The 72,089-nt window shown below is 36.3% G+C and overlaps 2 protein-coding genes across 10 annotated transcripts; one reads left to right on the top strand and one right to left on the bottom strand.

Annotated features, from left to right (window-relative positions):
- Positions 1 to 10,102: 10,102 nt before the first annotated feature.
- Positions 10,103 to 16,173, bottom strand: LOC113706709 (uncharacterized). 9 transcript variants are annotated; one of them, XM_072062399.1, is made up of 10 exons: positions 15,791 to 16,170; positions 12,267 to 12,493; positions 11,952 to 12,162; positions 11,762 to 11,851; positions 11,566 to 11,660; positions 11,198 to 11,488; positions 11,030 to 11,113; positions 10,827 to 10,924; positions 10,618 to 10,657; positions 10,103 to 10,378 (listed from the first exon to the last, which is right to left on the bottom strand). In XM_072062399.1, exons 6-10 carry the CDS (start codon positions 11,282 to 11,284, stop codon positions 10,307 to 10,309), a joined length of 381 nt encoding a protein of 126 aa, XP_071918500.1. In that variant the 5' UTR covers positions 11,285 to 11,488; positions 11,566 to 11,660; positions 11,762 to 11,851; positions 11,952 to 12,162; positions 12,267 to 12,493; positions 15,791 to 16,170; the 3' UTR covers positions 10,103 to 10,306. The 9 variants fall into 9 exon arrangements, with proteins under 9 accessions (XP_071918500.1, XP_071918492.1, XP_071918499.1 ...); XM_072062391.1 differs by adding an exon at positions 12,633 to 13,306 and having other exon boundaries at positions 10,618 to 10,924; positions 11,762 to 12,162; positions 15,791 to 16,173; XM_072062398.1 differs by lacking the exon at positions 15,791 to 16,170 and adding an exon at positions 12,633 to 15,784 and having other exon boundaries at positions 10,618 to 10,924.
- A 36,103-nt stretch (positions 16,174 to 52,276) lies between these two features.
- LOC113705816 (uncharacterized) lies at positions 52,277 to 53,362 on the top strand. Its single transcript, XM_027227724.2, has one exon. The coding sequence runs from the start codon at positions 52,277 to 52,279 to the stop codon at positions 53,360 to 53,362; it is 1,086 nt and encodes a 361-aa protein (XP_027083525.2).
- The last annotated feature ends 18,727 nt before the right edge of the window (positions 53,363 to 72,089 follow it).

Here is a 72,089-nt window from a genome sequence, read left to right on the forward strand (position 1 = left end):
TCCATTCTTGACTTGGGAGGGTAACAAAATACAACTGATTCGTTGTTTGGCAATGAAACATTAGTGTCTTCATGAACTTCCTCTTTTAATTTCGGATTTATCACTTTCTCCCCTTTTGCACTCGGAGATTTGGGGTTCTGGATTTTATCTACAGATAGAGGTTGCTCGACTTATCCTTCGCATTATGCCTTTTGATGTAAAATTTGGCATCAGCGATATACGCTTCCGCATCAGTGAAAGGATTGTCATCGGCTTTCACATTTCTTGCTACCCCATTTTGACAGTATTTGAGACATTGATGAAGAGTTGATGGTACAACTCCATTTTCATGAATCCAGAGCCTTTCCAACAGTACATTATATATTGTTTTAGCATCTATCACATAAAACAGTGCTCTGGATGTCATGTCATCAATGACTATCTCCAAATTTAGTGATCCAAGAACTATTTGCCCTCCTTGATTAAAACCTTGAATCATCAGTCGGCTGTTGGAGAGTTCATCAACCGGGATGCCAAGCTCCTTCAGAGTATTTAAAGGAAGAATATTGACTGCAGAACCTCCATCTATCAAAATTCTATTCACTTTTTGCTCATTTGCATAACCAGTCACAAACAAAGGGCGGTTATACGGTGTTGACCCAAGCAACAAATCTTCACTAGTAAAAGTGATACTTGTGACTTTCATCTCTTCATTGCCGGTGGGCACACGACCTCTTTCATTGTCGGTAGGCACACGGGCTATCTTACAGAGAGATTCGTGAGTATTATCTTTTTGCTCTTCGACATGATCTACTCGCGTTGCGTGACTTGCGAACACATCAACATCAAAGAATTCTTTTGGCATGAATTCTTTTAGAGTGATAGGAGTTAGCGACTTTTGCTTGCAGATTCGACTTCCTTGAAGGTTGCGACAGTCATTGTTTCTCTTTACATCCTTCTCTTTCCCCTTCCAGATCACCAGACTTCTTGTTAAGGCCTTGTTCGCCTTACTAGATGGACGCAAATGTCGCCTCCTTCTTCGCGTGATTAAAGTCCACCCTTCATCATCCACATCGGGCTATAATGCCTTCTCATCTTCATATGCATGTTCTTGAAGAGTTGAAAGAGCATATTCTTGTTCGATTTCTATGGGATCCAATGAACCAAATTAAATTGTTGGCAATACCGGTACCATGACCCTTTTAATCTCCATGGACTGCAGGGAATCAATGGACGTTTGATTCACACTTGCCTTGTCTTCTTCAAGAATAATTTTCCCTTGTCTCGCCAACTTCATTACTTTGTCTTTGAAGACAAAGCATTTTTGAATTAGATGCCCAACCAATCGGTGATACTTACAGTAATTTGGATCATCAGTGTTCCTAGACTCGTCAGGTCGCTTCATCTCAGGAAGCGTGATCAAATTTATACTTATCATATCATCAAACATACTAGGAACATCAGAATCAAGGAAAGGGTACTCCTTATCCTGCATCTCCTTGAGAGTCGGTTTCCTCTTTCCTTGTTCTTGATGTGCATTGATCTTCCTGTCTTCTCTCCTGGTAGTTTTGGGAACAACCTTAAAAGGTGTTACACTTGTAGCTATAGTCTCCTTCTTTTCATTTTTGAATAGTGGCTTGCCCCCTTTCCTCGCTTCTTGTCTCTCCTTAGACTTGTGAGGGTCAGGAACTGGCGATTCTTGTCTATCAAGATTAATTTCCAACTTGTGGATTTTTGTGGACAATTCATCAAATATTTCTGGTTGTACACCTTGTAAGATGTATCTGAGTCCCCAGTGCATACCTTGAATACACATCTCGATCGCGGAAGATTCAAAAATTTGATCTTTGCAATTTAAGTTTAGATTCCTCCAACAGTCGATGAAATCAATGACAGGTTCATTCTTTCATTGACGTATATTAGAGAGTTCAGTCATGCTGACAGTTCTCTTTGTGCTATAGAAGTGACTAAAAAATTCATGTTCTAGCTGCTCTCAACTGTCAATAGTTCCAGACTCCAGATCTGTATACCAATCAAAGGCATTGCCCTTCAGCGAGCGAACAAACTGCTTAACAAGCAAGTCACCGTCAGTGCCTGCATTGTTGCAGGTTTCCACGAAGTGTGCAATATGTTACTTAGGGTTGCCCTTGCTATCAAATTGTTGAAATTTTGGAGGTTGATATCCCACAGGCATCTTCAAACTTTTCACCCTAGCGGTGTAAGGTTTAGTGTAACCAATATATGACTTGGCACTTCCACCAATCTTGTCCTTGATTGTACTTTCGATAAACTCCTTCAAATTATCAACATGAATAGTGCCATCAGGGGAGATTGAAAATTCCTTCATGGGTTGTGAGTTCGCATCCTCTTTCTCCTTCTCCCTTGATGATGAGTCACCTTCATCTTGTATTTTGGATTTCTGTTTGGACATACTAAGGCTATTTTCGCCTATATTTTTCACCATAGCCATTAATTTGACTATCTTGGCATCTTGACTTTGCGCGTGCACTACGAGCCCTTCGACAATTTTGGATAGATTTGAAATCTGATCTTCCACAGTTGTGGTATTGGTCATCATGACGGGCATCACCACAGAGGCAGCCGAATCATTTGGGCTATCAATGGATTCATCATGGGCTCCTTTCTTATTGAGAAGCATCTTGAGGTTTGCTTCTTTAGTCACAACGTTCGCCTTAACCTTCTCTGCTAACTTCTTGGCCTTACTCTTTGTCAGAGGTGCAGTATACTACGTCTCTTGAGTGGTTGAAGCATCAGCAACTAAGCCTTCAAGAGAAAAGTTTACCTTCTTGAACTCTATTGAATTTTGAAACTGATAAGTTGTTGGAAGAAAAGAGATGAGAGGCAGAGATGGTCCACCGAGCGTGCCAGAAATTTGTAAGCACAAATTTTGTTGCCTAAAATAAAAGATAAGAAAATTCGCACAAATATCAAATTGATTAAATCAAATAATAAGTGGACTACAATCTCTGAAAGTTCTTGAATCAAAGAAATTAATCCCCTGATTCTTTTTTTCGAATAACTTCAATTGAATGGCCAAAAAAACTTGTTCTCCAATCGATAGGGTGTTTCCTACAATTTCAGCGTAGAAAACGATTGATTTGATGATGGCGTCAAACACTTGGAACTTCAAGTCTTCAACACTGATAGCAGAAGGATTTGTTTGACTTGATTTGGACTTGGATATGAGGAAGAAAGCTCTTGAGAAAATTTGACAGAGTTTCTCCGAAAGTTAGGGATTTTTCTCGTGTCTTTGCCTTGAGAGAAGACCTTTATTTATAGCCAAAATGTGTAGGCTAAATCTTCAAGAAAACCCTCCAGAAATCTTCCTGCATTTTGGGTAACTTGTAACTCAAGAAATCGATTTAATTTGGGCTTAAATAGTGGGCCAACCCAAATGGTCCATGGTGAATTAATAAAGCAATCAATTCACTCTAACTTAAATGGACATTATGAATTTAATTTGATTTAATAGCCCATATAATATTGGCCCAATTTGCCAGTCCAAAACATAATGGACTTCTATAATTTAATTTAATTTAATCAAGATCGATTTAATTTAAATAAACCTTGACTAAATAAATTTTCTTCGTTTACAAAGTTAAGAGGTGATTATGATGTAGATATGGCGGTGAGTGGCTGCAAGTGAGAAAAATAGTGGGCCAAGGGGTGTTGGGTGGAGAGGGAATTGGGAAATGGCAAGGTTTAGAGGAATTTTTTCTGATGTAAAAAATTCGCCTCTTTTCTTTTTGTGTTGAAATTTGGTAAATTGTCATGGGAATTTCAAGAGAAAATCTCATGTCCATTCTTTACACCATCACCGACCTTATGTCCGTTCTGTACTCCATCCAATAGAGATCAAGTCTTTGTAACTACGTCTAATGTTAGGTAAGTTTTGAAAATCCTTCTTGATCTTCTTTCTGGGTTTATTCTTTGGTTCAGGGCATTCTGTATGCAGACCCCCAATCCATATCAGTATCCTATTGGAAAGAAACGCATGTAACCTTTGGTTAGTATCTCTGCAACTGTACACCTATCCTCCGCCATAACATAAAGCCATTTTATCATGCTAGTTTGGATTTCTATATTGCACTGTGCTGGAATGGAACGTTCATTGACTAGATTGCTTCCTTGCAGTTGAGGAATAAATTTGTATGCACAATCCTGAAATTTCATGGCTTCTACTTTACTAAGTGATTCAAATGCGTCAAATTTGCCCCCTGAAGTCTTCTGAATTGATTTTACAAGTAGCAGTTCTAGTATTATCCCAGTTTCGTTACTTAAGAACTACATAAACAGAAATGTAAACTATACTGTAGCTGTACACCAATTACATCTATGTTTCTACACTTATGCTTTCCTACTTTATAAGTGGATCATTATTCACTTTGGGGTTAAAAAATATGCGTTGAAATATGTGAAATTAGTCATATATAATAATGACGGATAAACTGATTCTCTCTCTCCTTTTTTTTTTAAATTTAATAACATGGGGCAAATTTGTTAAGTTTGTTGGGCTTCTAAATATGTACTGTGCTCGTGGCAGTTATGTGATTCTAATTCCATTAATTTGAGATCTCTCGTTGTTTCATATGCAGGGGATCCTAGTTTTTGCATATGTAATGGCAACTCTTGGCTGCAAATTATCTTGGAATCCCTACGCACTCTAATATCTGATGTAAGTTACTATATGGGGGCTTGGGTGGGTCTATTCAAATTTATTCTGGTGTTCAGGTCTGGTTGCTGGTATTCCTCCTGCTGATTGCAAGGATGAGATGATAGAGTTCCTCTTATGTTCTTTCTCTACATTTGCTATTGACATCTTTTGAATCCTATAACTAAAATGGCTCTCCAACCTTTTCTAGGAGGACGGATTTAATTTGACAGCAGAGCAAGAGTGCTGGGCGGTTGGTATAATGCTCTCTGTGACATTGGGAGTCATAATTTTCTCAAGTTTTGTGGTTAGTCAAGGAATACGAACTTGGTAATATAGAGATAGCTCGATTTATATTATGGTATAGTCATGAAAATTGGTATTTGGGATATGCAGTGTGAAATGTTAAATTAAGAATGGATGTAAAACAGTCCTACACAACTGTCAAATTATTTACAAAAGTTAACAATTAAAAGTGTCATAATATCTTATTCTAGTTACACTATAAAAAGTGTCATGACAAGTGTAAAAATATCACACTTAATGGGTGTCATTTTAGTTTAACTCATGTCAGTGGTTAACACCTCTTTCTTGACATTTGCAAGTTTCATAATTGATAGAAATAATGATGCTTCTAATTGTCAATAATTTTCCACTTCTGTATCTTCTTGCCTGCTTTCAACTTCCTTGTGGGTTTGGTTAGATGTTCATTATTTGGCTATAAAGCCAAATACTTGCCCAAGAATATCAAAATCTTTCATTTTTAAACTTGGATCTAGATTATTTCACACAATAGGGTACATGCAGCATGTGTTTCATTCTCTATGATTTTTGTTACATTCACACATGTTATCATATCTAGTTGCTTGTTTAATAAAGGTTTCTAGTGGGTAGCAGTACATCATAAAGTAATGGAATTGATTGGAAATTTATCCAAGTTCTACCTTGGGTTTTCTTATCTGGAGTGTTTACCATTTTTCACCATGTGATTACTCTGGAATACACTTTTGAAGTTTACAATCAGTTGTTTTTACTTTTGATTCAGTTGATATTACTTTTAATTGCCTTATATAGCTAACTATGTTACGAAGCTGGTGTTTTTAGTCTTTTTGAGGAAATCATGGTATTCAAGATTATGGTATAAGCTAGAGACAGCATTTTCCTTGCCAAATGTATACATCAAGCTTGATCTTCATTGTCCAAATTCTAGAGTTTATCTTGAATAAGTAGTTCTTTCCTACCATTTTTTTCATATTTGGTGATGGACTACCTAAATGAATATGGTAAGCTTTGACGATTATGTGGTGTTCTTGGAATATGTAGTTGTAATGTTATTAGGCACAAGTATAGATTAGTGTCAAAATTAAAAGAAGGAAACATATGTTTTATATGCAAACATTTCCTTATAAGAACTATAGCTACCATTATTCATTGTCTTCGAGCTTATATTGCATAGTATCATTTCATAGGGACTTCATTGGTTTGTTATTGCCTTGCAGCTTATTATGCTGATGCTATTGGTCCTTGGTACGGAATTCCAGTTGTTGTGATGTTTTTTGGGTAAGTATATACTCCTTTCTATCTATGTTATATTTGTTTCAAATGGTTGGATCTTGTCAACAAAGTTTCTGCAAAAGTGACAATTTTCACTTTGTTCAAGGAGACATTTGCATATAAACAAGCTACAGGCAGTCTTTAAGCTAACTAGTTCAAAAGAAATTTCATAATCTGGTATTTCATGACATCTTATGCAAACTTTTCTCGATAACTACTTACTTTTATGCTATTTAAGCTACTAGCATGTGATATTTGCTATTAGAACTTTTGAAATTTGAAAGTAGGTTGATTAGTGAATGTACTGGTTCGCCTCATAGTTAGAAACTTCGATTTATAATGGAGCATCTTTTCCATTTTTTGCACTGTTTCACTAAAATATTAGATGCATCAAATCTTTTATTATTAAAATCATTAAAATATTACCAATGGACGCAAAGAATCTCTCTACATGTCAAATTTTATTTGTCATCAAAATTTGGTCTAGTGATAAACAATATGCATTTTCAATACTTGAAAAGTTGAAGCTGCTATGCATAATCTATTGAATGAACCATACAAATGGGGCCTATGAAGCCATAGAAGGATCACTATTTGGTTCTTAATATGGTAGCATAAGCATATCAATAGTTTCCTAAGTTCACGTAGTAAAAGTAAAAGAAGTGTTTCTTGAGCTCTAATGTTCTAAGTCTTTATCTCTTACTTTGCTCTTATTTAGTCATTGTCTAGATTATGCTTAAAAGGTATGATTTAGTTTATTTTCTTGCAAATTCTTTAGTTATCTTTATTGTCTCAAGTTTTTCTTATGACCTACTAATAATTGCAATGCTTCACTGCAGATATGTTGCTCATTTTAGCTTTTTGGAAGATCAACAGCAGGAGTTGCTAATTGACTGAAAGACTATAAAAAAAATCTTATACTAAGGAAATGTCTGGACAACACATTTTTTTTTGGGATTGGGATTCGTTTTGTAAAGCTACCTTGACTTATATGTGAAATTTAGGCCAAATACCACTTATCAAACTATTTGAAGGGTGTTATTGAACTTCGTTATGATATTGGAATGCTTGATATGATTTTTTGGCATTTCGTAATGCAATGGATGCGTTCATTTGTTAATTGTCAAGAATTGTCATTTTTTGATTTATAGATATAATTGTAGCAAGAAAATCTTCAAATTTCATGGTGATAAAGCGTTGTCACTAAATCAGAATTCTCCATTGATAACAACCTGTTGTCATAGAATTAAAAAGTGTTTAGTGACAACAAAAGTTGTCAGTAATTAGTTTATACCAATGACAACGATGGATTAGTTTTACTGACGACATTGCTTTGTACATCATTGATAAGATACTATGTCATCACTAAAATTACAACAATTACTGATGACATCAGTTGTCACAAAACAGTCCCATTCACTGACGATTTTTAAGGTCGTCACTATTTACTTTTACCGACGGGCCTTCAGCGACGACTCTGTGACAACTAGAAAGTTGTCAATAAAAGTTATCAGTGATGACTTTTTTTTTTGTGACAAAAATGGCTTGTCACTAAAAACCAATTTTCTTGTAGTAATACTACAAGGGTAGCATTTTTTTATTCCTATTAATAAATGAAAGTGTTGCAATTTAGATAAATCAAATTATATTTGGGAAAAAGAAGAAGAAAAGTTTGAGAATCAGGTCAAGCAATCGAACCAAGCCACTAGTTTAGTCGATTTTTGATGGTTTTGATTGATTTTTGACTAAAATAATTTTGTGCTGCAAACCAATTTGAAAAAAAAAGTCGGTTCATGATCAAACCAGTCGAATCAATTGGCTCAGTCCATGTCTAACAACATTGGCAGCAACAATGGAACCACAAAGAGAGGCAATTGCACAAGGAAATTTGATGTGGTGATTTGACCAAAAAAAAAAGGCTAATGTCACATTGCATTCTTCGACTATATCGAAATTCTCACTCTAGTTCGTAAACCTCAAAACGAGACATTTTAGTTCCAAAAATATAAAAATTGTCCCACTTAATTAAAATCATTGATAGAAATGAGATATATTTTATATTTAGATGGGATGAATATTATACTTTAGTGACTAAAGTAAAACGAAACTTTATACTTTAGAGATTAAAATAGGATAGATTTTATATTTTAGAAACTAAAATATGACAGACTTTATACTTTAGGAACTAAAGAATCACATTTTGAAATGTAGGGACTTTATACTTTAAAGATACAATTTTATATTTTATGGACTAAAGTATTTTATTTTAAATTTGTCAAAAAAAAGGCATCGTATTTTGAAATTTAAGAACTAAATTAAGAGTCCGATTACAGTTCAGAGATGTAAAATGAAATTAACCTGCAAAATATTTTTTTTATATATATGTTGAAATCTATCCAATCTTGACAGTTAATCCTCCGACACGATTTCTTTTGTTTCGCCTCATACGCGTGGTAGACAAGGCGGGGAACCCTGGTGCGATAGAGCAATAGCGTGTGAAATGATAAGAAATGAGTTAAGACTGTAAGAGCGGGAACAATTAATGAGAAAAGCTGTGGCGGACAGTAAGACGTTGAGAAATTGAGTGGTAAGAAAAGTAGCCATTCTGGCACAAAATGCGCCAAGGATTCTTTGGTAGACCTATCGTTTCCGTCCTTTCTATTGTGGGCATATCTTTCTTTCTAGAATCTAATTCCGAAATAAACCGGTAGTCATCAATTAGCAACAGGCTTAGATATGTTAAGTAGTACTAATAGACTAGTCTAGAGAGTTTGTCAAACATTTCTCTCGAATTGACTATTAGCCTAGAATACGATTGGGTTGTAATTCTTTAAGAGTTTTTATAAATAAATATATATATATATATATATATATATATATATACACACATATATATGTTAAAGTATTTTTTTAGAAATGTGATGTGTGAGATGAAAGTAAAGTGATCGAAAAATATAATAAAAAAAGAGTAAATTTTATATATATTGACAGTGTATACACTATTATTATTGGATTCATGACATGTGTTCAAATTCAAATTTTGTATAGTTGTCATTCATCCAACGCTGACAGTGCACTGTCAGTATAGAAAAGATTAATCCTAAAAAATAATCTTACGAAAGTCCACAAAATTTTGCTGCAAAAAATGTAATCCAAACCCACAAAATTTCTTCTCCCTTGCACATTTTAAGGGCTAATCTCCCCTAAATTTCATCACATATTGGAGCTGCAATTACGTCTTGAATTTCACCTCCAACCCAGCTCAATTATAATACTTATTGTGGGGATTTCATTATATAGAGTTGGTCACTGAGTAGCATTCTAGCAGCTTATCCCAAAAACAAAAAACGCATTCTAATAAAATTTGTTGGGTCAAAACTACACCACTTTAATGTATTTTTTCTCAAATGAAAAGAAAGAGAATGGAAAACAGAAGAAAAACTTCCTTTTGGATTTTAGTTTAGAAGTCAAATACGTTTGTCTTAAATGGATTTTACTCCAATCTGCAACAAGGAGTATGATCAATATGTTGCGTAGGCTTGAATTTTCATGACAATAAAATGAACCGCACTACAAGAAAACTAGCTTTTCACGACGCCAGAAATATGCTGCAAAAAGTCCAAAAACCGCCGCGAAAACCTTTTTGCGGCACAAATGCGGCGGAATTAAATTGTGTCACAAAAGTAGCCGTTACAAAAGAAAACGACACAATTTTTCAACATGTCGCATGCATTTGCATCACTCTTTGCAACGCCAATTTGAGTGTTACCACTCTACTTGCGGCACAAAAAATGCGCTACAAAATGTCCACAATGTCATGCGACAAAAACTTGCGTCGCAAAAAAGTCACCAATATAAAGACCAGAAATCAATTTTTTCATGGTACAATAATTATCATGCTCAAATATCCTAAAATCGAATATTATAACAAAATATAGTTCCACAATACACTAGAATAAAGTATCATACATTGTTTTAGTCAAATTCTACAAACTTTATCATTTAATATTGTTCGCTCCAATTACAAGATATTTCATATATTCCAAAATGTGCTTGTCTTCAAAAGTACAACACTTCATCATACATCTCTCAAAAACATCTTCATATCTCCCAATCCGCGTGCTTCCAATGTACCATCAAGTCCAGGGCTGCAAAGTGTATTCTATTAGTCCCCTGCTCAAATAACCCCAGCCCATTAAGCATGAAGAAAACGTTAATATAACAATAGATACTGAAACGGAATTTGTAATTCAACCTTTTCACAGACACTGAAAATTAAGACCACTTCTATTACATTATGTCCCATAAATAGCTGGCAAAATCTTAACAAAAACAGCTCGTCTTCCCAATCATACAAATACTCAATGGAAAACTTGACAGAATAGAGTTATTTTCAGAAACTTTTCCAGTACCTCAAGCAAGTCGTTTGCAAGTAGTCCTGCTCCTTTTCTTCTTTGTATGATGGTTATGGTATAACAAAAGACTAGTCAATTAAATATCAACAAAGAGCTCATGCACAAATAGTCATCAACAAGGAAGTCATGCACAATTCAATATCAACAAGGAACTCAGCAAAATTGGTCTTCTATAGAAGGACCAACTCAAAGTACGCATACTATACCTCAAGATATCAGCAATTGAAGAAACTTTTTTATTCATTTCACACTTGTTTATTTCAGCATCATTTGTTCCAACTTCCCTGTTCATTCTATCACCAACCTGTTACATTATCAACAAAGTGTGAAGAAAAGAAAATCAGGCCATAGCTGCTGATATTTTAGAGAGTTTGTACACAAAATCAAATTGTATGAATTAATATACAACCTCTAATGAGTCCGAAATTTGAGATTGTTTTGCTGCATTCATTTCTCTTCTTTGGAGTGATGCCAAGTCACATGTGGATGCCCTCTGGAAGAACAAAGATCAATAGTAACTAAAGCAATAAAAAAAATTAGAAAAATTATAGTATTTAACCAAATAGTTATCCCAAACCATTCTTGCTTCAAATTGAGCAATCAACTCCCCCTTAAAATCTGCCAATTTCTCGTAGTTCACCACGTATGATTTCCACTTTCTCATTCACTGCATCCTTAATGCTTTCTTTTGTCCAACATTCATGTTATCTGACATCCTATACACGTCTTTTGGTGTCGCACCTACCCCATAAGTTCGAAGATGACCTGGTTTTTCAGGTCCAAGAATATTTTCATAGAGTATATTTTTCACAAAATTATCATCACTGGATGTCTCTGGCAGTTTTTGTATTTCCTCATTCATAGTTGCCTAAATTGAAAAACAGACAGAAGAAAGAATTATTTATGAAGTAAAACCAATAAAAAGTGACTAAAAGCTATTCTTACAATTGTTTGTGAAGTCAACTCATCCATTTGTTTTCCTTGTCTTGAATGAATAAAAACGTCTAGTTTCAAAGGCTCTTTTCCAGTTTTAATCCGAGCTGCCACATATTCAATGTACAAACTAAAGAGTTAATATTTCTAAATAAGACTATTTTCCAGAAAAAATTGCTAGAAACATAAGCATTAGAATTTAATATACCTCTTCCCTAAGGTTCACATGATCTTTTTGCCCTGTTCGATGTGACATCTTTTGTTTTTTTCGATTCTTGCTATTAATCTTGCTTTGCTTCTAATTATGTACAAAACATAAAAAGGTAGTTAACAACACATCAAAATCATAGTAGCACTAGAATTTAATTCAAAAGCAAAAGAGATGTGACAATAAATACATGTCTTGACATCTTCTGAGCTCCAATAATCAATCAAAATAGACCATTGATCCTCCTCAACTCTTGCAGGACAGTGTGCTAATAGCCATGACCTGTGCCTCCTATAAGGAGTGAAATACATGCTCTTGACTTTTGATTTCCAATTTCTCCACAATTTGCTGACCCTTATCATTTGTACTTTCTTGCATGTATCATCAATATTTGTATTTCTCTATCAAAAATTACAAAACAAAAGTTTAAACATTCACAAGCTACAAGATTGTATGAAATAAAAAGAAAAAAAATGTTGCTAACTTTGATAGTGAGTCAAAATACCTTAATATCTTCCCAAAATCTCTCCTTAGATCCTTCAGGCATGGCCCTCCAATCTGTGTACGTGAGTGGTAATTTATTACCATCCTTTACTAAGATTCCTACTTGACTTATATACTGTGTAGCATTAGGACCAATTACTTGGCCCCGTGCATTCCAAACTAACTCCAATTTCTTTCCACCACCCCAACCAGCACTTCGTCTGGCTAGTCCTCTACCACTATTGTCTCCTGTGTACAAAAAACACATACACATACAAAAGAAGAAATTGTGATTCATATAATTTTTTTTATGAATATTATACAAAGCTTGTAATAAGGAATGCTAGACTCAAAACTATTTGTGGTAATCTTTTCTTTTCCAATCGACCTTCTTCACTAGAATCATCATCATCAAAAGTACCATCAAAGACATCATCTATGTCTTCTGAATCATATGAAGAACCTGATCCAGCTTCAGAATCATTGTTATCAAAGGAATCTGGTTGCTCACGATGGGCTACTAGTGGTTGAGAATGAAAGCCTTGACCGATATGTGAATTAGGATGGGAATTTAGTTGAGAATCAGCCTTGGAGTTCAACTGATGTGAATTGGCTTTAGAGTTGAACTGAGAAGCAGAAATAAAGCTAGAAGCTGAGTTTGAATTTGAATTGGAGTCATGTGATTTCGCTTGACAATTAGGTCGAGAAACAGAGTTTGAGCTAGATGTAGGGTCTATGCGTATTCCAGGCATTGCTCCAATGAATTTATGCGCTGGAGGCTTTGAATAATGATTGGGGCAAGTCTGATAAGATTGAGAGCTTGACTGTGAAACAGGGTTCAAACTATTAGTGGACTCAATATGCGCTCCAGACATTGGCCCAACAACTTTGCGGGGCCCCTTCATACTTGGTGCCATGGAAAACCTATAAAAGCAGCTTCTGATTTTTGAAGGCAAAGTTAAGTAAGATGATTAATTTTACTGGCTTTTTTCAGAAACCAATCACATAATTCAGCAAGAGAGTGTTGTATCATCTTACTTTTGGAGTTTAAGTTTCTAAAATCTGCAAACACAAAGAACATATACATATTAAGGAACTATAACCCAATGAAACCAACATTACCAACTTGCTAATATGAACATAAGGAATCATAAATTGAACATAAGGTTTCATGTTCTGTCTCCTTCCAATAAATCAAGCAATCATTGGGGCATGCATGAATTTTATGGTAGCTAAGACCCAAGTCTTTAACAATCTTCCAAGCATCACGATAAGAGCTTGGAAATAATTCATTATCAGGAAAAACTTCCTTGAGAAGCTCCAGTAATATTGTCATTGAGTTGTTGCTCCATCGACAAAGAGACTTGACATGCAACAACTTGATGACAAATGATAGAAGAGTAAAATTTTTATATCCAGGGTATAACTCTGTTTGGGCATGCTTCAGCAACTTAAAAAACTTATTAGTCTCTTCATCACAGGCTCCTCTAAGTTCTTCTAAATTTATGTTAGAATTCTCTTCAAGTGTTCTTCCAAGTGTTTCGTGTATCAATTCATTCATGTCATCATTTTCAATGTGCCTAAACACTCCATTGTTCATATTTTCTTGATTGAAGTCCCATGGATCTTCACCATGATAAATCCAATTTGTATAAGTGGTCAAAAACCCCTTCATTGTTACATGTGCATGCACAGTTTCTTCCTTTCTTCGTTCTGAGTTTTTACATCGCCTACATGGGCAATATATTCTACTCCCAACCTCCTTCTTTTTGTAGGCAAATTTAAGGAAGTCACTCAGACACTTTTCAAAGTATGGATTATTGACTCGGTCTTCAATAAAGATCCAAGACCTATCATCCATTCTATAAGAAACAAGACTGAGAAGGCAAGAAAAGAGACCTTATAAACAGAATTGAAAAATAGCAAATTTATTAACATGCAAAAAAAAAATAAAAAATAAAGTGCAGCATGTGCATCCCAGTTTGCTATGCTCATAGTGGAATGCGATGTTAACAGTTAACCCAACTTCTCAATGCCAAAAGAATGTGGTGAATTTATGTCAATATGCAAACCAGTGTTCTGTTTGCAAGAAAAAGAAACATAGATAAATCAGGGGAGCTAGATTGTCTTACAAATTCCTAATTGCAACTTGGTAGAACATTTAATTGCTAGCAAGCTACAATTGCTAGGCAGATAAAAATGATGGTTATGGGCAATTCAGATAGTTAGATTGCTGTTCAACTATGTACAAGAACTTGTCTACTGTATTAAAAAAGACATAATCCGGATAAAAGTGGCCAAAAAAAGGAGAAGTAACAAATGCATGACAACATAACAATTTACACAGAAGTCCAAATTTTCAAACTGAAACTCTAGAATTCCACCTTAAATCACATTAAGTATCAAATAATTGAAAAAACGCATTAAAATCCACATTTAAAAATCATATAGTCGTTCTCCATCTTAACCCAAAAAAAAGCATAAATAACTCAAGTTGACCATTACTAATCACTAAATTCCTCTTACTGTGCCCTTAAAATATATAGAAATAGAAAAAGAAGAGAAATCAACTAGAAAAAATGATTCATGAAATAATTGAAATAAAAGACTCGCAAAAATGATTGAAGAACCGAAAGGGGTTCAACTATTGGATTTTGCACTTAGTCAAATACTTCATTTTAGATTTTAAAAAATCTCCGAACACATTTTCTACTCATCTTTTCATTACGCATACATCAATTATATACTACATATTATAATAATATTTTTTCAAAGTCTCCCCCCAAAAAAACACAATTTTGACTGAGCTAAAACCTCAAGAAAAGCTTCTTATATTTTGGTATGTTTTAATTTGCAAAAAAAAAAAAATTGATTGCATTATAACGCATTTTTTAAATCATCTTTCTATTTTACATATATCGCACTATAAAAAGTGTTATGATATTATTTTTAAAAAATTGTTCTATATAATCTTCCATCCAAACACACGTTTTTAATAGGAAAAGGGACGTACACATACTAGGCCAAATTTCTAATTCCTCTATTAATGTTTATCTTATGACCCGAAGAAAAGAGCTCGAGCTTGAACTCTTAACTCAATGGATTTAATTCCTAATATTCCTCTTAGCTTACTAGTCTTTACAGAGGACAAAAACATCTGCCTTTTTTTTTTTTTGAGTGAATGAGAAAATATCACTCTAATACTCTATTTACCTCTTCCATTGATAGACAAAACAAAGTGTTCGCTGTTCAATTTGGCCTCTGAAGAAATGCAGACTCGTTGACACAAGTGACAAGACAAGACTAGAGACAGCCACTAAAGCCACTAAAGAAACGGCATATGCATACGATGCGGCATATCCAAAGCAGGTAAGAGAAGAGGATAAAAAAGCAAGCAAATTAAGTATGATACCAGATAGCCCCAGAAATTTAGAAGGAGACAAATAACGGAATGTCAAAGAGCAATTAATTAGCAATATCGATAGCAAATAGCACAAGTTGAAATGAGTAAAGTGAAAATATCACAAAGAAATTGAGCTTAATTACCTTGCCTTTGAACCAGAAGAGCTCGTAGAATTGTTGATTGAGTTGTCTTAGAGCTACAATTGGTTTATCGATAGAGAACCAAATCCAACCGAGGATATCCAATTTATTCACCTTTCGAAAAATGACCTAAAACTGAAAGAAAATTTGGTCTGATATTTCTACTGCAGATATAAAACTAAGAAACAAACACAAAAATTAATTGACCAGGAATTAGGAACCGAAGGTATTTCTACTGCATCATTAGAAATCAAAGGGAATTGAGAGATGGAAGAGAGAGAGAGAGAGAGAGAGAGAGAGAGAGAGAGAGAGAGAGAGAGAGAGGTGGAATTAGGTTGTTTGCTTTCAGACTTTGGAAAGGATCAGATTTTTGGGTATTTAGGTATTTAGGTGTTTAGTTATCTTTAGAAAGGATCATTTGTTCCCCCCTTTTTTTGGGCTTTATTTTCTTTTCTTTTCTTTTATGGGTTTTATTAAAACTATGTCGTTTTTATGTAAAAATTAGGAACCGTTGTGAAATTTGCAGCACAAATTGAAATTTGCTGCTTATTTACCGCACTTTCTCCTTGTGCCACAGCAAAAGCGTTGCAAAAAGCCCGTTTTCTTGTAGTGCCGTTTGACTAACGGGTGCCCATATAAGGGGTGCAAAAGAATATGAGTGCATGTATTTACTTACATGGTAATTTAGATATTTTAACGAGTGACAAGTAAGTACCCCTTAGAAAAATCTTGAAATGAATATATGCTATATATTCAATTAGCTTATTTGTTAATTGTCAATCTATAGCTTGAAAAGAATCACGCAGTTTTACTGATTTGACTGAAAAGTTTCCTTGTTTTATTGTGTATCTTTTCTTTTCTTTTTTCACTCTGAATTATGGGCCTTATGGCTACATATTTTCTTATTTCAAGAAAGAGGCACATCAATGTGAAACTGTGAAGCTTTGACGATAGAACTATTTGTGCTCCGGCCTTCAAGATGGCTTTTGTATCTTCTAAAACTTCACTTCATTAAAAACAGATCCTAAATCATTTTTTACCAGAAAGACAAAAAAGAAATGCTAAGAGGACGTATTAATGATGTATAGTAAAATGGTAAAGCCCAATGGTTCAATGGATCAGGAAAATCTTGCTAGTGTCAAATTAAGTAGGTTAATTAACTTTGAGAGTTGGAAAGGGAACATCTCAGTCTCTCGTGCAATGCCTTCACCCCTGCATGCAAACTCTCAAAACAAAGAAGAATGTAAAAGTCACTGGTGTCAATTGTGGGACAATTTTAGTTACAACATGTGCATTCACTAACAATATCATCCCGTGTTTTGCTACAAGAGTAGGAATCAATTACCGCATGATAATACGTCCACCATCTCAATAACAGAGTCGGTTTTTAGAATTCAATTTTTTACAGGGACATGTAACAGTTTTAGTGAATTTACATATGTGTCCTTTGAGTTGAAATTATTCTCTTGTTAAATGTGCATTGAAAGTTTTAAACGATAAAATTGTAAGGTATGTATTGATTTAAAATGGTGACTTTTATATTAGAATATAAAAATATCAAAATATCAAAAGAAGTTTGCTATTCTCTCTCTACCTCTACTTGTCTCCAATTTCTCTCTACTTCTCTTCTTCTCATAAGGCCTTCCCTTGATCTCCTTCTTATAGATTTCGTTTTATTTTAACTTTTTAATAAAATTTCTCTTAAAATTTCTTAGTGAGAGTTTTCTATTTCTCCTATGGTTCCTAATGAAAATTTCCTATTTCTCTTAGGGATTCTCTAAGATTAAAAACAACCTAAAAGGGGCGTGAATTAGTTTTTTACAAATGAAATAAATAGTTGCAAATATTCACCCAATTTTGACTATCCAAAATGGCCTAAGTGATCACACACTTAAGCAAATGGAATGTGATAAAGATAAAATAATGAAATCACACAATTGATAAAATAAGAGAATGATAAAGTAAAAAGAAAGCAAACCAAATGAATTGGTATTCTCAATGGCACTTTCTTTAGCTCCCAAACTTCACCAATCATGGAGCTCAATCAACCAAGTACTTCTTCCAATTGTTGGTAACACAAATCAACTTGTACAAAGAAGGGTTCACCCCTTACTCACACTAAGTTCTCAATTCTAGTTGAATCAAGGGATTTTACAACTCTCCCTATTTAACCCTTTCTAAACTACAATTGAATGCTTATCCTAACAATGAAGAACACTTATATAATTGAGACTTACCTTCTCCAAAATTTTAGATCTTCTCAATAAGAAATCTCACAAATCCAAGAACTTTTTCCATACCTATACAATATTCAAGTTATTTTTTTTTATCACAAAATCACTCTTGAAAGCATATATCTCATGTAGGCAAAAGTCTTTCTTTTTTTTAGACTTAAGGGTATTTATAAGTAGTTAAATTTTGCCCCAAAATTCTCTTCAATATTCAAAAAAATAGCTGTTGAAACTATTGGATGTTCAATGGTTTGTTGTGCGTCCAATACAGGTCTCGAGAGGTTTCTTTGTTAAAGCTTTCAGATGGCCGATAGATGCCTTTTTGCGTCCGATACGAATTTCAGAAAGTTTTGCTACTTGTTTCAAACAGTTCCAACGGTCGATACTATTGTCTTGCATCTGATGCCCTATTTCTTCTTCTTTTGGACGTTCTATCCTGTAGTGCGACGTCTGAGAGTTGTGTTCAATAATGATTGTAGGTTCTGTACGGTTTGCCTTCGGACGCTTGATCCATCATTGTGCATCTGATAGATATCTATAACCCATATTTTCTTCTTGATTTCATTCCTTTTCTTTTCTAATGAATCAAGTACCCGTTGTAACAAATTTCTCGTATAAAAGTATTAGTTCAAATCATCATTTTGATTTGTGAATCATCAAAAGTAAATGATTGATCAATCTAAGTCTTCGTATTCCTAGTGAGAATTTTCTTTTTTACTTATTTTATTAATAAATCTGAATTTATTTTAGATTTGGCCATTAGATCTGAAATTTTTGTGGTCCTTGAGTCTATCTTGACAGATCTCATCATCATTGTTGAAGATTAAAGCCATTGATTAGCAAATCTGGCAATTGCAACATGCACAAAATGGAGATTCAGCGATTTATCATTATAAAAGAATTTGAAATTTTTTTTGTATTTTTATATCTGTTACAAAAATTTTCAGATATATTGTACATATTAAATTATAGATTTATTATTTTTAATATATGTTTAACCGTACCCACAATTAGGACAGTGATGTAAATCAAATTGCGTGGAACAATATTCAACAATCCTTTAATGAAACTTGCCTTTTATAAAAAAAAAATGAAACATGATATTAATAATCAGATAAGACTAACGAATCATTCTTATTTAGTGAGTTTTTTAACAAAGGATAGTTCATTATTATTATTTGACGTATTGTAATATGTTAATAATTTTTAACAAAAAGCAACACTTGTGATACCTTGATCAAATCTCCTTGCACCCTCCCCACATCTTAAGTATCATCCCTATTTTGTTGGGAAAAAATAAAAAAGAAACACTTATGATATCTTACCCTATTGCTTGATGGGAATAAACCCGACTTTGTTGTATAACACACTAGATCCAGAGATGGGCACACAAACATCTGGTGCATTGGCACATTAGTAATGAATTACCGTCAAAAGTACTAATGAGTCATTCCTTATTTAGTGGATGTTACAAAAAAGAGAGCTTGTTATTATTGTTTTTTGGGATAATTTCAGAAACCTCCCCTGAGGTTTCTGACATTTGCACTTACCTCCCCTGTGGTTTGAACAATTATACTGACCTCCCCTGAGGTTACTAATTCTTTACAAATTCAGTCCAAATGATTAAAATATTATTTTAGAGAGTGAAATTAGAATTTTGTACCTGATTTGTCCTTTGTGCCACATGTCCAATGAATGGCAAAGTATTACAAATTAATTAACAATTAATAAACTTTAACGAGCGTAATTTATAGGTAAATGCGTATTGCCTATTTAAAATACCAGTTCTTTACATGTATTTTACTTTCAAACATTTACTTTATCACAAATATTTATTCTCAAATATAGATTTGTATTTACTCTCAAATATTTAATTTTTGTTAAACACAAAACCTACCAGTTTTTCTTCCGTAGAAATATTAATATAACACTTTTTCAATTTTAGTTATAAATATTTATGTATTTAACATAAATTAAATGATTCAGGATAAAATATCCATAAAGAGCCAATACTTTACTCATGTAATGGATGAAAGTCATAAAAAATTAATAGTTTATGAGGCCATTTATTTTTTAAAAAATATTTAATTTATATTAAATAGATAACTTATTGATTTTTTTTGGCAAGAATATTACTTTAACACTTTTTAATTTTTAATTACAAATGTTAATATATTTATCATAAATTAAATATTTAAAAATAAAATATCTGTAAAGAGCCGATACTTTAAATAGGATATGCGTATTTGCCTATAAACTACACTATTTAAAGTAAGGAGTATAGTTTATTGATTTAAGTTAAGGAGTGTAGTTTATTGATTTAAGTAAGGAGTGTAGTTTATAGGCAAATACGCATAACTTATTTAAAGTACCGGCTCTTTACAGGTATTTTATTTTTAAATATTTAATTTACAATAAATATATCAATATTTGTAATTAAAAATTAAAAGGTGTTATAATAATATTCTTGTAAAAAGAAAATCGATAGGTTATCTATTTAATATAAATTAAAATTTAAAAAAAAAAAGAAATGACCTATAAAATGTTAATTTTTTATGACTTTTATCCATTACATGAGTAAAGTATTAGCTCTTTATGAGTATTTTATTTTGAATCATTTAATTTATGTTAAATACATAAATATTTGTAACTGAAATTGAAAAAATGTTATATTAATATTTCTACGGAAGAAAAACTGGTAGGTTTTGTGTTTAACAAAAATTAAATATTTGAGAGTAAATACAAATCTTTATTTGAGAATAAATATTTGTGATAAAGTAAATGTTTGAAAATAAAATACATGTAAAGAGCTGGTACTTTAAATAGGCAATACGTATTTGCCTATAAACTACGCTCGTTAAAGTTTATTAATTGTTAATTAATTTGTAATACTTTGCCATTCATTGGACATGTGGCACAAATGACAAATCAGGTACAAAATTCTAATTTCACTCTCTAAAATAATATTTTAATCATTTAGACTGAATTTGTAAAGGATTAGTAACCTCAGGGGAGATCAGTGTAATTATTCAAACCACATGGGAGGTAAGTTAAATGTCGAAAACCTCAGGGGAGGTTTCTGAAATTATCCCTTGTTTTTTTGAACGAACTTGTTATTATTGTGCGATGCTAATTTATTATTAACTTTTCTACAAACAGCAATACTTGTGATATCCTATGACCCTACTAAGTTATAAAGAACTATGTAGATCAAATACTTGCATCGGCACACTATATGAATTTTTGTAATTATACGTCACGAAATTTGATCATTCAACTTATAGATAGGTTTAGGATGTTCGAACTTTTTGGCAACTAACCCGTTATTTTACAATTTTTTTCTTTTGTAGTAAAAATAAAAATATGAGAGATTTAGACAGCAAGAAAAGGGAAAAAAGAATATGAACGCAGAACCTCAATTAGTAGCTACCTTAAATTACCTTAAATTATTTGAATAGTAAATTAGTACGTGACATCGACAGTGACGAAACTCTGGAAAGTCCAATCATGGAAGTGAGGTGTACCTCTGCCCAAAGGTTATCGGGTCCACTTATGACTTATTGTATGTATCAAGACATGTGTAGCATGGCGTGTGATGCTCAAAAAGTTAAGTTTGTCGTTTTATGTGATTTAAAAATCCCAACTCAAGACCCGCCGCTATCTGTCACATGTCGCCCATGACGTGCTTGTCTTTCTAAGGCGCCGCCCTTGACTTTGACCCGGCTTCCTTTGGCTCCCTCGGTTGATCCCTTGCAACCTTCGCGCACTTTATTTGCTTTCCTTTTTCTTTTGAAATTTTTAACATTTTCTTTGCTTTGCTGTGTAAAAGTCCTACAATTCTATAAGGTTACCTTTGATATGAGAGATTTGATAAAAATTTAAAATTCTCGCATATTTCCTTAATTATTTAAAAAGATTTAAAATTGTAATTTATCAAATTGATGAATTATAAATTAATACCTCTGAATCAATTTAAACAACTAATTTGATTTGGATGGATTTCAAAATTAAAATCCGTCATTAAATTCTTCAATCCAAACGAAACCTAAAGGCTTTCTCGACTACAATGTGATAGTTTGCATATTGATTAGGTTAAGACTGATAATCATCTTATATCCCAATCAGACAGGCAATATACAGGAGAGCTGCAATAGGGGATCCAGTGTGCAAAGGTTGTGGAGAGGAACTAGAAACAATAGAGCACACCCTATTGCAATGTCCCCTAGCACAAGAGATTTGGAAAGTAGCTCCATTAATATGGGATGGAGCTAAAGATCAGATAGGAAACTTCCAAAGATGGTGAAGCAGAATCACAGAGGCTAGGAAAAGACAAGAAGGAAAAAGCCATATGGGTCTTACGGCTAATATACTATGGCATATTTGGAAGGAAAGGAACAAGAGGGAATTTGAGAACCATGTCAGCTATCAACCATGCAGTGTTATTCAAAAAGCACACAAAGAATGGTTGGAACTAAAGGAGCTAGTTTCTAAGAATATTGATCAGAGCACAATAGAAACGATGCCAACACTGGAGGAGGACAGTCATGCACAAGAAGACTAAGATCTCATAAATCTAAGAGTGCCAACAAGAAGCTTATTGAGACCTGCATTGTTGGGAATTGGAGTTTTTGCTAGAAGGATGACAAATGAGGCTACGGAATTGTGGGCTTTAAAAGACAGAAGATCGGGGGATAAGAATATTGATGCTGCTTCAGCAGTCAAACTAGTTTTATGTAAAGCAGTGGAAAGAAAATGGTGCAACATCAGAATCCAAATTCACAGCCAAGACCTGCTGAAGCAAATCAAGAATGGTAAATGTGACAGCCTCACCTTACCCTAAGGCGAACCAAAGGGTTCGGCGGACCGCCTGCCCAGCTCTCGCCAGGACTAACGGAACAGATTAGAGCTATCTGTTTCATTCCGGAACTTACAAACGCGCGTAAACAAATCAAAATAGTAAAATAACCCAAAATAGAATAAAATGAAATCCGGAGTCGACCATGAATAGTAACCGACCCGTCAGAACCCAACCAAATACCAAGCAAACATTCACATCTTGAAACTTAGCATTTACAAGCCAAAGTGGCATACAAAAGTATTCAAAAGTGGATACATGTCTAGTTTGCCAAATCAAAAGGAAACAGTCCCCAAAAGTACATTTAGGATTTTAATACATGAGTTATACAAAAGATATGTTCAACTAGCTCAATTTGGCAGCCATTTGTCAAATCCAAACCAAAAGTGTTTATTTTCCTGTAAGGAAAACAAAAGGAACAGAAAGGGGTGAGCTTGCGCTCAATGAGGTACCAAACAGATAGCAATAAAATCATGGCATTTCACGTTTAGCGACTCAAGTACACATGCCTGATGTAAAGCAAAGGAACCAATGATTCAAATCAGAAGGATACGGGTGGCTCTCAGGAGCCAAATTTTCAGCGCAGTACTTGATCCAAACCGATTGACTCTCCGTCAACGTATATAGAACCAACGCGTCCGTAGACCCCTCTTTACACCGAATTCCGTCCACCAAACACCCCTTTACCGGGCCCGCTCACCGTAACCGAACAGAAATGGTAATACTCGAGTATACCGGAATCAAGGGTCTCAATACCCAAAGATCCCAAAACAGACTACCGTGGTTCGTTATCTAATCGTCCAGGCCCTTGCCGGCCCGACTCAAATAACTTAGCCACAGGATTTGAGCTCATAGGTCACAGAAAGGTCGTTGGTTACAAGTTTCCAAACGACGTCCGAACAGATACAGATACAGATTCAGATTGACACCAAAATTGGCATATGAACAGACAAGAGAACGAGTGTGATAAAGTACACCCTCGTCTCAAACAAACTAAACAGATTGCAGAGCAGAAATCAAGTTAAACAGCAATGGAGGGGAGTGGTACACTCACCGGATCAATTTCAAAAGTTTTTACTTCAGATTGCCCTTAATCGCCAAGAAACCCTAAAATAATCAAAATAAACCAATTGAAGGTTTCACATCCATAATCGAATAAACGGAATGCACAAATGAGACTCGGCTACACGTCGTACGCCTTGCCAAAGAAATACTAATGCAAGGGTGGAAAACATGATTTTCTTGGAAACGAAAAGGTAACATGAAGACTTAGGCGCAAACAACCCAAAAGCCTTTCATTTTCACCAAAAGTCAAATCCAACTTAAAGGAACCAAACGGCCTAGAAAATCGGGCAGCACCTCCCCTAAAATTCTTACTTTTCCAGCCATTAAGGCTTCATTATTTCCTCAAATCAGTCCCAACATTTCACACAAAAGTCATCTCATTTCCCAAAAGCCGTTCACTAGGCTCAAAGTAGTACAAGTACAAAAGTTAGCTAGGAAATGACCGGAATAAGAGTAAACCTTAAAACATGTAAACAAGTACAATGAGACTCGATAACGAATTATAAATCAATGCCAAATATGACCTCAATAGGGTTCCATAAACATATACAAACATTAGAGAAAACCAGAAAATTCGGAAATGCAATTAGCTTTGGCCTTGAAAAAACAGTTTTTGACCTCTTTTTGCGGTAATGGCACCAAATGCCCTAGAATTATCGGATGAAGGTGTAAGACCCACCATTTCGAAGCTAAAAGACAGGGCTACAACATCACAGAAGGTCACTCAACCCAGTTTTGAGTGAAAACAGGTCAAAAATGCAAGATACCACATCAAAAACGTAAAACGGATTTACCAAAACGCATTCTAGCGGAAACATCATAACTCAGGCTCTACAAGTCCAAATCCAGAAATTCCAAAACCAGATAAAAGCTAAGAAACAGGGCTAAATTTCATCAGAAGGCCTCAACAACCAATTCGGAAGCATTCCTGACCAAAACAACCAATTACAAAAGCAAATCCCAATTTCGGGTAAAACCAGAACAGCAATAGTAATTTTGACTTATCTCACTCTAGGCTACTCCGATTGACCTGAAATTTTGTAGGAACCTATAAATTATCATTCCCTACAACTTTCATGTTTTGAGCTAAGGCCAATTCGGCCTCTATCTATGACCTAAAATTTCGGACAGAATGTTCATCACAAAACCCTCACTTTTCAATTTTTGGTCCAAAACAGAAGTTGGTTGCAATTAATCACTTTTCCCACCTCCTAGAGTCATTAAACATCATTTCCAATCATCATACATGACCACATAATCATGTTCATATTAAAACAGAAAAATCCCCAAAAATAATAAAACTTCATCATTTCAACCACAAATCAAGAAATAATCCATAAACTTGCATCTTCTACTTTCACTAAGCATGATTTAAGCATCAATTAAAGGAGGGGGGGTGGTTCTTCACAACTTACCTTTAAAACAAGAGAGAGAGAGCTATTGACCACCTTAACTTTCCAAACAACTCCACAAATCCACTTACTAACTCTAATTGAATAGGTTTTATGGAGTAATTTCAAGGTTGGATGGTTAGTTTTGATTATTTGGAGCAAGATTGAAGTGTTTTCTTCCTTGTACTTGGAATAAGAAAGAGAGAAAGAAAGCTTGAGAGGGCCGGCTCTTCTTGAAGATTTTTGGAAGATATTTGGGTCATTTTTGGTTATTTAAGTCAATGGTAAGAAAGTCTTAAGGTAGCCCAATCACATGGTGACACTTGTCACCTAATTTAATGCAAGTCTATCACTTTGTTTCCTCTCACATCAATCCAAATTTGCAACCTCTAAATATCTCATAACACCCGATAAAATAATTCCAGTATCCAAAACTTAATGCAGTTGGCCGAATTTTTCCGAACTTTTCGCACTAGTGGGTTCCACGTCCGGTATGCACTCTTAATTTCTCAAAATCTATTTGATACTAGAAAAATCATTTGAAAATTATATTTACTCATAAAATTTATCTAGAAATTTTTCCGGATACAGAAAGTGCAGTAAACAAGCCATGAAAAATGCGAAAACCTAGAAAATGCAAATTACGGGTTCTCACAGTAAATCCCTTGAATGCAGCATGACAACAATCCTTGAGGATATTCTAAGTTTAAAGTCATTTGTTTCGAATGTGCTCTTTTTGCTTAGCTAGTAATGATGATAGTGATCTTAGTGCTAATGTTAGCTCATGTGACAGCCCCACCTCCTCCTAAGGTGAACCAAAGGGTTCGGCGGACCGCCTGCCCAACTTTCGCCGGGACTACGGGGTCAAATCACTCACAACTCTATAGCACGTGTGACAGAAACCAAAGAAAGCGAACAATTCGGAAGCCACCAAGTTAAAATAACTTACCGAACCATAATATTGTCGAAAACCCCTGCCAAATTTTTTTTTCTTTTCCTTTTCACGCTTGAATACTATACCCATCCGAAACCTCAATAACTTCAATAAACTCCATGTAGCCCTAAAGAATGAACACGTTTGAGCAGTGTAACACATGTACATGATTAAACACTTTTATATATATATACATGGTTGTAAATTTACAAATCAAAAGGGAAGTTGCCTGATCAAAATACATTCAAGGTTTCCATCCATTGAGGAGCTATACAAAAGAATATATAACTAGCTCAACTCATGCTTCCAAATATCATAGTTCCCAAAAGATTTTCCTGTAAGGAAAACAACGATAACGAAACGGGGTGAGCTATAAGCTCAGTGAGGTACCAAAAATAATAACAGTCAAGGACCAAGGAACTTCATGCTCAATTAATCACATAAGTGTACCAAATAGGGAGATAAGTAAACAGCTTAGATAGAAAGGATACAGATGGCTCTCAAGAGCCAATTTCCCGTTGCAGTACTTGATCCGACTACGTTGACCCTCTGTCAACTTTCAAATAAAGAAAACCAGTCCAGTAGAACACCGCTTTAACGCCAAATCCCGTTCACCATTCATACCCCCTTACCGGGCCCGAACGCAAAACAAGAATGAAGGTGGTAATACTCGAGTATACCGGAATCAAGAGTTTTAATACTCAAGGATTCCCTAAGAACAGGCACTCATGGATTGTTAAATACCTCGACCAAGTTCTGGCTGGCTCGATTTAATTAACTCCCCATGAGGTTGATCTCAGGTTTAACAAGAAGGTCGTTGGACACATTTCCAAACGACATTACAACAAGCGCAAGTAACAGATTCAAGTTCATAACAAGTGCGAGTAATAGATTTCAGTTTATACAACACAGGCAAGAGAACGAGTGTGATAAAGTACACTTTCGTCTCATTCATAATAACAGAGTTCATAATTATCCGTGTCACAAATTTCAAGTATAGATGAACCAATTAAACAACAATGCAGGGGAGTGGCACACTCACCAGATCAAACAAGGATAATTTCAAAAGTTTCCTTTCCAAGTGTGGCTTTACTCGCCGGCACCTCCTAGAACAATCAAGGCAAACACTTAAGACTTGACTCTAAAACCTAATAAATGGAATTTGCAAGTAAAACTCGGTTACCAGTCATGTGCCTATCCAAATGAACCATTAATGCGAAGAAATGCAACTTCGGAGTGAAAAGGATAACAATTGGTCTTAAAGGCATGAACAACGTCAAAACCCTACCTATAATGATTGACCAACTCCAAATTTGAAGTAGAAAATGAAAGTAAGATCATTACTAGGAAAACAGGATTTTTCCAGTTTCGCGCAACCCTATATGAAAAATCATATCTCAAGTTTTGTAAGTCCAAAATTGATAAAAGTTATACCGTTGGAAAATACATTCAAAGGGCTATAACTTTTCAGAAAATACCATCTTAAGATTCAGAACGTAAGTCAGTCGAATTTAAGCCTCAAGTTACTGCTTTAACCATCACAAAACAGAACAGGTATACAATTTTCAGTTAACTTTGAAAAATGACCATAAATTACAAATTTACACGGTTTATAACCCTATAAGTCTAGTTTAAAACGCAACAAACGGAACTCAATTCCGATATTCCTGCATCAAGATATAACAAATTTCCCAAGACTGCGTAGGAGCTCTTACGAAAATTTTGACAGCACTTCCCTTAGTTTTTCCTTACTTTTCCAACCAAACCTCAATACCAATTCACTCCTCAATTTCACCACAATTTCCCCCACAAATCACAAGCTATAAAGCACCTTTAGTTAGGACCACAAGATCCTTCAAATGCAACCAAGTAAAGGATCAAAATATAAACCCTAAAACTGGAAATTTTGCTACAAAAGCTGAAATTCTTTGAAGGCAAGCAAAACTAACATTCTCAAGCTCAAAATTGCTCATAACAACTACCAAATCACGCCCAAACATTAATCATCATTTGAGGACAGAAATTTTGCTATAAAAACTGAAATTCACCATACCTCTACTTAAAACCATAAACTTAGCTACAAAACTACGCATTTAACCTCTCCAATCCACTAATTTGCAAGTATTAGGAGTAAAAGGAAATTTCTAGGTAGTTTACCTGAAACTTAAGGAAAGATAATAGCTTAGAGTTCCTCCTCCAAGAATCACTCCACCAATCTCTTAAACCCCTCCTAACTAGCACTTGTACGGAATGGATTTAAAATCTAACGGTGAAATCTCAAGTCTTGAGCAAAAATAGAAGATAGAAAAAGAAGAGCTTTCTTGGTTTTTTTTTTCTCTCAAGACTGCCAGCCAAGAGGGAGAAGAAATGAAGATATTTTTGGTCCAAAACAAGATAAGAAGGAAGGGAAAACAGTCCGTCAAACTGCTGTCCCATCAGAATCCGGCTAGGATCACTGTGACAGCCCCACCTCCCCCTAAGGCGAACCAGAGGGTTCGGCGGACCGCCTGCCCAACTCTCGCCGGGACTCAGTCGCTCACTATAGTTCTCAATTAAATTACAACATAAATCTCAAATATACATCAAATTCTCCAAGAATTTTCATACCATAAGCGAAGCGGAAACCAGTTAACGTACACATACATCCATTCAAGTCCGAACATTCATACAAACCCTAATAACAACTATTACACAAGAGGAAATCCAAATTTAAACAGCACAAGATATATGCCATCCAGCCACGTGAATAAGCACTACAAGCCCTTTCTTCGTCTCGAGCCCTGTGAAGGGGAATAAAAATAGTTTTTGGGGTGAGTTAGAAGCTCAGCGAGTAATCAGTAAAATCCATAAATCAAATAAGCTTTACAATCGTTCGTTTCGATGATGTCATGAATCAAAGTCCAACGTACGTTTATTGCTCTCGTGAGCCAGTGAAATCATTGCACTTAAACACCTAACGCTCAAATAGATCCTTTAACGTTTAACGTTGAACAGTGAGTGGGAGCCCGTTTTTGAGCTTCAAATAAACATGAACATAAACAAGTGGTGGAGACGTTGGTGTTCAGCACAAGACTCCCCAAGTACTCACTCAAGCCAAATCATGTCATGAACTCACATCCAAGCATGCATGATATGCAATCGAGTAAATAATGCAAGAAAACTGATGTGTGCACGGACCTTGGCCCACCAATGACCCAGTTCAAGTACCATTGGGCCCAGTCACATGTGCACGGGCTAAGCAATTCAAGGAACGTTCAAGACCAACATGGAGTTCATTAAGATATTGAGGGCTTGGAGAGAGACAATCGAGTCATTTACACCATGATCCAAGTCCACGAAGAGTCAAGCGGGCCACCAAGAAAATAAGGCCTTAGGCCCCATCAATTAGTTAGCAATTAGTTAATGATTAAGTAAGAGCATGGGCCGGCCCATCTTGTTCCAAAAACATGGGCCGACTTTTTCCTTTTCCTAGCATTTAGGGTTTTAGTCACTTTAGCCTATAAATAGGCTTGCTTTGTAAGGTTTAAGGGTAGTCGTTTTATCAATAAAATTGGTTTAATTCGTTCCTTCTTCTAAGAAGAGAGGTCGAGCACTTTACTTGCTTTGGCAAGGGTTTTGAGCAATCTTGCGTCCCGTCCTAGATTGTTCTACCGACCTATCCCGTGGAGTAGTCACCTTCATTGGAGTCGTCGTACTACCGTCCTGAATCCAATCGTGTCGTCCGTTTGGTTCTAGATCCCGCAATTCCAAGCGTTGGACATCCTCGCTAGATCCTTGGGCAAACGTGCTACGTGTCTCGAAACGTGTTGATCGAGGAACGTATCAGTTGGTATCAGAGCTTTGTTGGAGGTATCTTCCGTTATATCCGTAGTTTTGTCCTAGTTATCAATTTTCCGCTGCCTTTGTGTCAAAAAAAAAAATTCGTGCATCATATTTGTTGCATCCTTACCGTGAAAAAAAAAAAAATTTGTTCGTATAGTTGTTATTCTTGTTGCGCCGTTTTCGTTGAGGAAAATTCTGTCCGTGTCTTGTCTTGTGTCTTGCCGTTTCCTTTCTTTTGTTGTCAAGAAATTCTGGTCGTTGTTCTTGTTGTTGAGTCCGTGTTCAAATCTGTCCGTTGTTAGTCAAAAAAAAGAAAAGAAAAAACACAAACAAAATCTGTTCGCATCACTTGTCAAAAAAAAAAAAAAAATTCTGTCCGCTAGTTCTTGTTCTTGGTCGCGTCAAATTTCTGGTCAGTCGCATGTATTGTTGCTAGTTCTAATCTGCCCAGATTTTGTACTCGTATTGCAACCATTCTGCCCAGCAATTGGTCCTAGCCGAAACTGAAAAAAAAAAAAAAGAGACTTTGCGGCAGCTAGGGTTCCTTTCCCTCCTTGTCGCATCTTGTGTTTGTAGCAATATGTCTAGATTTCTCCTTCGTTAATTGCTGATTCGTATGTGTCCAGATAGTGGGTCCATTCTGGTTGGTTGTTGTGTTGTTGGGGCCATGTAAACAACCCAGCAAAAGTCACAAAAAAAAAGAAAAAGAAAAAAGAAAAGGAGAGAAAGTCGCATACTTGGTTGTTGGCCTTGAAGTCATTGCTGGAATTTGGTTGTTGGGGGACTGCCGAACCTATTTGCTCTAGTTTCTTGAACTTTTGTGTTGTTTCTTGCAAACCTTGAATAGCAACATATATTTGGGTGATTTTTTTTAGCTTCTTGAACCAATTTCTTGAAAATCTTGGCCTACTAAAGACTGGTTTGGAAGTTCTTGAAACCAGAATTGTGCTGAATTCTTTTCTTGGGACTGGAATTGAGTCGTGCGAAATCTGATTGAGCCAAAAAAAAAAAAAAGAGAGAGGAAGACAGAATAGAAACAAAAGGAACGAAAAAAAAAGAAAGAGAAAAAAAAAAGGAAGGAAAGCAAGGATATTGGCTCTAGTCTCCTACTTGGAAAACCCAAGTCCCACCGTGACCCAACTACTCCTAATTCTGGTAGGATTAATAGGAACCAAGAAACTTATTCGGCCATTCCAAACCATTCCCCCAAAAGCTCTTAACAGACCCCACAGCCCACTTAATATACCACCCAAGCTTCCCTCCAACCGACCTCCACTGCCATATAATCACCAATTCAGTCTTCCATTCGGCCAAACACCAACTCATTTCCCAAGCCTTCACCGACTCACCAGCCCACTTAATACACCAGCAAGCCTTCCATTCAACCGACCTCCACCGCCCACATATAACCAATTCAATAAACAAATCAGTTTCCCAAAATTCTGTCTCACATTCGGCCACCACAATAAACAATTCAGTTTCCTAAAATTCTATCTCCAGTCGGCCAAACACCAAGCCACTTCCCAAAGCCTTCACCGACTCAACAGTCCACTTTATATAAAATCCAGCCTTCCATCAACCACCCTCCACCGCCCACATATAACCAATTCAAATAAACAATTCAGTTTCCCAAATTCTGTCTCACATTCGGCCACCACACCAAAACCATTTCCCAATGTCTTGACCGACAACCACTGCCCATATATTCACCAATTCGGTTTCCCAAATTCAGTTTCCCATTCAGCCAAACCAGCCGCATTCTCGAATTAGTGGAACATCACTTTGTGATCGGGGTTGGGCTAAGTGTTAAGGGTTGACTCATTCACCAAAACAGCACCAACAATACCCCAAAACCCTGACCAAAAGGGCACGAAAACAGCAACCCATCAAATTCCAGAAATTGGCTCGGGTAGAGTTCCTTCTAGGAATTCCAAAAATTTCAGCTTTTGAGTTTTGTGTATTATCTAGTGTCAATCATCTTGGGCTGCTCACCTACATTATTTAGGTCATAAAACAGTATCTCAAGTGTGTCCAAAGTATCTTTGCTCGTTGGTTACTCTTGTGCGAAGCTTGGTGGACAATTCTTGGACCTTGTGCGGCATTGCTCAAGTTACTCAATCCGGCAACGTAAGCGTAATGGTAAGACCATTAGAGTGTCATCAGCTTGAGTGATACACGAGAGTAGAGTGTACATGCGTGAGCTTGTGTGTGGGAGGAAAATTCCTTTGCTCTACTAACCGTTTTGCAGGTCACATAGTCATGCCCACTAGAGTTGCATCTTACTCATACAATCAAGAATTTGTAGAGACCGAACCTTTCAAGAGGAGAGGTCCCAAGCGAAGTACCTCCAAGTACTCTAGTTCCATGCAATCCAGTTCACAATGTGGGTATCATTCACTCCGGGAGGAGATGCAACGCCACCGTGCTTTGTGTGTATACGAAAGGTATAAACAAGATTGTGATGAGTATGAGAAGGAGCAAAGCAGCTTGCGTAGAGCATCTAAATCAAGGTCAACTTCAAGCAAACAAGGTTCATCTAAGAAGCGTCTTGACAATCAAGACGAGGAGCTCGAGAATTTTCGAATTGAGTCAAAGCTTCGTGAAGCAAAGGATGAATTCCGAAGTCAAACTAAAGCATGGGTTGATTCTATGATGGAAAGACTTAGCCAAGTATGGGATTCCCACTTTGAGCAACTTAATCATGTGTCGACCGGTGGTAACAAAGGAAATATTCATCCTAGTCCCTCGTCGATTGAAGAGCCCTCTATGAATGAGATGCAGCTAAGCCATGAACATAATCCGAACTCAAGTGCAATGAATGGACAATGGTCCGAGACAAATGGGGTGGGAAAAGGCAAGAATAGTTTGGCCTTATTGATGAGTAAAGAGGAGGAGTTGGCCATGTTCGCAAAAGTTGAAAGTGTGGACGTTTTGTTTGCTAACAAGCTAACATGTGTTTTGTTTAGTACCTCTTCTTTTGTGCAGATTAAACAAAGTCAAGTAGAGTTGGTCATGGCATGTTCCATTCCCACGTTACTTGGACACTTTGCGAGTTTCCATGGAGTTTGTCTTCTAGGAGCTAAATCTCTTTGGTCTCAATTCATGGAACCATGTCAACTCAAACCTGTCCACACCATTGGAGGATTGATTCGAGCTCGTCTTAAAAGGGAAATTTCAGATTCTACTGCTTGTTCTCTACCTATGGTTCATTCCTCACCTTTGCCTTATTTTGAGCATGATACTAGCACTAACTCTTGTTGCTCTCATGTAGGTGTTAAAGAGAAGTGTAAAGGACTAGCACTGGCATCTCAAGTTGAATCAATTGGTAGAAGGAATATTGAAGTGTCAAAGGGAGTTTTCTCATTTCCATCTTGTTCTACACCTTCTTACCATCTAGTTGATAATGTACCATTAGTTCTTTACCCGATTTCCGAATTGCTTCAAGTTGAAGGTTATTTTGTTTTTGTAGGTTGTAACGCTGTCCAAAATTTTCCAACTATGGTTAAGGACTTGCAACCCGATTTCGTGCTTATTCCTGCTGAAAGTGGAGCACGTTCGTGCTTCTTCACATGTCCAAAAGCTGGTCACCACGAGCTTACTTCACCAACTCCAACTTGCACAAATTCATATGATTCGTATGGAGTGCGTCTCACTTCATTGCTGCCACTTTTGTCGGGTGATACCCACAAATGTGTCAATAAAGATCCGAACGTTGGTCTTACATCACTGGTTCGTACTTCTAGGGAAGTGCAACCTGATTGGTTCAATGTTTCACCTCCAAATAGGCAAGTTGTGCCAAATCAGCAACAACCAGGGACGAGTCATACCACCTTGAAAAACCCGATTTGGAATTTCTCTTGCTCCCATGAGCATCATTCTGAAAATCCTTATCTTGTGCATGAGAATGGTGACACTAAAACAATGCATGGCCGAAGGATGATTCAAGTGCTTTGGATTGCTACCTGGAAGTTTCGCGAGCCTTACACAAGCTCTTTCCTATCTTGGCGCATGTCCTTGTTTGAGAGCCTAATGAAGCTGACCAAATGACATTTAACTTGGCTCGTGACCTTTCATTTGTTCCCAACGTGGCTGACTTCCAAACGCACTATCGATTTGAGTTGTCATACTACTAACTCTTGTTAGTATCTTCCATCCCCATCTAGATTTGAGGACAAATCCTTCTTAAGAGGAGGGGACTGATGTGTGCACGGACCTTGGCCCACCAATGACTCAGTTCAAGTACCATTGGGCCCAGTCACATGTGCACGGGCTAAGCGATTCAAGGAACGTTCAAGACCAACATGGAGTTCATTAAGATATTGAGGGATTGGAGAGAGACAATCGAGTCATTTACACCATGATTTAAGTCCACGAAGAGTCAAGCGGGCCACCAAGAGAATAAGGCCTTAGGCCCCATCAATTAGTTAGCAATTAGTTAATGATTAAGTAAGAGCATGGGCCGGCCCATCTTGTTCCAAAAACATGGGCCGACTTTTTCCTTTTCCTAGCATTTAGGGTTTTAATCACTTTAGCCTATAAATAGGCTTGCTTTGTAAGGTTTAAGGGTAGTCATTTTATCAATAAAATTGGTTTAATTCGTTCCTTCTTCTAAGAAGAGAGGTCGAGCACTTTACTTGCTTTGGCAAGGGTTTTGAGCAATCTTGCGTCCCGTCCTAGATTGTTCTACCGACCTATCCCGTGGAGTAGTCACCTTCATTGGAGTCGTCGTACTACCGTCCTGAATCCAATCGTGTCGTCCGTTTGGTTCTAGATCCCGCAATTCCAAGCGTTGGACATCCTCGCTAGATCCTTGGGCAAATGTGCTACGTGTCTCGAAACGTGTTGATCGAGAAACGTATCAAAAACGTTCAAAAGTAACTTTGGGACAGTTTTAGGATTACTCACCTCCACGGCTCATGATCCATCATCCATCATATACAGTTCCGTAGATTGAACTCAAGCCCTATAACTCAAATCCAAAGCAACCAAGCACTCTCGAAGTTCGGACAGCATTTCCCCTTACTTTCTTTATTTTCCAACCTACAAATATTCACCAAATTCATAACCATCAACCACCACTGCACATATAGTTCGTAATCGATAAACATATCCAATTAGGGCCATAATATCCTTCAATTAAAGCCAATTAGAAACTTATAAACCAATCATAAGAAAACCCCCAAATTGGAACCCTAGAACCAGAAATTTATACCACAAGCGGAAATTTTCCTCAATCACCCGCAATTAACATATGAAGGTCCCATTTAACACCATTTTAAACCACTAATCCAAGTCCAATCCATGACCACCATATAAATCAGAAAATGGTCCAACTTGACCTAGAACCAAGAAATCATCCACAATATAGCACAATCAACCTCTACTAAGCACCAATATACCATTTTCAAAACAACAAAGGAACTTCCTTAGCAACTCACCTTGCAACTCAAGAAAGGTAGGAACTTAGAGTTCCCTCCTCCAAAACAACTCCACCCATAGCTTGCAACCACCTTAGATGCAAAGTTAATCGGAGCACTTTGCAAATTTAACGGTTAAATCTCATGATTGAAGTGAAAATTGAAACTAGAAAATGAAGTTTTCTTTCTTTTCTCTCAAACACACGGCTAGCCAAGGGGAAGAAATGAAGATATTTTCCAGCCAAAACAAGATAAGAAGGCAGAAAATCAGCTGGTCAAACTTGATGGCCGACTTGCCACGTCACAATCCGGCTGGATTCTTGGCCGGATTCGAGGCAGTGGCGAAACTCATTTTTTTTTCAAAACTGCAAGGCAATCCGGCCAGAAACTGGCCGGATTTCTGGCCGGATTTGGCCCCTTCCCTTTTTGCAAAATTTTTTTTCTTTTTCAAGTTTAAAAACTGTGCTCCTCCGCTTGTCTAACAAAGATATATGAAAATGAAAATCCTTTTTTTTTCAGGGCGTCACAATCTCCCCTCCTTAAAAGAATGTCATCCTCGACATTCCATCTTGTACTAACTAGATCCAAATAATCCTCAAAAGTCACTCAAGCATTCCAAGCAAACACTAAGAGTGACTCTAATCCCACTCGTCTGATATTCAATCCCACAAGAAATCACTGATATTTCAAACCAGACCCACAGTCCGGCATCCTAAATTTTAAACCTAGGATACACTACAGAGATCTGAAGCCTAAGCTCTGATACCAACTGTGACAGCCCCACCTCCCCCTAAGGCGAACCAGAGGGTTCGGCGGACTGTCTACCCAGCTCTCGCCGGGACTCAGTCGTTCACTATAGTTCTCAATTGAATTACAACATAAATCTCAAATATACATCAAATTCTCCAAGAATTTTCGTACCATAAGCGAAGCGGAAACCAGTTAACGTACATATACATCCATTCAAGTCCGAACGTTCATACAAACCGTAATAACAACTATTACACAAGAGGAAATCCAAATTTAAACAGTACAAGATATATGCCATCCAGCCATGTGAATAAGCACTACAAGCCCTTTCTTCGTCTCGAGCCCTGTGAAGGGGAATAAAAATAGTTTTTGGGGTGAGTTAGAAGTTCAGCAAGTAATCAGTAAAATCCATAAATCAAATAAGCTTTACAATCGTTCGTTTCGATGATGTCATGAATCAAAATCCAACGTACGTTTATTACTCTCGTGAGCCAGTGAAATCATTGCACTTAAACACCCAACGCTCAAATAGATCCTTTAACGTTTAACGTTGAACAGTGAGTGGGAGCCCCTTTTTGAGCTCCAGATAAACATGAACATAAACAAGTGGTGGAGACGTTGGTGTTCAGCACAAGACTCCCCAAGTACTCACTCAAGCCAAATCATGTCATGAACTCACATGCAAGCACACATGATATGCAATCGAGTAAATAATGCAAGAAAACGTTCAAAAGTAACTTTGGGACAGTTTTAGGATTACTCACCTCCACGACTCATGATCCATCATCCATCATATACAGTTCCGTAGCTTGAACTCAAGCCCTATAACTCAAATCCAAAGCAACCAAGCACTCTCGAAGTTCGGACAGCATTTCCCCTTACTTTCTTTATTTTCCAACCTACAAATATTCACCAAATTCATAACCATCAACCACCACTGCACATATAGTTCATAATCGATAAACATATCCAATTAGGGCCATAATATCCTTCAATTAAAGCCAATTAGAAACTTATAAACCAATCATAAGAAAACCCCCAAATTGGAACCCTAGAACCAGAAATTTATACCACAAGCGAAAATTTTCCGCAATCACCCGCAATTAACATATGAAGGTCCCATTTAACACCATTTTAAACCACTAATCCAAGTCCAATCCATGACCACCATATAAATCAGAAAAATGCCCAATAAATCAGAAAATGGTCCAACTTGACCTAGAACCAAGAAATCATCCACAATATAGCACAATCAACCTCTACTAAGCACCAATATACCATTTTCAAAACAACAAAGGAACTTCCTTAGCAACTCACCTTGCAACTCAAGAAAGGTAGGAACTTAGAGTTCCCTCCTCCAAAACAACTCCACCCATAGCTTGCAACCACCTTAGATGCGAAGTTAATCGGAGCACTTTGCAAAATTAACGGTTAAATCTCATGATTGAAGTGAAAATTGAAACTAGAAAATGAAGTTTTCTTTCTTTTCTCTCAAACACACGGCTAGCCAAGGGGAAGAAATGAAGATATTTTCCAGCCAAAACAAGATAAGAAGGCAGAAAATCAGCTGGTCAAACTTGATGGCCGACCTGCCACGTCACAATCCGACCTGAATCTGGCCGGATTCGTGGCCGGATTCGAGGCAGTGGCGAAACTCGTTTTTTTTTTCAAAACTGCAAGGCAATCCGGCCAGGTATCCGGCCGGATTTGGCCCCTTCCCTTTTTGCAAAATTTTTCTTCTTTTTCCAAGTTTAAAAATTGTGCTCCTCCGCTTGTCCAACAAAGATATATGAAAATGAAAATCCTTTTTTTTTTTTTTCAGGGCGTCACAATCTCCCCTCCTTAAAAGAATGTCGTTCTCGACATTCCATCTTGTACTAACTATATCCAAATAATCCTCAAAAGTCACTCAAGCATTCCAAGCAAACAATAAGAGTGACTCTATTCCCACTCGCATGATATTCAGTCCCACGAGAAATCACTGATATTTCAAACCAGATCCACAGTCCGGCATCCTAAACTTTAAGCTTAGGATACACTACAGAGATCTGAAGCCTAAGCTCTGATACCAACTGTGACAGCCTCACCTCCCCCTAAGGCGAACCAGAGGGTTCGGCGGACCGCCTGCCCAACTCTCGCCGGGACTCAGTCGTTCACTATAGTCCTCAATTGAATTACAACATAAATCTCAAATATACATCAAATTCTCCAAGAATTTGCATACCATAAGCGAAGCGGAAACCAGTTAATGTACACAGACATCCCTTCAACTCCGAACGTTCATACAAACCCTAATAACAACTATTACACAAGAGGAAATCCAAATTTAAACAGTACAAGATATATGCCATCCGGCCGGATTTGGCCCCTTCCCTTTTTGCAAAATTTTTCTTCTTTTTCCAAGTTTAAAAACTGTGCTCCTCCGCTTGTCCAACAAAGATATATGAGAATGAAATTCCTTTTTTTTTTTGGGCGTCACAGCTCACATGCCTTAGGCATTTTGATGGATGAGGAAATTATATTTCCTTCGTGTCATTGAACACGAGTTGTACAGATTCTCGGGCCTTTGCTCGAAGTGTATTTTCTCCTTATAGATCAATGCAAGTATGCTAACGTTTCGAAAAAAAATAATCATCTTGTATGCCAAAAAAAGGACTAATTTCGCTTTGTTCCTCAAATTTGTACCACTTTTTCACTTGTACTCTAAATTTCAATTTTGGACACTTTACACGTTAAACCATCATTTTGAATAATTTACACTCTAAACCTTCAAGTTTGTCCCATTTACATCCAATTAATGACAATGTTATCAAAATTAACAAAATAAATGACAATGCAAATTAATAACAATGTATCATTCTACTCTAATAGCGATCCCTTGGCTCCTTTTGACTATTTTGAACACATTGTCAATGATTTATATGGTCTAAATCACTAATATTATTAGCAAAATTAATGAGATAAAAGACGGTGCAAATTAATAATAATATGTTTTTTTGTTCTAGTTGTGTACCTTGGCTCCTTCTGATTACTTTCAGCAAATTATCATTTATTTATAGGGTCCTCTATACCATCAATTTTGGTGACATTGTGATGGGACTTAAATGTGACAAACTTGAGAGTATATGGTACAAAGTATCTATATTTAAAAATTTAGGGTACAAAGTGTTTAACACTAAAATTTAGGGTGCAAAGTAAAAATTTGATTCAAGTTAAGTGGTGCAAAGTGAAAGTGGTATAATTTTTGGGATTGCAAAGTAGAGTTAGTCCAAAAAATATTACTCTAGCTCAAGTTTTAATGTCACAATTAAAGTGACAAAATCACCCCTTCAAAAAGTCAATTTGTGATAGTATAATAGTATTTGATTTGGTAAGACAGTGATAATTTTGGCGCTATACCACAATATTGTCTGTAGCTATCAAATTTGTATTTTGGCAAAAGCACAAGCTACGCATGTGGAGTGTTTTTTTTTCTTTGTAAGTATGTTCATTAGAAACTTTTTCTTGGATATGTATATTAACTACGAAATAATATCTATCGTATACATAAAGCGAGGGACTCCTCAGGGTATTACGTTATTTTGTGCTTCGTCAGTTTTATCCTTATCATAAAGGGTAAAACCATTCTCTAACAAAACAACGAATAAAAAATCAACCGCAACTCCTAGCTCTTCATATTTCGCGTTTTATACATTTTATATGCATCCACAACCTTTCCATGTTTGCCCATTAATTCTGACATTCTTTTTAGTACTAATTTTTTCAGCCTCACGCGATGCGTGAGGATGCCCTGGGTCTATGTTAATCAATATCAAATGAAGGCAAGTAGATTAATGTAAAATGTTTATATATTAATACATGATAATTGTTAAATAAATGTGGAGAGTTTGACTTTATGTAAATTGAATATTGCCGTTACTCATTTACTCATTTGATTTGTAATTTTCTCTTGATACTATAAATAAATGATGCATTCATTTGAAATGTACAATTACATACAAATATCATAAATATGGTGACGCTGATCACTTTTAAAATTATGCACACAGTATTTGTATCTAGTCAAGAATGAAATAAGTTTAAACAAGTAAAACCCTTCTTGAAACTTATTGTGAATAAACACAATGGTGATATCAATAATTTAAAAGAACAATCATCACATTTCTACGCAATAAAAAATGTCAAGAAATTAAGAATTATTCATGATGTAGTAAAAAAAATATGCTTCTAGTAATTGTAGTAAAAAATATCATATTGACAGGTGTAGTTTCTTGTAGTAATCTTTCCAATAAAACGCGTCTTCCCAAACTTCTTGCACTCATTGCAACAATTTTTGGGTGTAGTACGTAGATCATCGTCATCATTTTTCTTCTTTGCATCTCTTTTTTTGTGCAGAGACCATTAATCAATGACGATGAACTTTTCCTTCTTTTCTTTTGTCAAGCATTCTTTGAAGTAGAACAAATTATAGTAATCTTGAGACATGCAACATGTAGTATATTTTACCTTATAACCTTAATAGCTAATTGGACCTTAACTACCATTTGAATCCCATGAGGATGCCTGGATTTCCGCTTGAATTTGCTACGAAATATCTAAGTATTTGATTGGACTTGTTGCCAATTTCTGATACATTTGTGGGAATGCATTAGTAGGAGAATTACTTAGGAAGTACTAAACAATAGCTAGGAACAACCTGGAGAAATATATCATACTCAGATTCACTGCAATGTATTATCCCTATTTTCGCAAATGCAAAGCAATAGTATCCCTGCATCTACAGCCAAGCCATTGATCAACAATTGGACGTGTTTTTCAAAGGTCAATGGTTTACAAATATTTGGTGCAATATATAAACCACTAATCAACAATTACAAAGATGTCAATGAAAGCTTTTGTTTTGGAATTGCATATGCAATACTTCTCTAACCTTTATAAGTCAACAAATTAACAGATACAGACCCAGTTAAGGGGCGCTGTTAATGCCATAGTCCATTTTTCAATTTCACAGCCATTTTTATACAAAATGTCAAATTACCCTTCTCAATTCCAAATGAAATTTGGACTTAGATTGGGTAGTTTTGTAATTGTACATAAACTGGTCGTGGAAACAAAATAGAAGCTGTGGCATTATCATTTGTTCCAGTGACCTACTGTATTTGTTATAATAATAGAGATAATCTAGCAAGGAGCAAATTACAAACAGTCAAATTTTGGTTCAATTTAAGCATGTACATGGATGCCAAATCTATATGAATTTTAACGCAAATCTATATACCATTTTAGTTTTATGTTTTAGTTGAAGTCGTTTTGGGTTGTTTAGTAACGAAGTGCCATATTAGCAGTTAGTTAGTTAGTAGTAATCAAGAGGTTAGCAAAGAATTTGCCATTTAATTATATTGAGTAGAGAAATTTCATTATGTTTAAAGCCTTGAGAATGATTTTTTTAAAAAAAAATTTCCAGTAGAAAATGGATGTGACTTAAGTAGTGAAGAGGAACCAGATTATGAGCGCAAAGTTCCCTTGTGCTGCCAAACATATAAAAGTTGGGAAACACGCGAGCGAAGGAACACGCGGACAGGTACTACAAATGCGGAGGAGATGGATATAAGATGGGTATATAACAAACAAAACCGATGAGGTTGACACTTCCAACTCTGCCGATCACAGCAAAATCGCAGAGCTAGTGTTGCACAGGCTAAGAAACGAACGAGATTGGTTGAGGGAATTAAATATAAGATAGGTATATATCTTTACTACAAAATCAGATTGCCCTCGGCGGAGGAGATGGATAGAAGATGGGTATATGACAAACAAAACCGATGAGGTTGGCACTTCAAACTCTGCCGATCACAGGAAAATCGGAGAGCTAGTTTTGCACAGGCAAAGAAACGAACGAGACACAGTAATGCTCATTGGGAAGAAAGATGTTCCAAATCATGCTGCCTAGAAGCGGCCGAACAAAAGGAGTAAGCAGGAGGGGTTGGACCAAAAGGTGAATGAGGCTTTTCGCTCCTCTCCTTCTTTAGTCGGAAGTTGGTACCAGGCCGGGAAAACAGTTCCAGGCCTTAAGAGCTTAAGAGGAGATCGAATTCTCCCCGGAACTGGAAGATCATTACCAGCGGATATGCTTTTTTTTTCCCACAGGTAGCCAAGGATTCCGAGTCCCGATACCCTTTGAAAGTACCTCTTGATACCAATCCGGGGTCTGTCTCTCTTAAACCAACCAACTCTCTAGGGAAAAAATCGTCTGGCTTAAGGGCATGAGTTTACGATTACTTCGGATACCTCTTCTCATAGCACCAAAGCTCTAAATTCCTGTCTCAGAGGCCGCTATAGAGCTCTGGGAAAGCTCTTTAGCATAGGCCTCGACTGTTTTAACAGCCACCGCGCCAGCCACAAGAAAGCCTGGCCACGCGGACAGCATCGAAGTTCCAAAGCCATGCAGACAGCAGCAAAGCCACGCGGACAGCATCGAAGTTCCAAAGGCATGCAGACAGCTGATACAACAAACTCACCACCCACGACAAAGCCACACGGATAGCAGGAAATTTCGAGCAATTCCAGCAAAGCCATCACCACCGAATGACAAAAGACCAAACCGCCCCTCAATCTCACACAAATCACGCTATAACCGGCCCATTTTCACTGTAGCTAAGCCAACTGACGCTTTTAGTATAGTAAAGATTACACACAATATGTTTTTCCACTTTTAGCACTTTATTTTTTACAACAACAATTATTATAATTTTTAATTTATTGAGTGTGTATTGATCCCTGGTGAATAATAAAGTAACTACAAATTGAACATGCCTATCCACGTGTCTCGTACTGTTAGTGGAACTTCTTTTTACTTATAAACCAAATTGATTTTTAACTAATAAAATAGAATAAATTTTTATACACTGACAGCGTATAGAATAACGAGTCTAGATGCATGTTACATATACAAAATTTGATATTCAAATTCAAATTCAGATAATATGGCATACAATCTAATCCCATCAATGTATATATTGAAAGTACAGGAAAGATTGATCCAATAAAGTAACTGCAAATTGATCTCTAGATCTTGTTTAGATTACAATTTTTCACCCAAAAAATTTCATGTTTTCTATGAACACATGTTCCAATCAATATTTTACAACACATATATCAAATCATTATAATATATATATTTTTTACAAAACTGTAAAAAATAGCAATCTAAATAGGTTCTAAGCCTTTAGAAACTTTGTCCATATTAATATTTCATAAGTATTAGCAATGCCCAAAGGGATTTCGAATAAATGAAAGTTTTTTGGCCAAAAATGAATACAATTATACCCATAAATAATTAGAGTTTGAATACCTTACTCATCTGTTTCCCTTCCAAAATAACAATTTCTTTTCTTACATTTAATTTCAAAAATATAAAATACATTTCCTTCACATAGTTTGTAGAAATATTCTTCGGTACCTAAGTAGTAAAAAATATATTAAATATGGGTAGACCGAAATGTCTGTCATTACCATTTGAATTGGTAGTTTCTCTTTGAAATAGTACTTATTCTCTTTCCTGATACTTGTATCAATTCCAAGTAAAGCATTAATCATGGGTGCCAGTAAAATGTAAATATGATTAAAGTCAAGAACTCTTAATGCCCTTAATCAAAGTGTATAGATTATGCTGTTGAATAAGTGCATATTAAAGGCATAATTGTCCAAGTATCAATTTACCAGACGTCAACGACAATTCACAATTACCAATAAGGATGTAATATTCTTTTGGTACAAAATGTAGATTGTTCTCATGGTCAGGGCAAAGTGTTGGTAACTCCAGTTTTACGGGGGCAAAGTGTAATTAATCCTATAGATATGAAGCATTTGACTTAATTGATAAGAAGGTTTTAGTCTAATGGTTAACCATTAAGCCTCTAGGATTAAAGGTTATCTGACTAGTTCCCTCCTTTCCCCTTTTATCGCTTCTCAAATTCTCCCACCCCCTGTTTCTTGAAAAAGTACTTGTTAGTGTTTTTGTTGATTTTTTGAAAAAATAAAATTAAATAAAAAAAGTATATCAATACAAAAGATAATGATAATTGTTTATATGAGTATTCACATGATGGATTCAACATGAAATAGGTATTGTGACGAGTGTCCACCAAGTAACCGTTAGAAAAAATCCTTATACTATATAAGAATGAGTTTAGGGTAAAGATGTTCTTTGGATTTCAACCGTAAGGGTAGGGTTATTTTGGGAATGTAAGAGTTTGAAGTGCAATTGGAGTATTGAATACAAGTCATTATAGTTAATTTAGCTTTGTTGTAATTACTTAAATGTCCTTTTAGACATTTAAAGATAGGGGTGACGGATATCCGATTGAACATTGGGTATAACTAAATTCAACTTGTGTTTTAGTGAAATAACATAAAAGCCCTTCTAATCATTTAATTGTATTAACATCCAAGTCTCTTAATTTTCTAAAGCATTTCTCATCAGTTATCTGCAAACTTATGATATATAGATATTAAGACATAATTAATACCAATTAGTAGGGAAGTTTGCTTTCTTGGCCGTTACCCCCATCTGTTCATATTCATTTCATTTACTTACAACTTTCTTCCACCACAATCATATAGTCTATTAAATTTAGATATTGCTATATTAGCTACTCCTCTTCCCCATTTTGCAACACCTTTCTCAATAAGTATATTTTTTTTAGTCAATCTACTTTTTGGTTGTAAGAAATCTCAATAGGTATGTTTTCTTTAACCAATCTACTTTTTGGTTGTAATAAATCTATAATCTTGAAGGTTGTATGTGTGATAATTTTTTAGTATTTTAATTCAATTGTCCATATTAGATAGGCATGATAGGGAGGAGATCACATTTGTTAATTATTATTTGTGGTTTAAAGTAAGTTTATCATTTTAAATTTTTTCATATGCAGATTGCATCTACTTTTGTTGTTTTAACTATTAGTTATGATAATTTTCAAATTGTTTGTTGTTTTATTAATGATTCCATATAGGCAAATTTTTCACTTCATTTGATTTGCCAATAGGTTTAACTATCTACTTAAAACTATTTGGCTGCAAATATAAAGTATGTACTTTATTACTTTTAATTGTTTTTTTGAATTGAGTGGTCTAAGATGTTTTAGTACTTTATTTGATATGGTTATTCCTCTAAATTAGCATTTTAGTTGTTGTATATCTTTGCAACTAGATCAAAAACTGATGTTTAGTGATTGTAATCCCTATCCAGAAGGTGATGCTTTACTATACGTTCTAAATCATACAATAAATCATAATTGATGGATTGGTGAATGTGGAGATTTCATGATGATATGTCATTGGAATCAATATAAATTCAAGAATTTGGCTTGCAAGAACCGAAATTCCACTAGTAATGATTTTCTTCAAATATGCTAATTGTTCAAATCTCACTTATATGACAAGATAATGTGGTGGATTGCCCTTATATTAAGATCAAATTCAAACTAAACAATAGATTTTAATATCCATAAAGTGCATGAACAGATATAAATAGGTCTTTTATTTTATTAGGTTAGATGCAAAATAGTTGATCGTATCTTATAATTTTGTTTCATTGCATATTAGTATATTTTTTAACTCAATATGTAACTTATGATTTTTCTATTTAATATCATATATTAAAATTGTCACACTTCAATTCTTATACTACAAAATACCAAATAATAATTATTAACCATCTTTAATTATAAGCACTACACTCCCACGCGTCGCGTGGGCTTTTCCTCCTAGTCTTTAAAATATTTTTGAGTTTTCGTCTATTCAAAATATTTTATGAAATATCCTTCTAAATATTTATGAGTTCTTGTCTAGTCATGCTATTTCTGTGATTGTACTTGAGCAAGCGTCAAGCATGGCCCATCGTCACCTTCAGTTTTAATATAAGGTCATTAAAACAGTACTTAAACATTTGACCATCTTTATGTCCATATCCTACCTATTAAAAGTGCGGAAGACTGAGGAACAGTGCCGTGCCGTCCCCCTTGTGCTCTGCCGGCTCGATCGTGATTTACTCTCAATCTCAGGGGCAATTTTGATATTATATTCCTCTTCTTGATCTTATAATAGTAGTAGTGTACTTTGTATTTAATAGAGTAGGGTTTAACTTCCAAGATATGTCCTACTCCATTGATTTTTTTTTGTTTTTATAATTGATGATCTATTGTTCATGCTTTCCTCCGCTATATTTCCTTACATCTACCAAATTTAGTTTGTATCAGCTTAATTTTTGTTTCCATTGTTTCTCCTCCATAAAGACCATATTAATGTTTTGAAACTTTTCATCTTGCCTTTTGCTCCAAATTTTTGCTTTTTTGTCTCTCTTTTGATAACTATATATCTATTAATATTTCGAAACTTGGACTAATACTATGTTTTTTTAGCCATTAGGAAAATATAAATTTAGATTAACATTTTAGTATGAGTTCTGCTCCAAATTTCTCTACATTTCTCACCAAAAAATTTGCTCCAAATTTTGTCTAAATTCCCGACCAAAATATATATATATATAAAAGGTCCCTTAAGTGGTCACTTATATAACATTTTTGCACAAATTCAAAAAAAAAAATTTAGTATAATTTTGTTCCAAATTCAATTGAATATTTTAATACCAATTTTGTTCGAAGTTCTTCTACATTACTGGAAAAGGAAAAGACATGTGGTGAGTTTTGTCTACATTCCTGACCAACAATAAATAAATAAATAAAGGGTCCCTTTAGTGTCCACTTGTATAACACTTTTTGCATGAATTCATTGCTACTACTTTTATGCATCATTTCATTACTTGCATGCATGAAAAAACAAAATTTTAATATAATTTTGTTCTAAGTTCAATTGAATATTTTAATACCAATTTTGTTCAAATTTTTTCTATATTATTGAAAAAGAAAATGAAGTATGGTGGGCTTTAATTACTTGCATAAGTTTTAAATAATCCAAAAGCAATAATAGTAATGGATGATTAAACAAACAACATATAAAGTCTTGGTAAAAAATAATGGTGAGTTTTAATTACTTATGTACATTTTAAATAGCCAAAAAATAATAATATCAATAGATGATTTGTGAGGACCAGAAAAAAACTACTTTTATTTTATTTTATTTTATTTACTTTACTTTACTACCTTAATTTCCTAGATATTTTTATAAGTGAGTCAAGTTTTAAAACATTTTTCTTCTATAAGTTTGTACAAGTTAAGTTCATAGTGCATTATGGAAGTAGGACCCACTAGTGAGGTGTGTGCGATAAATTTTGAAGATTATGAGGAGTTTTATACAAAGGGATATTATTTTATAAGCTGTAAAGAAATAATTAGGGTTGACTAGATATCTTAGTAATTGGAAGACAATAGGATGGGGATTAACCCTTGGAAGCCACTTGTCAACCAAGCCATGGAACTTTGACTTGGACTAAGACCATTCTTAGCCTTTAATAAAAACAAATTTTGACCAAAACAACCCTTTATTCTTTCTCTTCTTGGCTGAGTTTCTTGAGGGAGAAAGGAGAGGAACAACTTCATCTTCAACCTTCCAATCTTGCTTGAATTCTTAAGTTTTCATCTTAAGCTTGTAAACTACTCCATAGAAGGTGACATCTAGGAAGGATTAAGAACTTTGGTGGAGAGATTTGGGAGAAAGAAGCTCTTGGTTTTCATTTCTTCTTAGGGTTTCAAGGTAACCATATCAAGAAACCATCTTTTCTTTTATTACTTGCATATGAGCGGATTTAAGGTTTGATTTTGGTAGATTACATGGAAAATTTCATTGTTTGTGTGGTGATTAGAAAATTCCAGCTTTGAGTGAGAAATTTCAATTTTGATATGTTGATTTGAGCTTGGCTATGATCTATTAGCTTTGCTACGTGAATTTTCTAGCTTTTATATGTTATTTTGGCTTCATTATAGAAAATTTCATCTTGTAGTAGTAAATTTGAGCTTAGGGTCACATTTGTCCGGCTTTATTATGGTTGCTTTTGAGCTAGATTATCGGCTAATTTGGGTGACTTTGTGGCCTTAAACAAGTGTCCTTTATAGCCTATAACTTGTGGTTGTGATTGAGGATGGATTGCTAGGAAGATAAGCATTGAGTTTGGAAGGAAACTTAGAGGAAAATAGGGGGAAATGCTGTCCAATTTCGGAAGTAGCTTGTTTTCTTCAATTGTGGGCAGATTTTATGGTAAACTTGCCTAAGATACTTGGTAAACCTTTAAGCCTTACTTATGTGTTGAATTCTAGATGAAATGGAGGGTTTTCATTGGTAATTTTCTCTAATTTGCTAGCTGCGATTGTTGCTTGTTGGCTGAATGGATAGTGAAGCCTTTTACCTTGTTTTTCTCCAACCTTTTCATGATGAGTTTTGGCCAAAACTTGTTCCAAACATTGGTTAGGAATTTTGTGTGTTGAACTTGACCGAAAACCATGAGTTTTGGAAGGTGAAAACCTCACGTTGTGCTTGTTTCTTTTCTAAAAAATTTCTGGTTGGATGGCAGTTAAGTTGTCCTACCATCTTAGCCTTAATGTCCCCTTATTTGGTGGCCTTTTTGGACTCAATCGCTCATATCACTTGCTAAAACCTTGAACTACAAAGGTGTGTTGAATTGGAGTGAATCCAATAACTTTAAAAGGGTGAACCACCTTGATTTCTTCACTGTTTTGCTGCTGGAAATTTCCAGCAATGAAATGAAATGTGGAACTCTTTGGTTGCTCATGTTTCTTAGGTCCAAATGCTCTCATTTCACTCCAAAACCATACTTGAATCTTTGCCCTAGAATGCACTTGGATTTTCCTTGACTTTCACTTTCAAATTTGTCTTTGAACTTTGTGTTTTGAGAGGCAACTTGGATAGGTGTATGGCTCATAGTTGAGTCTAACATGTGAACTTCGTTCACCTAACTTTTGAATGGTTGGTCCATAATATTTTATCTTGGTTGCTCTTAGGGTTTGATGGTGAATACGCAAATAACCTGGAGACGAACGTTTAACGTTGCTCTGTTTGAACTAGTGAGTGTTCTAACTGCATGTTTCATGCTCATTGTTGTAAGAAATTGCTAAGCACTTGATTGTCATTTCTTAGGCGAGTGTGTACTTTATCGCACTTGACCTAATTCGACTAAACTTTTAATATCTCGTTCATGCATGTACAAGTAACTTGATTTACATGTAACATGTATCTTGATTTAAAATACTTGAAATGCTTGAAAACATGACATGCTGAGCTTACTTGTGACTTGATCATGGCTAGGTGAATGTGTCCTCATGTTTACTCGACCTCCATGAACTTGAAATATCTGATCTTGCGTGCAGACTTGCATGTACATGTGCATGATTGTAGACCGGCTGTATATCTTCTTGCAGCGGTTGAACTGGGCCTATGGACCCTTATCCGAGACATCGAGTAAGTGCAAACTTGGGTTACTCATGCGTATGCGTGAATGTAGGTCGGTAATAGCTAAACTGAGCCCTCATTGGACCCCTTGCTTGAGACCAGCCTTAGAGCGGTCGGGTAAGGTTGGGTAAAGGACGAAGTTCCTAACCTGTTTACTCATGAATTGAATTCATGACTTGAACTCGTGACATGCTTGAATACGGAGCGTTAGGTGACAACTAACGTCTCCAATTATTACCTGCGTGAGTGTTGGGTCACAGCCAACGACTCCACTCATGAATACTTGAATACTTGAGGCTATAAGCCCAACCCAGGGTTAGTTGGTCGAATCGAGCCGGCAAGGGTTTGGTCGAGGAGATTGACGAACCCTGGATACTTGATTGGCATTCGGGCCCCGTAGGGGGATGATTAGTAGACGGGGATTGACGTTTAGTGGTGATCTACGGACATTATACTTTCATGATTAACGGAGAGTCAACGGACCCTAGACAAGCTGCCGTAGTACCTGCTCTTGAAAGCAGACTATATCTTTTGACATGAACGTGTTCCTTTTCATACACTATTGCATGATATATCTCAGTACCTACTTTGCTATACACTATATCATGCTTGCTAGTTTACTTGCATGTTTTCTTGGAACCTCACTGGGCTTATATAGCTCATTCCGTGAATTTATTTTCCTTACAGGGGTAAGAACATGAGAGTGGGAATTGAAAAAAACATAGACTTTGTTTAAGTTTCGTTAGTTGCTCACGTAGGCGCTCCTTAGCTCTTTAGTGGGCTGGTTTGGTTTTATTTTATAAGCTTGACTCCTTGGCTGTATTTAGATATTGTATGGACATTTGATGTCCACGATTGTATATATCTAAGGTTGTAATTGTTATTACTCTCATTGTTGAGGTTAATATTTGGTAAATTTCGATTATGTGAGTGAGTCCTGGCGAGAGTTGGGTAGGCGGTCCGCCAAACCCTTGGGTATGCTTTAGGGGGAGGTGAGGGCATCACATGATTAAACAAACAACATATAATGCAAAATTTATTATTTCCTGCCTATTTCTTTAAGTTTTTCCTCTCCTTAAATGGCTTTTTTCCTAACTATTACTTTGTATTAATAAACATAGCGTAAAAACATCTCTAGGTTTTATCAACGCCTAGGGTTTCTCCCCCTCTTCAGAACCACGGCCTAACCATGGCTGCCCTTCATGCCGCGGATGAAGGGCATCCTTCTCCCGCTTGGGATGAAGGGCATCCTTCTCTCCAAGCGCTCCTTTGCGAGCGTCCTTACATCCTCCAGCACGTAGCCTATCACAGCCTTCCAGAAGCCTTGCGAAGTATACAAAGGTGAACCTGCAATCTCCTTCTCTCACGATGAAGTCCAGACCTTGGCGGCCCCATTGGAGTTTGCACTGGTAGGCAAGTTCAGCAGGGGGCGGCCGTCCATGGATGGCCTACGTAAGGACTTCACAGCAGTCGGCTTCAAGGGCTCCTTTACGCTAGGCCTGCTTGACCCCAGACATGTCCTTGTCCAGTTTGACTTGGAAAAGGATTACTATAGGTGCTGGCTTCGCAGATTTTGGTCCTTCCAGGGGTACGGGATGCGTGTCCTTAAATGGACTCCGTCCTTTTCGGTAGCGTCTGAATTACCCATTATCCCTATATGGATCCAACTTCCCAATCTGCCAGTACATTTGTTTGGCAAGGGACCGCTCTTCTCCATTGCTTCTCTCATAGGCGACCCCTTGAAACTAGATGCCTCTACTGCCATGCTTTCTAGACCCAGCGTTGCTTGAGTTTGTGTAGAGATAGACTTTCAAAAGGATCTCCCAGGCTGGATTTGGATCATGAATGGTTCCGCAGGGTTTTGGCAGTGCATAGAGTACGAGAATGTGCCAGATTATTGCAGATGCTACCGTAGGCTTGGTCACTCGGCTACCGAATGCAGACTAAACAGAGCCAAAGCAATTGCCTAGCCGCCTCCGCGGCACGAGGATGCTAATGGCGTCTTACAACAACCTAAGGATGGGTCTCCTAAAGCCCCTCCACAGATTGGAGAAAGTGCTACACCAACAGACCAAGAGCAGCAGTGGGTACCAGAAAACTCTCATGACGTCACGAGGCAAGAACTCGGGAGCACTCCAGACGAGGGGCCCTGAAAGCAGACACCTGAAATGCAGAGCTTCAATAGGCCACCATTGTGGGGTGACAAGGAGACAGCGATACAAAGAGGAGCCCCTGCATACAGTTAGGCACCCATGATGGAGTCCTCTTACCAGCTCAAAATACGAACCACCGCAAATGCGTGTGCCTAGGAAGCAGCTACTAACTGACCTTCAGCAGTTCAAGCACCGGATGGATGCGCTTCTCCCCAGACCAGTGAGCCGGATTGTCAGTAAAAGGAGTAAGACCAAACGAGTGGCCTCTCTACCCAAAACCATCATTACCAGGCAGGACTTTAAAGCCATCTCCAACTCCCCATTTATTTGTCATCATGATTAATGCCCTAATTTGGAATATACATGGAATTGCTGGGCGTGCATTTCTCCGCCGATTACAGAAACTCATCAAAATCCATAATATCGTTTTTTTAGTTATTATCAAACCAATGGTTGAGGCTTTGAGGCTAGATGGCCTTGCGACCACCCTGAAATTCAAGATGGGGTTGTTTAACAGCTCCAACAAAATCTGGGTTCTGTGGAGGGATAGTTTTGCAGCTTCCGTCCTGGGAAATTCTGATCAGTATATACACCTAGCCGTGACACGCGACAGATGGCCCCATGTAATCTATTGCACGTTCGTGTACGCCAAGTACACCACAGCAGAGCGTCAGCCTCTATCGACAGACTTACTGACACTCTCCCAGATTGTTGGCTCAAGACCCTGGATGGTGGGAGGCGATTTCAACGTAACAGCTTCAATAGTTGAATATCTCGGCCCAGCTCAGCAGAATATGGGGGCGATAACGGTGTTTGTGGATACCATCTCCACTTGTAGCTTGCATTCTGTCTCAGCATTCGGCAGCCGCTTCACCTGGACTGGAATTTGCCAGGGGAGACGTATATGGAAACGGTTGGATAGGGTACTAATCAATATGGAATGGCTGCACTCCTTTCACCTTTCTTCTTTGCAGCATTTAAATAGAGCAGGGTCGGACCACTCCCCATTGCTATTCCAAATTCAGCGTAGGAATCCAGCCTGTCCTTGGGCTTTTAAGTTCCAACATATGTGGGTCAATCACCCGTCCTTTCATGAAGTATTACGCGCTAATTGGCAGCAGGAAATTAACGGATACGGTATGTTTGCCTTCTCCTCAAAGCTAAAGCAACTGAAGCACATGCTCCGCGAATGGAACAAAAATGCATTTGGGAACATCTTCAGCAATGTGGCAGCCGCGGAAGAGGAAGTCCGAATAAGTGAAATTAGGTTGGAGGAGGAAGGGTCGAAGGAAGCTAGACTCCATTGGAGCCGGGCTCAAGCACAGCTTCTCAAAACCCTTGCTGACGAGGAGACATATTGGAAACAGAAAGCCTGCGTGTGGTGGCTAAAGGAGGGGGACTCCAACACACAATTTTTCCACTCCTCTATCCTAGCTAAGCGTGCTCTTCTCTCTATCCACCGTATCAAGGACATCAATGGCACTTTATGGGAGGATGAGAGCGTGATTGGCCAAAGTGCAGCTCTCTTCTTCTAACACCTGCTATCGCAGTAACACTCCTTGGATAGCGAATCAGCAGAGGATAGCCTTCTGACCTTGATCCCAACCTTGGTCACACAAGCACAAAACGATGACCTGGTGCGTGAGGTTTCGCTGGAAGAGGTTAAGCGGGCTGTGTTTGACTTAGACAGCCACAATGCAGTAGGAGTGAATGGTTACACAGGGTTCTTCTACATAAGCTGTTGGGACACGATATCCCACAACCTTTGTGATGTGAGCGTGGAAGCAAACTTAGGATCTTAGAGGACACGTTGTGGAATTGACAGAGTTGAACCCAGACTTGGACCACTCAAGAATGAATTCAACGGTAGAGGACGCCACAATCAAGTGTGTTTGCTTGATTGATAAGTCAAGAAACAACCTAGGATCAACTCTAGGATGCTCAAACTAGCTTTCACAAGCTAAAGGAATTTGCCACAAGAATGGACGAAATTCTGGAAATTTTTATTGAATTCTCAAAAACTGAATGTAAACATCAACTTTGGGGCTATTTATAGCCTTGTCTAAACCTAATAAAACTTGGAAACTTACTAAAGAAATTCAGCCAGCATGTTATCTTCCTCTTGGCCAAAAGTTAACCTAATTAACTAGCTAATTGACTAACTAACTAATAGAACTAAGGCCCACAAGGCCGGCCCTCTAAGCCCAACATGAGCTAACTAATCTTGGCCCAATCGGCTATTGAAGCTTGATCACTTGCATCTTCAATTGTAAACAAAATCTTGGTAGTCTTGCAAGGATCCTCCATGTCCATTCCTTCAATGCACGATTGCTCTTGAGCTTGAACGGCATGAACTAAGGCTTGAAGTGGGTCTTTGAACCTCTTAACTCGTGCACTTGTCATGGGTCCTTGAGGGACCTTCACAGGATCTACTTGCACACCATAGGCAGCTTGCTCATTCGCATCATTTTGCAAGCAGTTCGTGAATTCTTTTGTAGAGTACCGATCCTGAAGAGTGTTGCAAGCACCTTAATTGTGCTCATTCCGAAGAAGGAGAGCCCGTCAGCATGAGTTTACGGGATAACATTGAATTGCCTTGCCGCCTTAGCATCTTTATTGTTGAGGAGATGCTAAACCGTCTGTCATGTAATGGGCACCAAGCGAGAGAGTCCACCTTGCCAGCTGAGAGGTAGGGCCGAGTGCAAGAGATGGCATGTAGTTCACCTGGAGAAAGGACGCTCTCAACCTCTCGCAAATGCCAAGCCCCATTCACCCAGCAATCTTTGATTAGCAATTTGGGGGTCGGGACATCGTGTTTCCCGGATGCTATGGGACCGTGGCCTAGCCAATTGTTGAACCAGAATGAGCTATCTCCCGTGCTAACCAAAGTTTGGGAATTCTCTTCAACAAATTCCAGGATAAATTTTGTTCAAAATTTTTCTATATTAATGAAAGATACTTGCTATTAATGAACATAATTTAATAATTTAACCAAAAAAATCAGGATACATTTTCCTCCAAATTCCTCTATATTAGCGAAAAATTAGAAGCTTCCTTGTTTGGACACCTATTTAATGCTCTTTGGATATATTAACTATTACTATTTTTATGCACCATTTATTTATTTCTTCGTTGCTAAAAAAAATAATAATAAAGGGTCCCCTGAGTGGCCACTTATATAGCACTTTTGCACAAATTAAAAAAAATTAGTATAATGTTGTTCCAAATTCAATTGAATATTTTAATACCAATTTTGTTTGAAATTCTTATACATTACTGGAAAATAAGAAAAGGTATGGTGAGCTTTGTCTACATTCCTTACCATAAATAAATAAATAAAGGGTCCCTTTAGTGTCCACTTATATAACACTATTTTGTAGCAATTCATTGCTACTATTTTTATGCATCATTTTTGTTTTTTGGAAAAAGGTGGTCAGGCCAAACTTTATTCAAATGAGAGAGGGGTACAAGAGAGAAAAAAAAAACGGAGCAAGCAAGAAAACAAGTACTCAAGCCCTAACTTGCACCTCACGCAGACGGGGTACTTCGTAACGATCAAGCCGCGCCTCCTCTCTGGCTCTGGGTGGCAGGGCCGCAATTGAGGCGTAGAACTGCTGCCCTCCCATCTACAAGGAAGCCAATGCATCAGCCACCGAGTTGGCCTCTCGAAACACATGGTGAAGGGGTGCCCTCATCCGTCGGAGCAAAAATCTGATCTCCCAAAGTGCGTTGCGTAACGGCCACTTTGACACAATATCTGATCTCACTAATTGAACAAGCACCTTTGAATCTGATTCAACAGTCAACGCGTCTGCTGCCCGGTTTGCGCACATTCGTAACCCTTCTAGGAGGGACTACGCCTCTGCTTCCAACACATCCATCTCTCCAAACTCCTTGTAAAAGGCAAAGATCACCCCCCACAATGATCTCGCAGGACCCCACCCCCAGCTGCCTTGCCATGGAGGACACTGGCATCAGTATTAAGTTTGACCCACCCCAGTGATGGCTTCTCCCAGGAAACAAGCACAACACCCTTATCCCTCTTATATGGGCCGCCCAAGCCCGCCCATGGACAATCCCGATCGCCAGCAAAGGAGGCCCTGGAGAATGCTCGCGCCTTACCCATCTGGTCCAGAAACTCCTCAATTCGAAAAATCACTTGAGCCAGAGTGATAGAGCCAGCTTCGAATCTTGCCGAGTTTCTACTCTTCCAAATGAACTAGAGGACCAACAAGGGGATAAGAACCCGCACCTGTGTTGTGGACACCCTGTCGTGAGAGAAGAACCAGTGGGACAACATAGTAGCAACACCCGGCGTGTTAAGCGAGAGAAGCCCGAAAACTTTAAAAAAGTGGTCCCACACAGCCCTAGCCAAAGAGCCATGCATGAAGAGATGATTGACAGATTCTTGGGCCTGCTGGCAGCAGCTACATCTGGAACATAATGCCACCCCCTTTTTCTGAAGCATACTATCTAGGGGGAGCCAAAGGTGCAGGAGACGCCATTCAAAAAAGGAAACTCGTAGGGGCACTATCGACCCCTATGTGTTATGCATCATTTAATTACTTGCGTGAAAAAAAAAATTAGTATAATTTTGTTCTAGATTCAATTGAATATTTTAATACCAATATTGTTCAAAATTTTTCTAAATTACTGAAAAAGAAAACGAAGTATGGTGAGCTTTAATTGCTTGCATACATTTTAAATAGTCAAAAAGTAATAATAGCAATAGATGATTAAACAAACAACATATAAAGTCTTGGTAAAAAATAATGGTGAGCTTTAATTACTTATGTACGTTTTAAATAGCCAAAAAATAATAATAGCATTAGATGGTTAAACAAACAACATATAAAGCAAAATTTATTATTTCCTGCCTATTTCTTTGAGTTTTCCCCTTTTTAAATGGCTTTTTTCCTAACTATTACTTTGTATTAATAAACATAGCATAACAAAAAATTCCAGGATAAATTTTGTTCCAAATTTCTCTATATTAGTGAAAAATGCTTGCCATTAATGAACATAATCTAATAATCTAACAAAACAATCAGGATACAATTTGCTCCAAATTCCTCTATATTAGCCAAAAAAATAGAAACTTTCTTGATTGGACACTTATTTAGTGCTCTTTGGATACATTAACTATTACTATTTTTATGCTTCATTTATTTATTTCTTTGTTGCTAAAAAAATAATTATACTAATTTTTTTGTGTTAAATGCACTGAGCACCTATTTTTTCAATGACTTTTAGATAATAGAAAAATAATGTTTAACAATTGGAAATGGCTACACATAGAGAATGCAAGGTTGAATTTATTTTTACCTGCTTGCTTCTTTGAAAAGCTTTTTGTTTGATAAATTGTGTCCTAATTACTCCCTTGTTCTATTTTGGTAGTATTTTCTTTTTGCACATAGTTTAAGAAAAGCTGCTTAACTCTATTAAAAGAGTAAATCCAGTCTACTATTTTCTTAAAATACCATTAAACCAATATCAAAAGGATAACTAATCACCACTTTTACATTAATTGCAATAAAAATACTATAAAAATTGTACCATTCAAACTATGAATCTAAACAATTAATGAATAAAGTAGATTATACTCATTGATAATAAAGTACTATAAATAAAGATATTATTAGAGAAATTAAAATTTAATTATATTTTTGAATTGAAAAGTGGGTCTTAGGTAAGGCTAATGAACGAGCTAATAAAAGAGCAGCGTTTTCTAAGATAAGATATGTGTGAGTTGGAATGAGACTACAATTTTGGATAGATCAAAAATAGACTATCAAAGTGGGACGAATGGATTATTATGCATTGATATTAATAAATGAATGGTGTAATAAAAGATTCCATGAATTTTGTTCCAAATTTATAAATTTTATTCCACATATTTTCTATTTATATTAAAAGAAAAAATGAAAGAATCTCCTGATTAGACACTATTCAATACTTTCTAGACAAATATACTATTATTGTTTTTGTATATTATTTGTTTATTACTTAATTTTAATAGTATAATAATAATACTGATATCTTTTCTATGGGATATGGTGAATTCCAATTGAATAAACATGACGTGATTAACAAAAAATCATCTCATAGATTTTACTCCAAATTTCTCTAAATTGCAAAATTTTTCCTTTTTTCCTTTGAATTTAGTTAAACAATTTAGTGTTAATTATGCTTCAAATACCTCTCAATTCCTCACAAAAAATTAAATCATTTATAATTGAATATACTGAACTCCAGTTGAATACAGAGTGCATGATTAAAAAAAATTATTTTATATATTTTACTCCACATTTCTCTGCATTTCAGATTTTTTCCTTCTCTTGTTTAAACTTAGTGAAATATTTTATGACTAATTCCACTCCAAATCCCTTTGTATTTAGATTTCTCTGTATTTTAGATTTTTTCCTTTTTTCATTTATGAATTAATTTAAAAAATCCCTTCATTTTTAATGTTCTTTATACACATTCATCACTACTATTTTTATCCATTATTTATCTATTTCTTCATTTCAATAGCATCACAATAATAATATATTCTTATACTATATCATCATCTTTAATTTTTCAATTCTTTTCCATTTTTCCCTCTATTTTATTTCTTCCCAGTCTGCTTTTTTCCTCAGTAATTTCTATTGATAAGCATACTATAGTAGACACTTGCATAATAAATATTTATCCATTAATAAATATTTCGATAAGACACATTTTTCCTATTACCAAAAAACACATACCTAAAAAAAACACCATCACCAAATCACGGGCAACCCTGCGCGAAGAGTAGGGCAAAGCCACCTAGTATATTACTTATGCATAAATATGGTCGTCAAATTTCCAATGGCTTATAAATCTGGCCAATGTTAATTGGTCGTTTCTGATAAATCACGGATGGTAACTGAAATTGGAAGCTATTGGTTCTTCAGTTCTAATAGTGTGGACGAGCTTAACTTAAGAATCCAGACATTAATGGTAGGGGTGGGCAAAATTATTCGCTAACCCGAAAACCCGTCATATCCGATCTAATCCGATCTGAAAATTAGAATATCCGATTTTCATTATTTGATTGGGTAAAAAGAGGGTCGGGTACCCGCTAAGATGCGGGACGGGTTAGGGTCACATAATTAAAAACCCGCGAGTACCCGATCTACCCCGCATATATATATTTTATTTTATTTTTATTTTTATACACACACTATAAAATAATAAGAACTAAATAAGTAATTTTATTGAACAAATTGCATTACAAATATGAGAGATTATAGTTTATTAACAAGATTCATTTGTAGAGGCCATGATCTTATATTTTATAGAAAAAAATTTAATTAATGTGGAGCATATATATTAAAAATTGTGCTACTTATTTCAAACTTTTATTGATTTCTAATTCTTTTAATTTTTTTCCTTTATCTTATATTTTCTTCACATGCTTGTTTCTTGGTAGGAAACCTTTCTTTAGAAAAAAAATTTATTAAATCTTAGATGAATGTGTAAAATATAAAATTAAATTGGTATAAATCATTTTTTTTAAATTAAATGATAAATGGGGCGGGGGGTACCCGTTGACCCGACCCTATCTCAGCGGGTACCCGATTATAAGGTACCCACTGATATGCGGGGCGGGTAAGAGTCAAAGAATGGCTGACCCGCAAGGTGCAGGTCGGGTCAGCCAAATGGTGAATGGGGCGAGTACCCGACCTGCACCACCCCTAATTAATGGTGCGTTTGATAAAATTGAAATTTGAAAATTGAAATCTGTAATCCGAAATCTGAATTCATTAATTTATGGAATTATTAAGTATTAAATTTAATACATTTGGGTGTGTATAACATTTAGTAATAATTGAATAGTTTATCACCTATTTTTTGGAGCAAACTTTGCCTCCAAAATTCAGTGCCACTTAATTAATTTAGATATTTAATTTTTGGTTATCAATGTATCTGAATATGTTAAGATCTGAATCCATTAAATTTAAGTGTTGAATTGGGTTATCAAAGGGCCTAAATACTTTTCATCCAATGTGAAGTAAAATTCTAGTCTTCAAAAGCAATTTTTGAGATAAAACCTCAAATTTGAAATATAATCAAAAACTTATTGTGATAGCCCCACCTCCCCATAGGGTGTACCCAAGAGTCTGGCGGACCACCTGTCCAACCCTCGCCAGAACTCAGTTACGCATCATGAAATTTACAAATAACAACCTCAATAATAAAAGCGATATCAATTACAACCTTCAATGTATACACTTATAGACCTCCAATGCCCACACAATTTATAAATACAACCAATGAGTCAAACTTGCAAAAAAAAAAAAAAAATCAAACCAAGCAAGCCAACTAGACATCTATGGAGTGCTCACGTGAGCAACTAACAAAACTTAGATGAAATCTAGACCTTTTTCCAATTTTCACTCTCACGTTCTCATCCCTGTAAGGAAAACAAATTCATGAAATGAGCTAAAGGCTCAGTGAGATTCCAAAAACACAGGCAAGTAAAATAGCAGGTATGATATCATTCACAGGATATCAGGAAACTAGTCATGCTTGTATTGATCGTGGCATAGTGTATAGTAAAGCAGTTAATCATATAGATCATGCAAAAACATACGATAAAGAACACGTTCATGTCAAAGGATATAGTCTGCTCTCAGGAGCAAGTTCCACAGTAGCTTGTTCGAGGTCCGTTGACTCTCCGTTAACTAGGAAATTACAATGTCCGTAGATCACCATTAAACGTCAACCTCCGTCCACCGATCATTCCCCTACCGGGCCCGAATGTCAAAGAAATACCCAAGGTTCGTCGATCACCTCGACCAAACCTTTATTGGCTCAATTTGACCAACTAGCTCTGGGTTGGGCTTATAGCCCAGATATTCAGGTATTCAAGATCTGGCATATAGCCCCAAGTATTCAAGTATTCAAGAGCAGAGTCGTTGGTTGTCATCCAACGTTCGCGCAGGTAATGATTGGAGACGTTAGTTATCACTTAATGCTTCGTATTCAGAAATATCATAGTTCAAGTCATGAATTCCAGTCAGGAGTAAACATGTTAGGAACTTTATCCGTTACCTAAGGTTGCTCAGCTTACCCGACTGCTCTGAAGTTGGTCTCAGGCAAGAGGTCCACCGAGGGCTCAGTTCAGCCGTTACCAACCTACATTCACACATACGTATGAGTAACTCAAGTTTTCACTTACCTGACGTCTCAGATAAGGGTCCAAGGGCCAAGTTCAACTGCTGCAAGAGGAATGTGGCCGGTCTACAATTCAACCGCTTCAAGAGGAATGCAGCCGATCTACAACCATGCACATAAACATGCAAGCCCACACGCAGGATCAATTATTTCAAATTCATGAAGATCGAGTGCGAATAAGGACACACTCGTCTAGCCATGGCCAAGTCACAAGTAATGCACATTTTCAAGCATTTCAAGTATTTCAAGTCAAGATACAGGTCACATGCAAATCAAGTTACTTGTACATACATGAATGCAATATCAAGTGCTTAGTCAAGTTAGATCAAGTGCGACAAAGTACGCACTCGCCTATGAAATGTCAAATCAAGTCTAGCAACTTTCTAGCAACAATGTGCATGGAACATACGGTTGGAACACTCACTACGGCAACAAGCTTAAGTGTTTGCCTCAGGAGCACTTCCGGCCTCACCTTCAAGTCCTAAAATCAAGTATGTAAAGTGCCATGAGATCCACTACTCCAAGCTACCATATTCAAAGGAAAACACTTCCAAACCAACCATGTTATCTCAACTCCAATCATAAAATCAAGCTTAAAATGGTTCTACCACTCCTACTTGAAGTTGGAAATGAAAGCAAGAACAGCCTTTGAAGAATAGAATTTTTTCCAGATTTGCACGATGTTATTTGAAAAATCATATCTCAAGCTTCTTAAGTCCAAAATTTATAAACTTTATACCGTTCAAAAATAGATTCATACGGTTACAATTTTCCAAAAGACATATTGGTAAGATTCTATCCATAATTCAATCAAATTCTAGTCTCAAGTTGCTGCTTCATCCGGTAGAAAAATAGAATAGGTGTAGATTTCGGTCAACTTTAAAAAATCACAGATATTCACAGGATTTGAGAAAAATTTTGAAATTTTCATGGTAGAAAGTACTCTAAATCTAGTTTCAAACACAACAAATGAAACTTAATTCTGACTTTTCTACATAAAGTTATAACCAATTTTCCAAATCTGCACAGAGTTTCCTGCGAAAATTTCCAGCGGCAAAACAATGAAGAAAAACAAGGTAGTGCACCTCTTTTGGTTATTATATTCACTCCAATTCAACACACCATAGTTGTTCAAGGTTTTGGCAAGTGAAATGAGCAAGATTGTGTCCAAAAGATTACCAAACTAAGGGTTTTAAGGCTAAAAGATAGCGCAGGGTACAAGGGTGCCCTGTCTACCACAAATTTCAGCAATGGAACAAGCAAAATCATGAGGCTTTCACCTTCCAAAATTCACAGCTTTTATTCAAGTTTAACACGCAAAAGTCCCAACCAATATTTGGAACAGGTTTTGGCCAAAACTCATCATGAAAAGGTTGGAAAAAAAAGGTAAAATACATCACTATCCACTCGGCCAACAAGCAACAATTGTGGCCAGCAAAATAGAGAAAAGTACCAATGAAAACCCTCCATTTCATCTCAAATTCAACACATAAGTAAAGCTTAAAGGTTTACCCAGTATCTTAGGCAAATTTGCCACAAATTCATCTACAATCAAAGGAAACCAAGATGGTTCCCAATCGGACAGCATTTCCCCTTGATTTCTTAAATTTCCTTTACAAATTCAACACTTATATTCGTAACAATCCAACCTTAATCACAACCACAAGTTATAAGCAATAAAGTACACTTGTTTAAGGCCACAAAACCACCCAAATTAGCCCATTATCTAGCTCAATCATAACCATATCAAAGCTAGAAAAAATATAACCCTAAGCTGAAATATATATACTAAAGCCAAAAGTTCATATAATGAAGTCACAAGTGCACACAAAAGCTAGAGAAACTCCATGGCAAGACAACAAGGACATAACATAACAAAAATCAACATTTCAAGGCTGAAATTTCTCTTTCAAAGCTGGAATTTTTCAATCACCACACAAACCATGACATTTTCCAAGAATTCCACCATAATGAACCATTAAATCCACTCAAAAGCAAGTTAAATGACAAGAGATGGTTTCTAAACTTTGTTACCTTGAAACCCTAGGAAGAAATGGAAACCAAGAGCTTCTTTCTCCAAAATCACTCCACCAAAGCCCTTAATCCTTCCAAAAGGTCACATTTTATGGTTTGGATTGCGAGTTTATGGTGAAACTTCAAAGATTCAAGCAAGAAATGGAGGTTGAAGATAAAGTCTCTCCTCTCATTTCCCTCTCCAATTCTCAGCCAAGATGAAGGAAATGAAGGGTTGTTTTGGTCAATTTTTTTAAAGGCTAAGAATGGTCTTAGTCAAAGTCAAAGTTCCATGGCTTGTTGACAAATGTCCTTCCAAGGTTCATCCTCATCTCTTTTGTCTTCCAACCACTAAAATATCTTGCCAACCTCTAATTATCCCATGACACCTTATAAAATAATATCCCTTTGTACAAACTCCTCCTACTCTTCAAAAATTTATCGGACACACCTCACTAGTGGATCCCACTTCCATAATGCACTACGAGTTTAACATGCACTAACTTATACAAGAAAAATGGTTTAAAAACTTGACTAATGTATAAAAATATCTAGGAAATTAAAGCAGTAAGTTAAAGTAAAGAAAATGTATTCGAAGAAATAAAATAAAATAAAGAAATTTTTCGGGTCCTCACACTCTCATCCCTTAAAAGAATTTCATCCTCGAAATTCTCACCTCTGCTCACGCAAAGTTTGATTCTATAGGGTTTTCCTCCAACTTCTAGTAACTTCTTCTCACTTATGATACTCCCACAAAAGTGTATCTAGAGGAAAGTCTTACTAATATAGTGGCTAAACTGATATGCTAAGGAAGTTTATCAAAGATTGAAATAACTTATGATAATATACACTTGGGACCAGATGAGAAGGAAAAATCGTAACTACAAAACTAGTTTACTACTCTGGCTAGATCTTTAAAACCAAACATTGAGTACTAGCAAACATACGAGCTCTTCTAATCGAACTGCTTTCCTTCATTATTAACCATAGAGAAAGAATCCTTGTTCAAACCCAAGAATAGTTTGCAAAAATTGATTCACCAACACAGATTTAACTCCAAAGAAATACAGATATTCAAGATCACCAATTAAAATCTCAGGCGCCAAGTTTACTATTGATAAGGTAGATACAACTTACTACATAAAGTAGTTACTACACATTTTCCAAAGATACAGCTATTCCAGATGACACATCTCTCATTTCTAACATCGAATATGATAGCAGATTCACCATAACTTTATCCATTGTTTTGGGTAGTTCCTCAATTGACGTCTAAGATTTTGCATCCACAACAAGCACCAGTTTCAAATAACATATTCCAATATGAGTTTTCTTACACACTTCACACTTAGTAACTACAACTCTCTTCTTGAAGTGTCAATTCTTTCTTTCTATCATAACATGTTTATTTTCACTAAACTCTTTGCATTTCCCTTTGGTTTCGTGGAAGCTTCCTTCACCACTTTTAACTTGGTTGCTAGTAATGTCTGAAAATGCAATTTGAGTAGTTGAATGCACCAATTCAAACTTATTTCACAATGACTCGTCTAGTATCCCGTCATATATTTTTTTGTAGTTCCATATTCTTGGTCAATAGCTTAGTTTTCTCCTCATACTCTTGTTTCCATCGTCCTTACCAGTATTCAACCAATTTCTTTTAAAACTCTACCTCTTTTCGAAGAATCTCTATTTCCTCATGTATAGCTTTTGAATTCGTCATATCGCCAAGTTACTTCATCTCAAATGATAGCCCAGTAAACAAATCAAAGTATCCACAGAAGTAGCTAGTCACAAATTGAAACTCTAACCACATAACTATTAAGTTCGTTTGCTTCCAATCTAGTCATGAAACTTGATTTAAGCATAAGTAGGGTAATATCTCATGATACTATGACACTTACTTTTATTCTTAGGTCTTAGCAGAAAGGATTACCATCATTGCTTTTGCACAAAACAAAACACTAAGTCATACTCTTTAGAAATCACTCCCATATGCTTAGATTTCAAAAGTTCCACACCCTAATTTACTCTTCACTATGCACTTATTTTCAAAAGGCATACTCAAGAAGAAACTATGACCTCTTACTCCAATGGTGGCTTTTAATCTTCAATCAAAATGATCATCCTACTTTCACCGAAGGTTACATACAAGACTAGAACCCAAACTTTCTTTCTTTCTTTCTTCTTCTTTTTTTTCCTCAAACTCTCCATATAGAATCAAAAATTCTCAATCTCAGATAAGGTACAGTCTTACACTTCTACCAAAGTACTACACTAACACAAAGGTGTCATGCATGTTTCACCATGAATAGGCCGCTCCTCCAACTGGAATACCACAAGAGTCACTTGCCTTTCTCCTAGATATCCTAAGACATCAAAGATAGGGATCATATTCGCTAACCAATGTTCAACTACCTTAGGGTCAGGACTTTCAAAAAACTTAGGTGGAGAACATCTTTTTTTTTTTTTTCCAAAAATCTCTCTAGAGGTCTAACCTTTTCCATATCTTGGTCTCTAAGTTGGTTTGCACTTTGCAAGCCCAGTCCTTTGATCCTGTTGGTGTACTAGACATTCTAAAAGATTTGTCATCCAATTTATGGCCATCACTACTTGGTCCCCTATTTCGGTCCTGGGTTACTGATTTGGTTGGCCACAATTTCCAGTCACCCCCCTTAATCTTGGGGTTGTCTAGTCCTATGTGGATATTCTCCAATATCATTTCCCTCTTTTTCCTACACAAGTCCATATGTATATAAATATATATATCCATAGGAGGATAGGAATTAGTTAGGTATGTAAACGAAGTTAATCAATCAAGAGTTCAAAATACATTTATTTGATATTGCTAAATAAATACATATTTAGTTAAAATTAGCCCGTACCCCAAAATCAAGTAAGAACATAACAAATCCGCACATTCATAGGCGAAATTAAATGTGTACGGAATGCTAACACTTCAAACATTCACAATAACCTATAAAGTTCAAATCTAACCACCATCTATCGAAACTCTAACCAAACATTTACTGGATTAGTCCAAGATAGCATTCATCGCTCCAATCTCCTCGATCGGTTCAATTTCAAGTCCAATACTAGAATTCTCTGTGCCTTGACCTTTGCCATTATAACTTATATCAAATTCACATTTGATTTCTATTCCATCATAATGCGATATACGATACCCTTCCCAAAACACAAGTATTCCATTAGGAGAAGCATTTAGTACTCAAGTATAAGAACCCGAAAGTAGGAGAATTCACGACTCAGGCTGTACGTTCCCAAGTGCAAATCAACCAAGTTTAGGATTCCAACTCAACATACATATCTATCGTCCTCAAGTATCATGATAAAGGTTTTACACCTATAACATTCATGGTTCATAGCTTACGCTCAAGAAGAACACCTAGTCCTTTACACTTATTTATGTAATTGGGACCATAACACTACTTGGCCCAAACTCACCTCACGCAGAGACCGCGCGAAGCAGGTCTGATACCACTTGTGATAGCCTCACCTCCTCTTAGGGCGTACCCAAGAGTTTGGCGGACCACCTGTCCAGCTCTCGCCAGGATTTAGTCGCGCATCATGAAATTTACAAATAACAACCTCAATAATAAAAGCGATATCAATTACAACCTTTAATGTGTACACTTATGGACCTCCAATGCCCACACAATCTATAAACATAGCCAAGGAGTCAAACTTGCAAAAATAAAATCAAACCAAGCAAGCTAACTAGACATTTATGGAGTGCTCACGTGAGCAACTAACAAAACTTAGATGAAGTCTAGACATTTTTCCAATTTTTACTCTCACGTTCTCATCCCATCCCTGTAAGGAAAACAAATTCATGAAATGAGCTAAAAGTCTAGTGAGGTTTCAAGAAAACAGGCAAGTAAACTGGCAGGCATGATATCATTCACAGGATATCAGGAAAATAGTCATGCTCGTATTGATCGTGGCATAGTGTATAGTAAAGCAGTTAATCATATAGATCATGCAAAAGTATACGATAAAGAACACGTTCATGTCAAAGGATATAGTTTGCTCTCAAGAACAGGTTCCACAGTAGCTTGTCCAAGGTCCGTTGACTCTCCGTCAACCAGGAAATTATAATGTCCGTAGATCACCACTAAACATCAACCTCCATCCACCGATCAACCCCCTACAGGGCCCAAACGTTAAAGAAATACCTAAGGTTCGTTGATCACCTCGACCAAGCCCTAGCTGGCTCGATTTGACCAACTAGCTCTAGGTTGGGCTTATAGCCCAGATATTCAGGTATTCAAGATCTGGCATATAGCCCCAAGTATTCAAGTATTCAAGAGTGGAGTTGTTGGCTGTCATCCAACGCTCACGCAGGTAATGATTGGAGACGTTAGTTATCACTTAATGCTTCGTATTCAGAAATATCATAGTTCATCATGAATTCCAGTCAGGAGTAAATAGGTTAGGAACTTTATCCTTTACCTAAGGTTGCTGGGCTTACCCGACCACTCTGAGGCTGGTCTTAGGCAAGAGGTCCAATAAGGACTCAGTTCAGCCGTTACCGACCTACATTCACACATACGCATGAGTAACCCAAGTTTTTACTTACCCAACGTCTCAAATAAGGTCCAAGGGCCTAGTTCAACCGTTGCAAGAGGAATGCAGCCAGTCTACAACTATGCACTTAAACATACAAGTCCACACGCAGGATCAATTATTTCATATTCATGGAGATCGAGTGCGAATAAGGACACACTCGCCTAGCCATGGCCAAGTCACAAGTAATGCCCAACATGTTACATTTTCAAGTATTTCAGGCATTTCAAGTCAAGATACAGGTCACATGAAAATCAAGTTACTTGTACACGCAAGAATGCAATATCAAGTATTTAGTCAAGTTAGATCAAGTGCGATAAAGTATACATTCGCCTATGAAATGTCAAATCAAGTCTAGCAAATTTCTAGTAACAATGAGCATGGAGCATGCAGTTGGAGCACTCACCACGGCAACAAGCTTAAGTGTTTGCCTTAGGAGCACTTCCGGCCTCACCTTCAAGCCCTAAAATCAAGTATGTAAAGTGCCATGAAATCCACTACTCCAAGCTACCATATTCAAAGGAAAATAGTTCCAAACCAACCAAATTATCTCAACTCCAATCATAAAACCAAGCTCAAAATGGTTCTACCAATCCCACTTGAAGTTGAAAATGAAAGCAAGAGCAGCTTTTGAAGAGCAAAATTTTTTCCAGTTTTGCACGATGCTATTTGAAAAATCATATCTCAAGTTTCTTAAGTCCAAAATTTATAAACCTTATACTGTTGGAAAATAGATTCAAAAGGTTACAATTTCCCAGAAGACACATAGGTAAGATTCTATCCATAATTCAGTCAAATTCCAGTCTCAAGCTGCTTCATCTGGTAGAAAAATAGAACAGGTGTGAAAATTCAGTCAATTTTGAAAAATCACAGATATTCATAGGATTTGAGAAAAATTCTGAAATTTTCATGGTAGAAAGTACTCTAAATCTAGTTTCAAATGGGACTCAATTCTGACTCTTCTACATGAAATTATAACCAATTTCCTAAAGCTGCGCAGAGTTTCCTGTGAAAAATTCCAGCAGCAAAACAATGAAGAAAACAAGGTAGTGCACCTCTTTTGGTTATGATATTCACTCCAATTCAACACACCATAGTTGTTCAAGGTTTTAGCCAGTGAAATGAGCAAGATTGTATCCAAAAGATGACCAAACTAAGGGTTTTAAGGCTAAAAGATAGCAGGGTACAAGGGTGCCTTGCCTACCAGAAATTTTAGCAATGGAACAAGCAAAATCATGAGCCTTTTACCTTCCAAAATTCACAGCTTTTATTCAAGTTTAACACGCAAAAGTCCCAACCAATATTTGGAATAGGTTTTGGCCAAAACTCATCATGAAAAGGTTGAAGAAAACAAGGTAAAATACATCACTATCCACTCGGCCAACAAGCAACAATTGTAGCCAGCAAATGAGAGAAAAGTACCAATGAAAACCCTCCATTTCATCTCAAATTCAACACATAAGTAAAGCTTAAAGGTTTACCCAATATGTTAGGCAAATTTGCCACAAATTCACTCCACAATCAAAGGAAACCAAGATGGTTCCCAATCGGACAGCATTTCCCCTTGATTTCTTAACTTTCCTTTCCAAATTCAACATTATATTTGTAACACTCCAACCTTAATCACAACCACAAGTTATAAGCTATAAAGTACACTTGTTTAAGGCCACAAAGCTACCCAAATTAGCCCATTATCTATCTCAATCATAGCCATATCAAAGCTGGAAAAAATGTAACCCTAAGTTGAAATTTATATACTAAAGCCAAAATTTCATATAATGAAGTCACAAGTGCACACAAAAGCTAGAGAAACTCCATGGCAAGACAACAAGGACATAACATAACAAAACTTAACATTTCAAGGCTGAAATTTCTCTTTCAAAGCTGGAATTTTTCAATCACAACACAAACCATGAAATTTTCTATGAATTCCATTATAATTAACCCTTAAATCCACTCAAAAGCAAGTTAAATGACAAGAGATGGTTTCTAGACTTTGTTACCTTGAAACCCTAAGAAGAAATAGAAACCAAGAGCTTCTTTCTCCAAAATCACTCCACCAAAGCCCTTAATCCTCCCAAAAGGTCACTTTTTATGATTTGGATTGCGAGTTTATGGTGAAACTTCAAAGAGTCAAGCAAGAAATGGCGGTTGAAGATGAAGCCTCTCCTCTCTTTTCCCTCTCCAATTTTCGGCCAAGACGAAGGAAATGAAGGGTTGTTTTGGTCAAATTTTTTTAAAGGCTAAGAATGGTCTTAGTCAAAGTCCAAGTTCCATGGCTTGTTTGTGAAGACCCGAAAAATTTTCTTATTTTTATTTTATTTTACTAGTTTATTTAATTATTTATTCATCCATTTACCTCAAATAATTTATTTCACCCGTTTTAAGTCCATTTGTATGCAAAAATGTCCCTTTTATATTTTTAAAATGTTCCGTTAACAAAATTAAATTTTCTACGACTCGTTTAGTGAGAAATAGCGAATACACGGTTTTTGAGGTAAATTCAATCTGGGAGTACATTAGTTTTGGAGATCTAAGGATGATTAAGAATAGACTAAGAAAATTTAATTGAGTGATTAGATGTGAGTGAGTTAAAAATTAAGCTTTTACCGCGCGCGCGTCGATAGTTTCCCGAAAGTCGCGCCGGTACGACTAATTGGAGATTTGAGGAATTAATATTAGACTACTAAGGGTGAGTAATTACCATATTAAAGGAAGTACCTTGGAGGTTTAGTACATGAGTGTATCAAACCCGAGAGAAAGTGGCAGTACAAAATCCCATTTGGGCACTACTAAGAGTTGACTTTTTGCCCAACACTTATGGCTACTATTTCTTTCTTTCTCTCCAAGTTTCCATCATACAAAAACCCTCATCTCTCTCTCCTCACTCCCTCAATTTTCGGCCAGACCAAGAGACAAGAAAAGGAAGAAGAATAAAACTCCATTGTTAAACATCTCCACCAAACCTTTTACTTTCTTGTTTCATTTCTTGGTTTTGAAGCTTGTAGCTTCCTTATTGTTGTTGTTGCTTGGATTTGGTTGGTTGAAGTGGGCTCTATGAACTCCCACCTTGGTTATATAAGGGCTGCCATGATGTTTATGTGTGTGTTATTGTGTTTGTAATGAGTTTTACTAGAAGAAACTAAAAGAGGAAAAAGAAAGAGAGAAAACTGTGAGAGGAAGTAAACTGGCCGAATCTGTCCTGTTATTGCCATGCCTATGTTTTGAATTTTTTATGCTCAAATGACTGTGAAACTGATGTATATATGTGGTATATGGTGTGTAGAAAGTGTCTACCAAAAATCATTTGATTTGGTTGAGCAACACTTGAAATTTTCGAAACTGCAAAAAGTCTGGAAATAGTCATTCGAAGGCCTGAACAGTGTATCTTTGATTGAACATAACTCTTTGTACAAAAGTCAAAATCAAGTGCTGTTTGTGGCATTTGAAACTAGACATTCTTAGCTTTAAAACGGTATAAAAATCACTGTCTAGTTCATTTTGTGTGAACTGCAGTGAACTGATAAAGTCGGCTGTTCTGTTCAGCCTGTTCATTAGAATGGAAATGAGAAGCTGTAACTTGTGGCTTGAATTTGAACTACTTGTGAACTGATTTTGGAAATGATTTCTTCTGACAAAATGTAGAGTTTTGAATCTAGTTTCCAACACCACCAACCATTCTCAATTTAAAGTTGTATTCAGTGAGATATGATACAATTTCAAAACTATGACAAAGCTGGAAATCTGGAAATCTTTCTCTTCTTGCTGGCCGACTGGTCAACCTTGTTTTGGAATGTTTTGTTTCGAAACCTTTGATGTCAATTACCTCTAAATTGCTCATTGGATGTTTATGGAACCTTAGTTTCAACATTTGAGCTAATTGAGGTTGATTGTGTGGGACAAAACGTTTGAAAAGGAAAGAGAACCACGGACGGCAGATTTGCTTTGAAATTTTCCCGAATTTTGATTATTTTGTTAACTACCTTTCTACATGAATTTTTGTGTGAAATTTGGTAGAGATATATTTAACATATGGAAGATTTAGTATATCAAATTTGGTGTATTTTCAATACCATTTCAATAGCTAAATCAAACTTTAAAGATAGCTTTTCAAATCTGGAAAATGACTGAACAGTTTGCAAAATGCGACCAACTTTGAACTGATGTATCTCGATATTTGAAACTCCAAATTTAGTTCTGTTTGTCATGTTGGAAACCTTGTTTTAAAATATTATTGTGTTAGAAATTTCAAAGACTAGTTCACTTTCTGTGAATTTTTCCAAATTTCCAAAGTTTGCCGAAAAACATGACTGAAACTGCCTTGCTTGTTCAGATCATCCATTTTGAGCTGAAAAATGATTGTCTTCCATTTAGAATCTTGGAAAAGTGAATTCTAGGAACTTCTAGTACTTTGAACTAGTTTCCAACAGTGTAAAGTTTTCCAATTTTGGACCTACTGAG

Source organism: Coffea arabica, chromosome 8c (genome assembly GCF_036785885.1).
Source record: "Coffea arabica cultivar ET-39 chromosome 8c, Coffea Arabica ET-39 HiFi, whole genome shotgun sequence".
Taxonomy (NCBI): Eukaryota; Viridiplantae; Streptophyta; class Magnoliopsida; order Gentianales; family Rubiaceae; genus Coffea; species Coffea arabica.

Coding starts and splice junctions, on each gene's coding strand:
- LOC113706709 (XM_072062391.1), bottom strand. CDS start 13,161: ATGGCACCAAGTATGAAGGGGCCCCGCAAAGTTGTTGGGCCAATGTCT. Junction 12,494..12,632: donor TGATGATTCTAGTGAAGAAG/GTCGATTGGAAA, acceptor TTTTGTACACAG/GAGACAATAGTGGTAGAGGA. Junction 12,163..12,266: donor GATTTTGGGAAGATATTAAG/GTATTTTGACTC, acceptor AATTTTTGATAG/AGAAATACAAATATTGATGA.
- LOC113705816 (XM_027227724.2), top strand. CDS start 52,277: ATGGTTGAGGCTTTGAGGCTAGATGGCCTTGCGACCACCCTGAAATTC.